We start from the raw sequence: 72,089 nt of genomic DNA on the forward strand, positions 1-72,089 counted from the left end.
ATTAATTTATTATTTGTAACAATTAATTTATTATTTGTAACAATTAATTTATTATTTGTAACAATTAATTTACTATTTGTAACAATTAATTTATTATTTGTAACAATTAATTTATTATTTGTAACAATTAATTTATTATTTGTAACAATTAATTTACTATTTGTAACAATTAATTTATTATTTGTAACAATTAATTTATTATTTGTAATAAACAATTTATTATTTGAAATAAATAATTTAAAATTTACTTAACATATCATTAGGCTCTAAATAGACTCTTGGAAATTGTAATTCAAATTTAAAATTATTATTCTTACCTAATTCAACGGTCAAAATTAGTTTATGTTTAAAGTCTGGATGAGGGTTTATATACCTCCAGAATGAAAGCTGTTTGCGTACCTTTGACTGTTGAACCTTCTCCTGTAAATTAAGCAGAATTTGCTTAGTAGCATTCCTCAGCAACAATTTGGGAACATTTTATGTAATTTTCTATGTGTTTGTGTGTGTGTCTGTCTGCTGTTCGCAGATCCCGGGCAAATTGTAATCACCGCGCACTATGTTTTATAAACCCGTTTTTGCGACCAAAACTCTAGATGGCATATAGAAAAATTATTTTTATAAAATTAGTTTCTTTGTAAAATTAGACATTTTTGAAATCTAAAATTATTTTTATACGCCACCTAGCGGACAAGTTAGCCTTGTGATACTTTTTTGAGCAAATCAAGCATCGAAATTAGTTATGAATTAGTTCCATATCTTATATAAAAAATGTAATTGCATTATGTCCTTTACTTTTGAAGTTATCGAACAAAAACCACTGAAAAATGCACCAAATCCGCCATTTTAGTTTGGGTTTTACTTGAGAACCCGCAGGCTAATTTCGATTTCGTTTTTTGAAATTGATAGAAAACAAGTGATATTACTATAATATTTTGAAAAAACTTTGCGATCTCTGACGCAGTAGCGGCAATTGCTTTTAATTTTCAGTAAAACAATTTCTGGTAAATAGCACAAATATAGCCAGAAATTGGGCTATTTATGGGCTAGAAACTAAAATAGTTGGCGAAAAATTAAAGCATAAAAATTAAGAACCATATTGTCCTAATTACGGATAAATGACCAACGGTTTTCACTTACATCATTGTTAAAGAGATATATGTGAACTTGCGACGATACCACTAAGATGTTAAACTAAAATAGAAAGTAAGTTCCCGTCGGAATGTTTATATCATTTATATTATAACCATTTAAACTTACAAAATTAAAATTTGCAATATAATAATGAATGATAAATGACGCCGTCCAGTTGATGTATAAAAATCTAACTAATATATAATACAGTTGATAAGATGAAGTAGAACATGTTAAAAATCCAAAAAGTTAAATTTTCCTTAGTTTTTTTATTAAAAATGTATATATATATTTATATATATATATATATATATATATATATATTTATATATATATATATATATATATATATATATATATATATATATATATATATATATATATATATATATATAAGACCAAAAGTATAGGGTTTAAATCGACTATCAAACGGTTATTTGAGATTATTAGACAATGTTTTTCAATGACACTACAAACTTTAAAACGGAACTGTTTTGAAATAAATATATAGTCTTTCTATCCTTAATACGTTTTGACTGTGAAAATAGTTGTCCTGACTATTACTTACCAGCTCTTTAACCCCAACTATTTCCATTTGTGAAACATTTTTATAGTCAATTTGTTATGGCTAAATTTATACCACTCTGTGAATTGATGAAAAACCTTCTGGAATCCTAACACACTGATTCAGTACTAGCCAGAATTGGTCTATTTATATATATAGAGAATGTTTACATTCCGTCAGTCACGACTCATCATGAACCATGCAGGGGAATAAACTAAAGGGGGGAGGAAATGTAAAAGGAGGTTTTCTTATTTAATGCGTCACGCGGAAATACGTATATTACGTCAATCGCGTCAAGAGAACGTAATATTTAGGGAGCCAATTGAATTTCAAGGGGAGGGGCCAGCTTCTTATCCTAGAGCCGCAACGGGAGTGAAGATAAAAATCGACGGAATATAAACATTCTCTCGATATATAAATAGATCAATTCTTGGCAGTTAAAATATTTTTCAGTCCAAAGAACAAAGTAAATTCTTGAGTACTGAAAACGAGTTGAACAAAAATATAGAAATAGAATTGACCATGTGTCTCGAAATATAATAGCTCGTATATCAATAAAATCTAAGTACTATAGATGGATATTGAGATCGACTCAATGAGTCGTGTTCTTAAATCACGGACAAATCAACTTTCTAAATATAAGATTATATTTTCAGATTTAATCAGATTATCATAAGCTTGCTTATCCTTTACAATTAGTTTCATTTCTTGGGTACAAATATGAATGATATATATTACGATGCTTTAAGGATTCACATTTCTATTAAAATATATCTATACCTCTATTCATAGCAAAACTCTATAGAGGTAAAATAAAATGCATTCCACATTTAACAGTCAAGATGAAAGTGAGTGTTGTAAATTTAAGGAAGAAGAAAATATGCATTATTTTTTTCACATTTTATTTCAAACAATAGTACAATTTAAATTTAAAAAGCACAATTTAAAATAAATTATAAAATTAAGAAGCTACAATATGAACATTCAAAAGTTATAAAATCCGCTTGACTGCAGTTGCCTCTGTGGTCTGAGTAACAAATAATAAAAATGTGTCGCAGCGTGATTTGTGAAAGATATTAACATGCTTAAGAACATTTCGAGTGAAGGATGTAAGACATTTCAAAGTTGAACTTTCGACGTCAATGACATCAAACTGACACAAGAATTGATCTATTTATAATATATAGAGATATTGTTTATATTCCGTCAATCGCGACGCATCATGAAGCAGGGGAATCAACTAAAGGGGGGAGGAAATGTAAAAGGAAGCGTTCTTATTTAACGCGTCTCTCAGGCGAATGTCAATCACGTCAAGACGACGTCATATTTAGTGAGCCAATTAAATTTGAATGGGAGGGGCCAGCTTCTTATCCTAGAGCCGCAACGGGAGCGAAGTTAAAAATCGACGAAATATAAACATTCTCTCTATATCTAAATAGATCAATTCTTGCTGACATTTTCAAAATATTTGATGGTGATATCTCTTCTAGGTGCAAACACAGCGCTTGCTTTGGAATCCCCTGCAGTAGCCGCCACTCCTGCCTAGGTTGCGACAACGTTGTTCACATAACCCTTTCAGCGGGCAACCGTAGCCAGTATCAATCGCTGGAAATTAAAAAGATCCGGTTTAAATCAAATGTTCACGAGCAAAACCAGAAGCGAACAAACTCTACAAGCACAATCGAAATCTTTTTGTGTGTTAGGTCCTGATTAAAATAATAATCAGCTAGGCTAATACCTACGGCACCTAGTACGGAGATCGCTAATAATTGTAATTTTTAATTATAAGATAATAATTATCAGCAGCCCCTTAGGCCCAAGTCATCGAGTGACTTTTAAAGGTCAAGATGACCATTTACTTAAGATCGCCCATTTGGGCACCCTTTTTTTGGGTGATCAATTTGTTTAGACTACATTTAGAAAAGACGTGGTTTTTTGATGGAGCAGACGACGTGCCAGACGGAAATGACGTTAGCGAAGTCTTTAAATGAAATGATGACAGAATAAACTTATTTCACCAAATTAAATCAAATCAGCCCGGTTTCTCATTGGTTCCGACGTGATTGAAGCACACGACGGTGACGTTTTCGCTTCCCCCTTTTGTCGCGCGTGAAATTAAAACATAATGCCCGAGGTTCGATTCAATATAGGCATTCTCCCTAAGCCGACAGAAATACACTTTTGCACCTCATTGAACGATGATTTGGTAGAAAGTATTTCTGATAAACGATTTACCCCTTTATCGTAATATTTAGCACTCAATCTTACACTGCCATTACTTTGGTTAAATAATTTTTATCTGAACGTGGTTTATTAATAAATTTTTCTTGCTCAATTATAACCATAAGTCAATTTAAGAATTGTAACGCTTACCGATGCATAAGAATACCAAAACGACGAGAAGCACGATCATAGATAGCTTCATATTAAATTTCATATTATATCTGGAATAACCAAAAATAGTAATTTTGAAAACAATAAAAACCTTTGAAATAAATGTAAAAATAATATGATATTTGAAATAAAAGTAAAAATAATATGATATTTGAAATAAAAGTAAAAATAATATTATATTTGAAATAAATGTAAAAATAATATGATTTTTGAAATAAATGTAAAAATAATATGATATTTGAAATAAATGTAAAAATAATATGATATTTGAAATAAATGTAAAAATAATATGATATTTGAAATAAATGTAAAAATAATATGATATTTGAAATAAATGTAAAAATAATATGATATTTGAAATAAATGTAAAAATAATATGATGTTTGAAATAAATAAATAATTTGATATTTGAAATAAATAAATAATTTGATATTTGAAATAAATAAATAATTTGATATTTGAAATAAATAAATAATTTGATATTTGAAATAAATAAATAATTTGGTATTTAAAATAAATAAATAATTTGATATTTGAAATAAATAAATAATTTGATATTTGAAATAAATAAATAATTTGATATTTGAAATAAATAAATAATTTGATATTTGAATAAAACAAATAATTTTATATTTAATATAAATTCGTAATTTGATAATGAAATAAACAAATAATTCGAGTCGAAACGTGCGTAGCGCGCAAATTAAATATTTCAAACTGTCTAATAGTTGATTTTCTTTTAAAACTTAGTTGTATGTACAAGGCTTAGCCAGTTTTCAATAGTTAAATTTGATGGGTAAAATAAATAAGTAATTTGATTTTTAAAATAAATAAGAAATTTGATTTTTAAATAAATTAGTAATTTGATTTTTAAAATAAATAAGTAATTTGATTTTTAAAATAAATAAGCGATTTGATAATTAAAATTAATCAGAAAATTGATAGTTAAAATTAATCAGAAAATTGATAGTTAAAATTAATCAGAAAATTGATAGTTAAAATTAATCAGAAAATTGGTAGTTAAAATTAATCAGAAAATTGATAGTTAAAATTAATCAGAAAATTGATAGTTAAAATTAATCAGAAAATTGATAGTTAAAATTAATCAGAAAATTGATAGTTAAAATTAATCAGAAAATTGATATTTGAAATTAATCAGAAAATTGATATTTGAAATAAATATTAGGGATGCAACGGGTAACCGGAACCGGAACCGGAACCGAGAAGAACCGAGTAAATTCTAATAACCGGAACCGAAACCGGAATCGATAATATAAAAATTTGATAACCGGAACCGATATTTGTAAAAAACTAATAACCGAAAACGGAACCGGAACCGAGTTTTTCATTGTTTTAAACGGTTTTTAAACGGTTCTATAACTTTATTTACCAACATTTAGCGCATGTGGAAATTTTGTAATTAAACTTCCTAATTTACTATTAGTTTTCCAAAAAACTCATCTTTATCCTATCTCAGATAACTCTATGTGGGTCTCTACGTAACTGTCAACTGACACACCCTGACGTATTCTCAATTGAAAACGGGCTCGTCCTCCAAATGTTTGCTTTAAAAACTGGCAAAATCCGCGATAGTTTTAGTTTTATTTTCTTCAGTCGGAAAACTCGACACAATTTCATACATGTAGCAAGGCCACAAAAAAATATTTGTTGTCTACTGCTTCTAGTGTGCCTTCCGAGCAATTATTTAGTGGGGCAATGGGCAAGCATAATTTTTGATCTCCTTCGCAACCGACTTAGAGGAGGAACAGCAGAAAAGCCAGTGGCGTAAATAACTCCCCGGCAGACTCCGCAATGCGGGGGGGGGGGCTTCCATCAAACAGTAACACATGCATTCGGTGAAGCTACACTAATTTGAAAATTCCAAATTCATTTTAATATTGTGGATTTGTGTATCTTCAATTCATAAACGACTCAAAAGAATAAAATACACTTCGTATGATAACTGTTGTTACTGTTAATGCCTTAATGACATTCGCGACCGATTACTCACTCTACATCCGGGGTTAGCTCCTCGACCCTCGTTTCGTTTCTCTTTGCCCCCATCCAACTTCTTAAACGTTCCTACGCCCCTGAAATGAGGAGCGGAACGGAAGGCAATGTCTCCCCAAAACTTGAAAGTACATCATTCCCTCCCCCCTCCATCTTTGAAACGATGAAACCGTGGGAATTTTCAAACAGAAGATTTCATTTTTACCCTACTTTATTGAATAAACAAATAACGCGCTTACATGAGTTCCCTACGAGAGAATAGTAGCAATAAGTTTTTTAATTATTTTACATTAAATCATCTAAATCGTGATTCTGGTCGGACTTCGGAGTCCGAACTCCAGACTTCCAAGTTCTACCAGAACCTTTGTTTTTAATGCTCCAGACGCTGATTGCCGTGATTTATCTTAATCGTTTCACTTAGGGCTTAAAGCCATTTTTAAGCGTGTTATATATTTAACATGCAAGTACGTGTTAAATATAATTGTAGAAGGCGATACATGTAAGCCCTAACTCTAGATGGCGATAATCACGACTCGGCCTTAATGATTATAAGCATATGTAACATAATTACTCATAAGTATGCCACTAGCTCTATTTCTTCACTAACGGTTTGATTCACAGATATTGCGTCATCCGTACCCTACGTAATATTTGACGTCATATTTGATGTAATATTTGACGTCATCGAATCTCAAATGCTGATATTGCCGTCGCTCAATTAGCTCTACTTCTGATGAACCGACGAACATTATTTTAGTAAACAAACCGGTTTGAACAACCAAGGCTTAGGAGTTTAAATGAACTACAAGATACTGTCAAGTACTGTTAATGCAATTAATAAAGTTTTCGGAGACTCAGGTTTTAAAATAAATTTGCATTGTCAAATAAAAGAAGTAGGTTTATAGAAAAAATAGTTGAAATTTAGGTTGAGCTTTTCTGGGGTATCTACAAGGTTGGAATCTTTGCAGATTCTTTTGAGCCTAGGCCTTACTCTTCTAGGCTTGGTATGGTCTTTAAAAACGCTGGTGGAATATCCCACTTCGACGAAAGTGATCTCTGAACCGAGCCGTATTGATCATTTTCCCCAACCTTTTCTTTTTCTTAACTACTCATTACTTAACTTCATCCGCACAAACCGAGCCAGTTTATAAATATCAATAAAGCTACATTGGGCTGACTAAAATTCCGACGCAAAAAATTCCTTCTCAATTTAGAGGTTTTCCATTGGCTTAAATAAATATGTTAGTAGCCAATAGTGTGACTCCCAAAATTACTAGGATTAATAAAAAGGTTAAAATCTAACGTAGTCCACCTTTTCACTGGTTCGTGGTGAAACAAACCGTTATTGAAGATTTTTGAATGGAATAAAGGTACAGTGGCATACTTATGAGTAATTATGTTACATATATTATAAGGGACCCCAAAAACAGTTTCGCGGGAGGACCCCGAACCGCTCCGAACCCATAGCTACGTCACTGAGAAAGCTACTATTTTTAAAATATAATTTATCAAAAACAAATTTTATATTATAAATAAATAAATGTGGTGGATTTTATTTCTCTTTAACTTCATTTGAATTGCTTGTGTATTTAACTTTAATTAATACTAAACACACTGGAACCGTATAGGAACCGTTTAGGAACCGGAACCGATCGGTTCTAAATTTTGAGAACCGGAACCGATAAATTAAAATTTTAAGAACCGTAACCGTAACCGGAACCGAGATAGTCCAAAAAAGTGGAACCGTTGCATCACTAATAAATATAATTTTATATTGGAATTGAAGAGACCACCTATGGACTGTGAGAAGGATGATAAAATACGCGAAAAAGTAGATTAGTCCATAATTAAAAGGGATAATATATCTAAATCCTAAACAAATTTGAAGAAATTAAAAAACTTACTAATAACTCGTACCGATAGGTCTTCGAGCGAATCTCGGATCAAATAGATCTTCGAGTAATAAACTACATAAAAACTAAATAAAATAGCCAGAAATTCCAACGGTAGACCGGTTTCGTTCTATTTGGAACTCATCAGTACCGTGCGGGAAATCTGGCTGGCGACTGTTATATCGAAAAGAAAAACTAAGCCTAAACATTAAAAATTTCAAAACGCGTTGCATAGCAACGGAAAGCCGAAAAGGGGCGAGTGTGGTGGAGAATAGTATATACGATAAGTTAAGTTAGAAGAGACCACCTATGGACTGTGAGAAGGATGATGATGATCCATAGGTGGTCTCTTCTAACTTAACTTATCGTATATACTATTCGCCACCACACTCCCCCCTTTTCGGCTTTCCATTGCTATGCAACGCGTTTTGAAATAAAAAAATTGAAACCCGAAATAATTAAGTAATTTGATATTTGAAATAAATAATTTAATACTTGAAATAAGTAATTTTATATTCGAAATAATTAATAATTTCATATTTGAAATAAATAATTTCATATTTGAAATAAATAATATCATATTTGAAATAAATAATTTCATATTTGAAATAAATAATATCATATTTGAAATAAATAATATCATATTTGAAATAAATAATTTCATATTGGAAATAAATAATATCATATTTGAAATAAAAAATTTCATATTTGAAATAAATAATTTCATATTTGAAATAAATAATTTCATATTTGAAATAAATAATTTCATATTTGAAATAAATAATTTCATATTTGAAATAAATAATTTCATATTTGAAATAAATAATTTCATATTTGAAATAAATAATTTCATATATGAAAAAAATAATTTGATATTTGAAATAAAAAATTTGATGTTTAAAATGTAAAATTTGTAATGTTAAATGTACACTTTGATATTTGAAATAAACAATTAAAAAATGATTTGAAATAACAAATTAATTTATTTTTTGAAATAAACAATTAATTTTATTTTAAATAAACAATTAATTTAATATTTGAAATAATCAATTAATTTATTATTTGAAATAAATATTTAATTTCATATTTATAAATTAATTTATTATTTGAAATAAATATTTAATTTCATATTTATTAATTATTTAATTGTTGTTTGCAATACATTCATATTTTAAATTAGAAATAAATAGGTTATTTAATGTTTAAAATAAGTAATTTGACATTTAAATAAGTAAATTGATATTTTATATAAGTAAATTGATATTTAAAATAAGTAAATTGACATTTAAATAAGTAAATTTATATTTTAAATAAGTAATTTGATATTTCAAATAAACTTCTTTAAAAGAAAATTATGAATGCGTTGAAACCGCCTTTCTAAATATACTGTTGAAAATGATGTTAATTAAAATATAAAATTATCGTAGTCTTACCTAGCTCAATGGTCAAAATTGGTTGTTAGTCTTTCCTTGATATGTTTATGTTTAAAATGTCGTTGAGGGTTTATATACCACTAGAAAGAAACCAGTTAGCCTCCTTTTGACTGTTACACCTTCTTTCGTAAATTAATCAGAATTTGCCTTGTAGCATTTCTCAGCAACAAATTGGGGAAATGTTATGCAATAAATAATTGAGAATATTTTCCTTTATTGTGTTGATAAAACTAAAGTAATAAGCATCCTTCATATAATTATTATTCGGTTGTGGTTCGGAATTAAATGGCTCATCGAGTGGAGAAAAGAATCGATCGGGGTTCGATCTCAGCTTGAGGCACTCAGTGAAAATTCCGAGTTACTCCTTCAGCGTTGTTCCATGGATTAAACACTAAAGGATGTTCCACGAGCTAAGATTTCAATGCCGAGTTCGCGTTGGCTCGGTCGTTACGTGTTTCCTCCCCCCCACGCTTAACTCCCCTAGGGGCACCGGATATGGTTTTTTAGTGCCATCTCACATTTTTTTAAATAATTTCGCAGGTTTTTGGAACTTCGGGATTTTTGTCTGCTCTTTTAGTTGAAAATTATAACCACATGGATCAAAACACGCTTCTTTTATCAATCTTCAATTTCGTTTAAAATTACAAATAGTAAATAGTGAAAAGGTTGCATCTGCAAAGCTTCAAATCCTAAAATAAAGATCTGCGGTAAGTATATAAACGAAGTATCATTGCACTCCCGTTTGTTTGCCCCTGGATAGAAATTAATTTCCGGTTTGCGGGCTCGCGCCGCTAGGTGGCAAGGTTACAGAGTATTTTTGCATTTTTTCGCTCGTGGAACATCCTTTAGTGTTTAATCCATGGTTGTTCTCTTCACATGGGATAAAGAAGGTTTTCCGGAGTTCTTCGGTTTTCCATTCAATAAAAACTTGTTGGGGTTAACGGGAATAGTGTTTGTAGGGCGCTGTAGACTCGTGTGCCATGAAGCGCTTTCCACCACCCTTCTATGTGATTTAACCCGGCCAACTGTATTATTGATATTAAAAGTCGCCAGATGGCTCTGGACTAAGGTGTTGCCTTTTGTATTAACTGACGCGAAAAGGTACACTCTTAAAAAAAGGGTGTTTTAATGGTATATTAAGGGTGTAATATCTGTAAAAAAACACTCTTTAATGTTAATTTAAACGCCCTAAAGGGATTTTTACTGTTCCAAATTTAAAACCTGAAAAGGTGTATAAAGGGTGTTATATTACCCCGTAAATTGAGTGATTTAACACCTGGTAAGGGTGTAGCTCCCTTAAGGCAGTAGTTTAGTAATCTAAAAGGAGTATTTTAACACTTTAAAGGGAGTATTGTAGCACCCTTAAGGGAGCATTGTAGCCATTTAAGTAAACTGACCGTTATATATCGGTAGGGCTGAAAGTCATGCTGTCACGAAACATTCTCCTTTTTTCCTACCCCCCAATTCAGAAAACCTTCCGAGGTCGGAAAGCCATTGGAATTTACTTTACCGTCTATTACCAGAATAATACAACTTTCTAGGTATCATGTTGACCGTTTTTGTGTTACTCTCGCTCTTCATTCCATAAACAACAGGTTATGGGCCCACCACGCTTCCATTGCGCAAGTATTCGGTTATAAAGTATTTAACAATAGTAGTGGTAGTTTCCAGTAAGCTTTCATCAAATTTAGGTTAATCTTAGGAAACTACGTCAAACCTACGGTGACTCCCACTAACACCGCCGAAGAAGCAGAATGGATGAAGGAAGACCAGAAGAAGGCGAAAGCGTATTTAATTCATGGCCATCGGGTCATTGGGACTAGAGGCCTGCGCCGATCTGATATGGGTCGGCTGCGTCGTTTGACCCAAAATAAACCGGCGGCGGCGGCTTATGCCGGCGTTTAGGCCAACGGCGGCGGCGTCTTCGGCGTGGCCAAAATGACCAGCGGCGTACGCCGGCGTTTGTATACATTTTAAAGCTTTTTCTTGTAGTGACAGTTAAACAAGTCAGCCCAGGCCGTAATATTAGTTCCACATCTGTGTATTCGGGTGGGTAAACCAATAGACCCTTAGTAGACACCGGTAGGCAAACTAATACAAAAGCTGTTGAGGCTACGTGATTTCTTATCATTTGATATATAAATTGCCATCCTAAGTTAAAGAGTGGATGCCGCCCACCATCAGGAGACTCGGGTGGGCAAACCAATACAAAAGCTGTTGAGGCCATGTGATTTTTTATCGTTAGATATATAAACGTGGGTGGGCAAACCAATACAAAAGCTGTTGAGGCCATGTGATTTCCTATCGTTAGATATATAAAATACCGTCCTAAGTTGAAGGATTAAAACATGGGCGCCACCCACCCTCAGGATACGCGGGTGGGCAAAGCAATACAAAAGCTGTTGAGGCCATGTGATTTTCAATTTGTAAAACGTTTGTTTTAATGTTGTAATGTGCGAAGTACATTAAATAGTCCATGGTCCTTCCGAGGTAGGCCACTGACCTGACGTCAAACGACAACCAAAATTATTCGCAGTTATGCCGGGTCGAAATTCGGTTGAAGGCTCCATATTGGCTTCTTATTTTTTTGGGCGTGCTCCACGATAACGCTCTGCAGTGGCGTAGACAAGGAGGGTTCAATGTCAACCCCCTGGGCCTACCTTGACCATACTAAATTGACACCCCCTTCTCGACACCCCTCTTAATATTAACATTCTTGGACCCCCTTTGACCAATTTCTGGCTACGCCACTGACGCTCTGAGCCTTCCAATCAGAAATAAATCCGAGTTACGAATAATATCATTTTTGCTGCTGAAGGTTATCATCGCTCGGTGTTATTTTGATATGTTATTTTCCATTTAAATATAATTTAAGGTATTATGATGTGATTTTATAAACGTATTGGACGTCTAAAATGCAGTGTATCAAATGCTTCATTTATTGAATTTAAAGTAAAAAATTATTATCAGTCTCGGATTGGCCATAGAGGTAACCTACTCGATGGCGTGGATCCCATGGACCGTGCATGAAGTGGGCCTCCGTAAACATGGTAGCCTTATAGTTGTTAAAGCTGGGACCCATAGTCTCCTAGCAACCCAAAAATATTAGACCCAGTCCGCCACTGATTATTATAATGCAATTTTAGAAAACATATCGATAAAACAAGCAACATTTAAATTTAAAGATAATTAAATGTAGATAAGCCTGGGTTATATTAGTGACTCTCTCTATAGCCAAGATAGCAATGCTATTACTCTGCGTCGACCATTGGGTTGGGAATATTAATCTAGAGATCCAATCAAATCTGCTCCCCGCGAAACAAGTTTTTGAAAAATACGAATGTGCCGTCTGCTCTAAAATGACGAGCAAACGTTATCATATGACCCGTGGCGCCATCCATTATTTTGAAGAAAAAAAATCTTTTTGCTTGAAAACGCGTCTTATTTGAACGAACCATTGAGAGATAGACGGCGCCACCGGTAGAATGATAACGTTTTCTCGTCATTTGGGACGCCGATGGGAGCAGACGACAGTATTCTTATTTTTAAAAACTTGTTTCGCGAAATACTGAAATCCGACGTTTTGATTGGACCTCTAGATTAATATTCCCAACTCAATGGCGTCGACCGAAATCCGAAAACCAAAATTTGACGTTCGACGTCGTGTTCAAATGTTGTTATTTTCGCACAAATGAAAACCAAGCTTAATAAACCAAAAAAAAAGTGTATAAAGAAAAAAAATAGAAACGGTGGCGCGCCGTTCTTTGTATCGGCGGTGGCGGCGGCGGCACGCGCTGATTTTCGAACAATCGGCGGCTGCGTGATCGGCGCCTTTAAAATTATCGACGGCGGCGGCGTTTAGCGGCGGCGCAAGCCTCTAATTGGGACCCAAACAACAAGCCCTTAAATGTACGACATACTTTTCCTTAGCACCCTCTGTATGTTTGGCAATGGTAGAGCCGTTTACTTTTCCCCCAACTCTCGTGTCATTGGTAAATTTGCCCATAATGTACGCGGATTGTCTCGACAGTATAAATAAAGCACAGTAGAGATGGTAATTTAGTGAATTAGTTCTAATGTATAAAAAGATAACGGCCTGTTGTGTTCATTAATTAAACTTGTTTTGGTTAAGCATATAGCTTAATGAAGATAAAAGATATATACATAATACAAGAGGTAAAACTGGAGCTGGCGCTCGTGGTTGGGCCGAGAACAAGAATGCCCCAAAATCCGGGTGTTACTCCGTAGCCATAGAGGAATAGCCCTGGAGTGGTATTGATAGTTCTGATTGGGCTAAGCACTGACATTCCTCTTCAGAAATCGCGTAAAGGGGGGGTGTAGAAACGGGGGGGGGGGTATGTCGAGGTAGACTTTTATCTATTCATACATTCTAACAAAGGCAGCGCGATCATCTACTGGTTAGGGTTTGAATTCTTTAAAAAGTCTACCTCGACTTTCCCCCCTTTTTTTTTCTCCCCGCCTCGAACTGGCACTACGCTGTCGGATTTAGCGCCTTCTTTCCTTTCCCCTCCTCTACTATTCCTCCATGCCGTAGCTAAGCAAAGTCTCTTACGCAGCTCAGGTAGCGCCATCTAGAGTCGTATCAATAGGCGGAGCGCGGGAAATTCGAATGTGGTTTAGTTCATATTTGAATGTAGTTTTTATGTAACACGCCCCCTTTAAATAAATATACCTGGGATTACAAATATAACCTTTCGAATTGTCGTAACGCTTGTATTGTTTTAAGATAATTACGAGCGTGTCCTTCGAAAGGGATGTGACAAGATATTCATCGCTTCCATTTTGAACAGACGTTGGTCTCGTGTTCCGCTCGTTTCGTTTCCAGAAAATCAAATTTAACGGCCAAGCAAATAGACGAAGGTACGCCCGAGAACCCGAAGGATCTTCATTTGAGCCACCCATTGAATTGGGAATAATACTGCTAGAATTACAATTACGATTTCGGTTGCCATGGTTACGCGGGACCTGTTCTGACAAAACTGTACGAAATGTATCTTTATAATTAGGCGGTAGCGCCATCTATATTTTGTAAAGTTACATGCCTAAAAATAAATAATTATTAGCTAACTCACCGTAACTTGAGTTAAAAATGATCATGTTGACAGAATAAAATTATTTTTAAACAACTTTAAAGGTTTGTTTGTTACGAGAAATCATACATTTCAATTTCGCATCAGATTCGCGAAAAAATTCAATTGCAATTTAGTTTTCACCACTAGAGACAGATGCCGCCACGGCAGAACGATAAAGTTGAATAAGTCTCCTTATTGAACGAAATTGGTCCCGCGCCAGCCATATTTATGTATAGTTGTACCTCTATTTATACCCAACTTAATGGAACCACCTTCCACTCATCTTGATATTTATCTTTACACCTTCCCAATATACTCAAATTGCCTTCCCGAGAACCCGCTTAAGCGACCTCACTTTACTTGAAACGAAAATTAACGAAATCTTCATTGATTCGCAACTTGAGACCTATTCGCTCGGGACAAAATTTTGATTGCACTTTTGCACACTGAGTTGCTCGATGTGAAGGAAAGTAAATTTTCCAACATTTTAGTTTGGTTTCAGATTTGCATGCATCGTCAAATCGTTTCCTAACACGCGCTATGGCTTTTTACTCCTAGATTTTGGTGAATTTAGTGGCAAAATATATTCATACTGGCTAACATTTATGCCAAACTTTGTTGGTGAGTGTAGTTTTCAACTTCAGGCTCGCGAGACACAGTGTCTTTTAGAAAAAACGTTTCTGTTTTTATTAAACCATATGTTATACATATAAATAGATATATCCTCAATTCCCAAGTCAAAAGACGGGGATGGAAATTTGCTTTTATTCGACTCGATTTTCTCATCATTTTCATAACGAAAACGCCCTCCGATTCTGAGCGCTATTTCAATAACTTCGGTTCAATTACTTCTGGTTTTGCGTAATCAAAAGGATGTGTACGAAAATTATAAAATTTTAATATTTGAAGCTAAGCCTTGGTCGCAAAAAAAGCCCATTCTTAAATATTTTGTCAACAAAACACTTTGTTTGAATATATGTTCCCCCCATTCACAGGTTTGCGACTCGAGTTGACCAACAACGTTTTGCAAAGGTCTTAAGTGTTACGAGAAAGGCTCTACGCCAAATCTCGACCAAGTTTCTAGTGACGGGTCAACTTTAGTGGAGCGCCAAAGTTGGTATAAAATGTCGTCTCGTACAAATAGAGGGTACCTGACTTAATGATTCTAGGCCTTCGTAAACTACATTAAAGGGCGGCATGGTTTTTAATATTTAAATTCTCCGAAGTCTCCTTTCCGGATGGGGCTGTTCGATGCCCTTTGTGGAATGATAAATTTTGGCTTCTAAGTTAAGGCACTTCGACGTTTTATTAGAGCAGTGTTCCGTCGAAGGAAGGTATCTACCATACATCACGTGGATTGAAAGCAGAACTGGGAAACGATGCCGAACCAACTTAAGTGAAGAGAAATCCATAACGGGAGTAGAAAGGAAATTGAAAAAATTAAAATTCTTCATATTCTGAAGAAAAGTTAAAGAAAGTTCTTATTTGAAATTTAGTAGTTAGTAATTTTATTGCAAATTATAAGGAAAAAATAATATTGCTTGAAAACTCAACGACAAGGTGTAGCGTTAGCGATGTAAGCTCATATGTCTTTACCACGCTCAGTGAAGAACTAAATGTTACATTTTAAGCAGTTTATTTTCAGTACACGCATGCGGAAATTTTATCCAAAGATTCAATGTATGCTGATCGTACTCGCGTTCAAACTAGGCAGTATATTTTCGTGACAGGCTAGGGCGTCCGACATGTCCGAAACTTGATACAAGACCAGAGAGACGCCGAAAGTGACGGTCAGAACTTCCACCCAGGATCGCACTCCCAACGTGGACACTCCGGCTGAGTCCATCCTGATTTTGGCCCCCCAGAAGCACTCCCTGTAGTGGTGAAGAACTTTCGTGGTGGACTTGGTCAAGCATCCGCGGCCCATAATCTCTCCCAACAGGTAACAGACGTCCGTTTGAACCAGACTGGCGTCTTCGGAGGCGCCCGTGATCGCGAACAGCATGATGATCGAATAGGCCATCAAGGTCAAAAACATGACCCCGAAAACGGAGAATTCTTTCTGCATGGCGAAGGAGAAGACGGGCAGCATGACACCCGTTCCGAAGATGAAGAAGAAGGCAAAAATAATCTCCGAAAAGTGCGTGGACATCATCTTGAAGTCCTTGACGCTCCGAAACAGAGGGTATCTCAGGTACGTCCTGATCTGATGAGGAGTCAACTGATCCAAACACTCCATTCGATTTATGCGATGTACGATCGTTCTCAAGTCCTTCAACTCGTCCACGCGGTTGGTGTATTCCCTCAAGAACCAGAGCACGTTGATAAAGGTCGTGCAAAAGGACCCGTATGTGGCGTAGAAGGTCCCTCTGTTGGCGATTCTCAAAAACGCGTCGTACTCCGCCAGCGATTTCGTTTTGGCGCCGTGGCTTTTGCCGAAGCTTTCCATGTCTTTCTCGCTGACTAACACGTTGATGACCAGAATCATGCCGAAATTCATCGACAATGCCGAGAAACAGATGAGGATACTCTTACGGAAAATCCACCGGAAGCCGCTAGTGCCCCGAATAATCCGATACTTCCTCTTCCAAGACATCAGAATGGAGACGATGAACACGGCGCAAGTATACGACACCAGAAAAGAAGTCCAGAGTAAACTTTCGAAGCGGGTGCCGCAAATTAACAACGGAATGTAAGCGGCCGTTTGCAAACTAAAATACGCGGAACTATTTACTATGGCGAAGAAGTCGAAAATTTTGAAATATTTTCCGACAGGTTTTTGCAAATCTCGATCCGGAAAACTGATAACGTTTTGTCGCATCGTTGAGTTTCGTTACACTATCGATTAACTACTTTAGTAATACACGAAATTGCGTCTCAAAATCTTCGAGGCGCTATACTTTCGTCGTCGCTATAATAAGAGCAAGAAGGAGGAGATCGGACAGAAAGGCCAAACGATCGTAAATAAACGGAAACCGGCCGTCGAGGGTTCTTATATAAAAGCGTTTTATGACTTTACCGCCCTGATAACAGCCCTAATTGTTCCTAATTTGCAAATTATCGACCATGGTCGAGGCCCCTTGCAATTAAACGGCTTTGGAAGTAGAAGAAATAAAATCGTTATTCGAAAAAAACATGCACCAAAGATATAATTAATAACCATATAAAACCTTGAGATCGTATTTTTTGTGTACTAGGGCCGTGGATGTTTGTTTCAAAACACTGTTTATACTAAATATCATTAGGATATATCTAGAAACCTGGTTAATTAATTAAGAATCTTGGTGATTACCCAAACAGTATAAGTCAACAGTATTTGTTTATTTACTAAATTATTATTCATATTTTGATTAATATTTGTCAAGGAACAAAAGCAAAAGTAAAGAGATCAATTGGGCAGTTAGGCTAGTGTTAATAAAGAATGGATATTTAAGTTACCTATTAAAATTTAACCATTTTAGAATTAATTTAAATTTATAATAATATTGGATTATTTCTTGACTTCATATAATTATAAATTAACGGGAAAACTGCGTCTCTAAAAGGGCTTTAATGGAAATTAGCCAACAAGGGCCATATTACGTCACTTCATTGCTTTTATCATAAGTAACGTAACAAACTACAAACGTCCTACACTAAGAAATTACCGTTAAAAAAATTCAACGCTTTATTATAGTAAATAATACGGTAACAATGAGATTTATATTATTAATAATAAAAATAATAATAATCAGCTAGGCTAATACCTTAGGCCTAAGTCATCGAGCGACTTTTAAAGAGTGTGAAACTAACAGTAGTTTAAAAGTTTATTTAACGGTGACATGACAGTTCATTAATTATGGTTAAAACATGTTTAATATTACAATTGTGGTACACTTAATTTTACGTTCACCAGTAAAATATAATGTAGTCAAACCGTAAATTTTAAATTTCTGAAACCAACATTTTTCAATCAACCAGTAAAATGAAAAGTATATAAACATTTAATTTTTTATTTCTATAGCACAATATTTCCAATCAAACCGTAGATTTCACATCAATAATGCATTCAATTACCAAAAAAACCGAAGATGTCACATTTAAAACGCATTCAATTTCCAATCAAACCATAGATTTCACATTCATAATGCATTCAATTTCCAATCAAACCGTAGAATTCACATTTACAATGCATTCAATTTTCAATCAAACCGTAGAATTCACATTTATAATGCATTTAATTTCCAATCAAACCAAAGATTTCACATTCATAATGCATTCAATTACCAATAAAACCGTAGATGTCACATTTAAAACGCATTCAATTTCCAATCAAACCATAGATTTCACATTCATAATGCATTCAATTTCCAATAAAACCGTAGATTTCACATTTAAAACGCATTCAATTTCCAATCAGAGTTAGTCGGTTAGAAATTAAAAAAAAATACCTCCGGGGAGGATTTTACAGTAACTGGGACAAGGGAAAATGAAGTAACTAAAAACTGTTCATGCCTGGTGTTTTGTTTTTGCGCCAAAGTATGTAAAATAAAGTGCTGAACGTGATGACATTTTGTTTTGGCGGAAATGTATATTTAAAAATTAAAAACTAATTAGGGCTTAGCACTACAAAATCGGCATCATAGCCTCATTATTATTTTACATCGTTGGGCCATCTGAAATCGTTCCTAGTGATCACGCACAGTGTTTCAAAGAGCCCAAATTTTGGCAAATATTAAAAAATGGTCTTTTATAAATAATATAAACATTTTTATAATAAGGAAATAATGAAGAGAGTGACGCAGCAAAAAAAAAGTTTTTAGCTGTGACCCCTAGCGGCCAAGTTACTTTCCCTGAAGAAGCACAGGGATTTCGTTGGTGTCATTCGATAGATTGAACGAATTTAGAACGTGGGAAAAAATGCACAGTCATATGTTATATCAAACAATAGTGACAACTAGTTTAAGGGTTGGAAAAAGCCATTTTGGATCATGTTAACACGAGATTTAGTTCGAGAGACGCATGTAGATAACTATAATTTTTTCAACGTTTATTAGTAAACGTTATAATGAGTCCAATTAATATTTTTTTTAAGTTTCCCTTCACAACCTTTGGAGAAAATTGGGTTTTAAAATTTAAAAACTAATAACTAAATTCCTAGCGAAAATTTGGCTAAAAATAATTGTAGCAGAATAGCCCTACCATTGCGCAAATTAGTGTTACCCCTTGATAAAACTAAGTTAGACATATAATTATATTAGAACCAATATTAACTTAATATAATTGCACTAGTTATCGCTAGAGTACATAAAAAAAATAATTATCAGATAAATACCGAGGGACTGATAACTCCCCGTAATTGATGTACAAACTTGTAGCTTTAGACTGTACATGGCCGGCTGAAAAAAACTACATGTAGGCCATGAAATCGTGAGCGCAGACTGCTGGAACTTTGGTTTTGCGGTTGCGGCTAGAGGGCGATTTTTGGTACTTGAAGGGAGCTTTGCAGGGAACTATCCCGTAAGAATGAAGGGGTGAATAAAATTTTTGCCCGCGAAGTAGTATCATGTTTATCAACAAAAAATAATATTGTTTCTAATGGACAGGCCGATTGAAATATTGTTCCTAATTTAGGGATAGGGTGTTTAATTAAGGGTGGTCATGAAGGTTTTCATTGGGTTGAAATAACTCTTTGGTTGTTGATAAAGTTTTTTAAATATAAAGTATGATTGAAAATAATGCTCATTTTCTAGCAAATTCCTCTTGGGATATAATACTAGGCTTACTAAGTTAATGTACAAGATGATTGGAAATTTCTTTTAAATTTAATGATCAAAATATATTTAATACATCGGGAAGATTGTGCGTACTTCAATGTCCGTGGAATCTTGTTTCAGTTATGATAGTACGATTTGTTTTCAAGAGGTAAAACAATAAAAAATCACTTAAATTAGAAAGAAAGTTGAGTATTTATTACGTAATTTAGGGTATTGTTACTCTTCGTTCTATACGGACCTTATTTTTCATGACGTACCTCTTCTGCCCTCGGTCTGTCCAACGATAATCGATCCTACTATGACCAATAAGCTCTTGCAACAAAAGCCTATATAACCTTCGCTATCTAGTCAGGCCAGGTTTATCACGGTTCTTGCATACAAAACTGCTGCGCCCTCTTTCCGGAGGTCCAAATTTTTGGTTCGCTATGATTTTCTAAAATTTTCACGTGAAATTTTCATTTTCATTATGGTAAACAGGTCGTCTGGTCAAGAAATAGTTTCCAGTTTTAAATTAGTTCCTATCGTTTTAGGTAATTAAATCGATAAATTTACGGTACGTTTAATTATTTTGTCAAGAGGCTCAAGACCATTTTGAATCTAATTTGGTTCTTAAGCTTTGATACTAAATTATTTTCTTTAGGTAAGCTATTTGTAGTTATTTTAGTTCATTAATTTCAGGGTGTTATATAAAAAAATTCAATTTTTCTTAAGGTAATGGAGATGGCTTCCAAGGTTAGCACTGGAACACAAAATTGCTTTATTAACAACTGCACTAACAAACAAAGGAAACAAGCGTTTTTCTTTTTCTGAAAATCCCAAGTTTGCTGGACTAGGAAATAATCCTAGTCACTATGGTTTGTTATAGACATGGGTTTGTAAAATGTGTTCACTGTACCACCTCGAAAAATAGGCCTCAGCGTTTGATTTGTACATGATTTGACGAACACCTGCTCGTGTTCTTAAGACCAGCGTTGCTTAAGCCAATTGAAAAGGCAAGAATTTTTTTTAAAGAAAAGTTATGAAATAGACCTTTATGCAAAGCAAAGATTATATTTAGCTACACGTTATATAGTCATTCTACCAAGTAATGCATAGAGATATGCATTTTAGAAAACCATGAAATAACATTACACAAGGTTACCACAGTAACTGAGTTTTCTGGAAATGTTAGGGAAGTTGAATATGGGTCTAAAACTCATTGAAAAGTCACGGAATTTTAATAATTAGTCTAAAAATCAGGGAATTTAATTTCGGTTGCAAATAGGAAACATTTACTAAAATATTGTTTAAAAATTAAAAAAAAATTGTTACTGAAACGAATCAGGGAAAATCTCCACACAGGGTCCGGGAAAACCAGGAAAATTCTTGGAATTTAATTCGGAAAAACTGTGGTAAGTCTGTTAAACTGAAAGTTTAGGTTTTATTAGCTTAAAGGTTTTGTTAATTTCTTCAAAGCGATCTGAACAATTGCTTTTAATAATAAAATGTGTAGTTATAGTTTCACAAATAATTAATTTGAAATGATTGTAATGTATTTTAGATGTCAACAATGGATTTTGAATTCTATCAATAGTCGTCTGTATGGACTTAGCTCATAATTGTTGTAAAAAAACATAGGGTTTGTTCTCAACATTTCGATATTCCCTCAGAAAAACCGACTTACAAGAAAAGCCATTCTTACAATTGTTTAATCTGATTTTGAATTATTTCCTATACTACACCAAAGAAATTTGAGATTTATAAAACATGAACTCCTGAAATTTCCACTCCAAGAAGAGGACGAGTTTCGGAGATTTCCACTACAATGAAGGCATGTGGGCAGTAAATGTATATACCGGTGCTCCAAGCAAATCAAAAAGCCTACTACACCCGTGGTCTTATCAGAATGCTCTACGCCAGCGTCCACAAGCCCGGACAGGTGACCAAATAGCCATGGGTAGGAGATCCCTACTGCTGACGGTCGCACGAAAGCCACTCATCCTGACCAAAGGCGCAGAAATAGAGGTCGGAGAGGGTTAACTTTTATTCAATAGATAAAGCTCTCAAAATTATTCGTAAAACGTTTTGATCAAGTAATTTATATATCTGTATTATCCGATTAATTTTTTGATAAATTTGTAAAATTAATCGAAAAAACGACGTTTTTTTCGATAAAAAGCTAAAATTTTACGAATAATACATGTTTTTTAATAATTTTCCGAAATATTATCCGGTAAATTTCTTTGTTTACATTTTTCCCCCGAAAAAAATCAATTTAATCATGGATAATGATTAACCGTCCCCGACCTCTACGCAGAAATCGGCCAACCGATGAGAACTTGATGAGGAAATATTTTGATTCCAATTCCAAATGACTAGCCAAGGCTTAAAATAAAAATTACATTGCGTTGATACTGATTTAGTAGCGTTTATAATAACATTGTACTTTAAAACTCTCTTGGGTGGAATTTTTTATTTAAAAAATAAAATATTCAAATGTTAGAAAGCTAATCTTGCAATACAGAAGGTAATTTAATTTGTAATTGTAATTTTGTAAAAACTCTAAAAGAAACTGAAGCAGCCGATACGAGCGCCATATAGTGCGGAACGCAAAAATAGATGGTTTATTTTCGCTTTAATCGACAATATTTTATAGAGTGCTTTCAATTCGAAACTCACGACGTCACCAATGTAATTTGCCTATCGATAAAAAACGCTAACTGTCATGGCGGCGACTATTAACTGTCACGTTACAAGTTCTCAAAATCGTATCAGACGAAAGCCCTCTTTTCGCTTTTTCCGGGAATGAGAATTACTCCGTCCCATAAACCATTCGCTTGTTCCGGAGTTTTAGGGCTATTCTGTGGTTGTCTCCTTTATCTCTTAGAAACTTACAATGCGCTAAGACCGTCGCGCACTGAAAACACATTTCTTCAAGTTGACGCTTTAATTTTTAATCTGAACGTTGGCTTACGTTTTTGGGTACGCACACTACGCGTTCTTTACTACCGGAAACCGGAACAGCGTAGTATGCGCGCGCATTCGTTTGTTTGGATTTCGGTGACGTGAATTGGGTTTCCTACTGCTCAAAAGTTTCGTTTTAGTAATAATAATTAATAAAAACAATAAACTGATTAATGTGATATTAATTAAATTGATAAAAATTCCTAAATTAATTTGGTTTTAAAATCATTAAATTACCCTACCAATATTGTGCCATTATTTGCTGGTTGATTAGATATAACAAAGTGAATATATTTCCACGTGCTTCCTCGTGTGGTGCAATATTTGCGATTGGAAAAGTCATTCATTTCCCGCCGTTATCTTAATTGGATAGAATGAGATGGAATGTCGTGACATTAGAGCCCGAAGCCGAAAGCAGCGGCAAAATGTTCAACGAATAATAATAATAACAATAATAATAATCAGCTAGGCTAATACCCAAGTCACCACCCTAGGCCTAAGTCATCAAGCGACTTCTAAAGCCAATAATTCAGGTGGCCGGGTTACAATGCGTAGGAGGGTGGTGACAAGTTAAAATTGGTACGAAATCGACGTTCGTCGGAACAGCAGGTTGACACTTCCAGCGCGATTTATCATTACTTCAATGTGTCGGTACCAGCAACAGTTTCTGAGACCAAAAACCATTCAGTGTGCAATGGGCTGAATTCCAGCTCAGAATCCGGTTGATGTCAATTTCCAAAACTTAGAGGAGTGCGTTGTTCTACGGATCGCCTCTTATCTTGAGGGGCTTAAACGAGGGGCTGATTACTCCGCGTAATCGGTGTACAGAGCCGTACCTTTGACTGTATTAATGGGATTACGCGTAATCTTTGAAGTCGCTGCCTTTGGCAGTGGTAATCTAAACGTTATCCGGTGTACAGACTTTCTAAGAGTGGTTAGCCCCTCAGGCTTAAATTCTGTGTGGTTCTTCCTGGGGCGGAGACCAGCTGGTAACTTAATTATTTATATATCTGTTGTAGATTTAATTGAACAAAATAAAAGAAAGAAATTAATTGTTGGGGATCGTGATCGGTTAAAGTAATTTACTGATTAGGACACTTGATGGATTTAAGTATATTCAAAGTACTTTTAACTTTCGGAATCAAAGACATTGAACCTTCCTTTTCAAATTGATTAATGGTTTTATTTCTCCTAAGTGCAAACACAACGCAAGTTTAGGAATCCCGTACAGTAGCCGCCGCTCTTGCCGAGGTTGCGACAACGAGTTATGCATATGTTGCAACCGAAGCCAACATCAATCGGTGAAAGTTTAAAACGACACGCTTTATACCAAATTATTACGAGCAAATCCCGATTATGACGCGATGTTTAACGCTTGCTTTAACTGAAAAGGAATTGATTCTGCAGCACAATGTTTGTAAACTAAAATTAAACATGTGACGACAAACGCCTATTAAACAATTTGTTTCGCACACATTTTATTCTGATAATTAAAGTGGGCCACCATCATCAATTCAGTGATTTCAGTCTCGCGTAACACGACGTCACCCACGCTCTTTTGTATAGAGAAAAAATCGCCCAAAATTGCGGCCATAGCCGAAGCTTCGAAGTTAGACTAATTATTGTACCAGATGGTCAATACCAGAAGCGAGTAAGGACTGCTACTAAACTAAATACTTTTTCCGCGTTTGTTTCTATTTTATTGCAGTAATAACTAGGGTTAGATTTATCCAAATTGGTTGTATTTAAAAATACCATGAGTATATTCATACAGGCATGGGAAAAATCGCTTGAGATTTTTAGAGTGCCTTCTTCCCCAAAGAGTGATATTAGTTAGCACTTTCACCTCGCAGCAAGAGGAGCCGGGTTCTATCCCAGCTTGTGGCACCGGGTGAAAACTCGGAACAACTTCGTCAGTTTTAGGGAATCAATTGGGTTTTTTTATAAGCTTGCTCTTTGAACATGACGGGGATTGAGAACCATGCTAAATATCGTGACATTTTAAGTCCCCTTAAGTAACAATAAAGGTATTCTTCGTGCTTTTGTCACTATATAGTGAATCTTTTGCGAGCATATTTGAATCAATTTTATGCTTTTACAATCTATCTCTTATCATTTAGTCATTCCAATTATTCAATTTCAAAAGTGTAACACTTACAAACAGATAAAATTACCAAAATGTCAAGAATCTTAAATCTGAAATACGATATAATAATAATTAGGAATTTGTTTTTACGAAGGAATACTTCTGCCCGAGTTTCCATACCAGAGTGACAGATAAAATTTAAATTACCTCGGGCAGGAGTCGAACCTATAAAGTATGTATATAATATTTATTTAAAATAATATCATATAAAAAAAATTAAAAATTCATAAATTTAACAATAATAAGAAAAAGTAATGTTTAAATGAAGATAAAATGTATAAAAGAAAATTAAAATGTTTGTAAAATATTTCAAATTAAGGAAAATTTTGTTTTGATATATGAAAGATTTTTAATTTAGAAAATTTTAAAATTTAAAAATTAATATTAAATAACATTTTATAAAAATATCACTCTTTGATAATGGACAATTAAATATCCTCACAAGGTCTTACCTTTAGCGATAGTCAAAATTCGTTGAACGTCAATCGTGGGCCGTGAATGGTTCTCAAAATGTGGTATAGCAGGTTTTCCCAGACTTTTATACACGTGTACCGACTGGAATAAATCCTGTTGACATCCTTTTTCCTATTGTCCCTTCTTTCGCAAATAACGGAGAAATTGTCGCCTGTCGTTCGTATGTCACTGTTCGTGAAAAGTAAAAATACGAATTTTCCTTCTAATAATTTATATTTCATTAAAAAAGAATTATAAATTTTGTTAACGTTATTATTTTTATTATTTTCACGATAGTTGTTTAAAGGGCTTTAGAATGGTTTTATTTCAAGAGTCCCGTGTTTTTAGGAAGCGAAAATGTATGACTGAGGACCTTTAAAATATATTTATCTCAGTTAATTTTGAATAAAACGTAATCTATGATGACTGTGCGGTTTGAAAAGCATTTGGTTGGGGTGCCAGAGTGGTTAACACTTTTGCCTCGCAACAAGAGGAGCTGGCTTCGATCCCAGCTTGTGGTACTAGGTGAAAACTTTAAAGAACACTCCCATGCAATGTTATCCAACATTAGAAGTTGCTAGATTACTTGGGCCTAAGGTGGTGCCTAGGGTAATAGCCTAGCTGATAATTATTTATTTTTTATTCAAGTAATACTCCGGCGATGTTAAGAATTGCCCTTTAATGCAGGTTTGAGGTCGGACAATTGCCATAATACCCAAAATCAAACTTGGGTTAAAAGCCAAAATCCGTGGTCCGAGTTTTTAAATGAGTCCTTAAATATTAAATGGAAATTATGTCAATAAAATCAATGATCGGAGCTTTTTGATTTGAAAAATATTTGGAACATTCAGTATTATTATAAAATTGAAAAATCCAAATATCAAAATTCCGAAATGTCTATTTTCATCGAGGGGTAAGACAGTCCCAGATAATCTGTACACCGAGCTCGTGAATTTAGCACTGTTAAAGGTACATATTTTCAAGAGTTCGAGAGTTCCATTTAGCACTGTCAAAGGTACGGCAGTGTACACCGAGTTCGCAGAGTGTCTTACCCCTTGATTTTCATAGGATTTATAAGGAAAATCTGAAAAAAGCTTAATAATGGAAAAAATCCTCAATCCCCAATTTCGCCTCCCAAAGGAATTAATTTCAAAAGAAAATCTCGGATTTTTAAACGGTTCCCAAACTTTCAATTAGTATAATAGGTAACTGACAATTTATAAAAATATTCCCCCCCATATATACCACGGGCGCCCTTATGGGTAACTTTGAAAAAGGCGATCTTGACCTTCCAATTATAGCGACCTTTATTAAATGATGATTTTGAGCTTGAAAATGCTGATCTAAAGCTTCAATTTAAAATAGTGATCTTCATCTTCAATATGTTTATCACGAAATATACATAAAAATTTTAGAATAAACCAATTGTTTTTTACAAATTACATATTTAATAATCTTTTTTTCTCTTTTTCAATACAGAATTTAATCACAACTTTCGTAAAACACGTTTTTCTTTTATGAGTTTTTGAAAATAAGAATCGGGCGGTCATTGACGAAGAGATAAAGGAACAGTTCTCCGTCAGGAAGGGGCAGGACTTCTCCGTAATCTCTGCCGACGATGCACTGCCATCCGCTTCCGTAAACGCGATTCATTTCGCTTTTTATGCAATCTCCAATCGCCTTGTCCATCTGGTGGCAAACGCTGGCTCTAATGGCCAGGCTGATCGCTTCGTTCTTCATTCGATTCGGCATGAACATATCCACGCTCTTGATACGATATGCAACGGAAGCCAAGTCTATTGAAAAAATGCTTTTTTTAAATGTTGAAGTCTTACCATTTGTGGGACAATATAATTCATCGGAAATTTGGGATACATTGAGTCAAATTTAGAGGTAGCGCAATGAGCTTCAAAATTCCCTAGATCTTAGCATTGATTTTTAAATTTTATGAATATTTTGCGAATTAGTTATAGGTTTGGCTACTCTATCTAAAAATCAACTAATCCATGTTCCCTAATATGGCGTTAAATTAGTTGGATTCCAACTGCTTTGTGTAGTATTACTGTGCGGACACTTTCTCATATTTAAAGCAATACCATACGTAAACAAGAAGTTTCAAACCATATAAATTAGCGATTTATTAAACTACTTGTAGTATTCAGTTTAGATAAAGTAGCAATAACGGTAACTAGCTGCCAAATTATTTATAAATATTAAAAATTACTTTTTGTTTTAATGCTACGATATAGGGCTCTACCTCTAAAGCTTGCTACACTTATCCCAATTTAATTGGAAGAAATCTAAGAAATAAATAAAAAGGGACCTCCCTAAGGTAAAGGCGAGGGGTCGGACATTTGGCCAAATCCCGTACAAAATTAGGAAAAAATCCACAAATCCAAAATCCAAGAATTTTCCTACCATAGACTTTGTATGACAAATCCACAATAAAAAATCCTGGATTTTTAAAAAATCCAAAATCCCGTACACAAAACAGGCAAATGTCCGACCCCTCGGGCGTACCAAAGAGAAAATATTAATAGTGGCGTACCTAGGGGCTGTTCACAAATTACGTAACGCAGAAAAACCCACTTTTTGGACTCCCCCCTCCCCCTCGTAACAAAGAGTAACAAATGGAAAGACCCCTCTTCTTAAATTACGTAACAAATATCGAACCCCCCCCTTAAATTATTATAGTACGTAACAACTAATATGCTGGTAATAAAGTACAATAAGATCAGGTACTAAATTTTATTGTTTGTAATTATCATTTGAAATTACAACTGTATTTTTACGCAACACTTTATACCCATGGGTATGAAATTCTTTTAAACGTGAGTAAACCAATGAAAATACAAATGTTTTTAATAATTGTGACTGTTTCTGAAAATGGAGAAAATTTTATTTTACGATATTAAAAATAAGATGTGTTACGTAACATTTCAGTAAACCCTCCCTTCCCCCAAGTAACATTTCGTAATGCTTGCCAAAACCCCCCTCCCCCCTACCACGTTACGTAATTTGTGAACAGCCCCCTAGAGGGAAGCTAGTAACCCCTCTAGTACCGAAATTACATTAAATTATTTTAACAGTTATTTGGCCCTTGTTTACAAGAGGCATCTGTGGCTTATTCAATAAATTTCTTGGAGCGTTACCGAAGCATAACCATACATTTAAATATAAGGGTGCGTTTTTGGTGTCTAACAAACTAAGGTTGATTGGAAGTCCGTATTTCGTTTATGCAATGTAATTGTTTAAATAATTAAATATTTATTAGTTCTTATGCCACTGCTGAGGGTGGCATTACTACTATGAGAACATCTCACTCAAACGTTCCAATCGGCCGGTGGTGAAAAGGGCCCACAATTATGTTTTTTATTATTATTTTATAAAAATCGCAATCTTTTGGAAATTCTTTTTTCTGATGGAGGCTCAAAATAAGATATAGCAAGAACCCATAGACGTACTAAGAAAACGTAATCATAGCTTTAGCCCGTCGTGGAGCCTCCTAATCTATATTTTCAAAATAAGCCCCGCCTTTTTATATTTTCCGCCTGTAACCGAAAAAATAAACTAACTTAAAACCAACTCTAATTTCGCTTAATAGAGGACACTTAAAGCCAACTTAGAGCCAACTTGAAACTTAATAACGACAACTTGAAACCAACTTAAAAATAATATGTAATTTTCTGTATATGTAAGGGTTCGCGCCTTCTTCTTAGAAGTAACAATAGTGGAAGAAGACTCAATAGCTCCGCCTCTTTAAAAAAATCGATTAGGAGGCGATCCAGCCAAATTTCCTTTCCTCTGTTCTTGGTACGTCTATGGGTTCTTGATATAGTGTAAGTATGCTCTGGAGAATACCTAGACAAGCGCGTATCGATGAATTCATTTCGAGTGACGTTTAAACTCTACATCACCCTTTCTGATCGAAAACCCAATGACTTTTTCCAACTCCTCCCTTTTATTACACCATAATTTACACAAGTGACAAAGTGAAGATTATATTGTCTATATACTAAACTAGAGCATAGCGCTGCCGATAAGGCGGCGTTGGAGTCGCCTATATTTTCTTTGGTGCAGAATTGTAATCCCGAAGTCGAAAAAGATTTTCCACGTAACTTTACTTTTTTCTTACAAAAACATTTTGGATTTATTTTTAAAATTTTCAAAAGGGGGATACGTTTTTACCCCTTCGCACGGTCGCCGCCACTGGTTGATTTTCGCCAAACGCGGTGACCCAAATCAAATCGGCTCTATGCTCTAGACTAATCTTTTTAAGCATAATATCTTTAAGTCTGTTATTTCGAACCTATTCTCAGTTGATAAATTTCGAACAGAAAACCATGATGCGATAACACGTATTAGAGAGTTTAAGTAACCCATTTGTATACGTAAACGCGAACGTCTACGCCAGATCCGAAAAATGTACCTGACATTGGGAACGTCGGGAACACAGGAATCCGGCATTTGAAAAAGCAGACGACGAGTAAAACTAACAACAAAGGCCATTTTTCTTAACTAGTTCGGTGCATATGGCATGGTGGCCTTCCCACCATTTTTATCAATGTTAGAAAGATCTTGGTAAAGTGGCCTCATTAGTATCTTATTTGAAACATAGATGAAGCCGTATTTCCTTTCACTAGACGTAAAAAAATTGACACAATATTTGCTAAACGAAATTTTAAACCACAAATTGGGCCACAAGTCGGGATGACAATGGGTTGCTGAAGTTCTCTATTACCAAAATTCAGGAATTCATACATGAACTTGGAATGTTTATCCCACCATATCCCCTACGGTAAGATGTCGTTCTATCAGTTCGATGGCGCCAATGCAATTTGTGATGCTTTTTGGATATTTAGAAGTTTCAATACTTTCGACTTCACTGACATATTAGGCCTAGTCAACTCTCAGACCATATTTTGAAGCAGACGATTTCGTGTATTTGGTAGTCGAGTTTTAAGCTAATGAAACGCGCCAGAAAATTACGAATGTAGGGTATTAGCGTAGAGACTTTAATGGTATTTTCAAAAGTAAATAGGGGGAGAAAGTCTGGCACTTGGGTCCAACCGCACGACGTCTTTTTCGAGGGGTAAAATTTTTGGACTTCCGAAATGACACAAAGGTATCGGTTGTACTCCGCCACGATGAAAAATAGTTCTCTATAAAATACGTGAATATTAAACTTTTGCTTTCGAAAATTTGGTTAATTTAGTTCCTAAATAAAGTAGATATATGATAGAAACATAAAATGCGACATTTTAAAAATAATAACACGACTTTTGAAAAGAAATAAACCGTAGCTAGAATAACGCTCACTTAAATCGTGGAGAGTGTGGCGCCATCTAAGAGCAGAGCTCGGGACTAATTGGTAAATCTACGATGCTAAGGCCTAACAAATTGCAAGTTTAACTGAAATAATAGCTATAGCTACGAGATTTTTGGTTTATTTTACAATTTATATAGTAATTATTAATTAAAATCAACCGTTATCGAAGGAAATAATGGTCAGCATTTGACAGAGAGACTATTTGAAATCGCGAGGCGGTGACATGGTTCCCAGTGCATAAAATTCAAAATTTTCATCTTGAGCGCGGACCGGAATACCAAAAATGCACTACTTCGCGCGTATTGTGCTATCCTTATTGGTTATAAATATCACGTGATCACTAGCGCTTTAAAAAGGGTATCAAGCATGGTGGAAGGTAAAATCTCAGTCTGTAGGCAGTGATAGACTTTCTCCCCCTATTTACTTTTGGTATTTTATTATGCGTATTAGAGGGCTATGCTGAATACAATTGAAACTAAAAAAGTTAATATTTCCATTTTATTATAATTTTCCACTGTTTATGTTTCCTCCATGATAGTTGCGACGTCCAGATTTAGTTATTTTTCATTAATTTGACTTTAGCAGGCGATAGATTATCGGCGAGATCTTGGAGGAAAGTGGCACCTAGGAGCAACAAACACAAGGAGAACGCAGCTAGCCTTTAAACACGCTAACGAAGGGTTGTGTACGAATTTCATTGGACGAGCGTCACGAGCCTTTACGCTGAACGTTTTACGGGGGGGGGGGAGCCAATTTCCGAATTTTCCCCATCCGACGGCAGCAGGCGCTAAAGCGTCTAGCCAATGAAAAATGTACACAAGAAAATCCACGACTTTTGACGAGTTGCGTTCTCCTTGTGTGGGGTGTTGTGTTTGTTGCTACCAGGTGGCACCGTGGCGAAACCTAGACTCGGATTTAACAGGAAATAAAATTATTTTTAACGTGCCAAAAATACGCGCACGATAAAAAATGATCTAAAAATAAGCGGAATGATTTTAGGCAGTGACCAAATGAAGCATTACAGTAGCGAACGTCCGAGACAGTTGGTAAAACACTTCTGATAAAGCCCGTTTGAGCTAGTGGAACTTTTTATTAGTAGCGTACTTACATTCAATACAATTATTTGGATTAAAATAAACAAAATAGAACTTACAACGACGATGATTCTTGTCAGTGGTCTCTAAGTGAGACATTTACTCGCAAGCTGGCTAATGGATGAAGTAAAATAAGTTTTTTTAGAAAGCTCTGGCTCTGTAAGACTGAAATTCTTAGCAGCTAAAATTCCGAGCACTTGTCAGTAGACTAAACCCGGGAAAATAGAGTAGATAAACAGCAAGAACAGAATCTTAACATAGATCTGCCACCTACTTTTTCTCGATATTGCCACCAGGTAGCCTACTTTATCTTCGTTGCATTGAAAACAGCTTCGTGGTTTTTGGGGCGAGTGTACTAAACCTTTCTCTCTTTATGTATACCCTGCAGGGAATCAAGAGTATGCAACTTTATTGGCAAATATTCTGGTCTCTTTGAACTAGGGTTGGTGGTTTTCGTAGTTCAGAACTCAAAGTGGATACAAAAAATCGCCGAAATTTCGATTTCGCAAACTCGACCAATTTTTTTAAACTCAGGAAACAGAGAATGGAGTAACTAGTTCGGAACAACGTGTCTAAGGCCTTGGGTTGACACCAACTTGTCACAAAAACAAAACAAAAAGTCGAAGAGGTAAAAAAGACCAACAGCGTTTGGGGAAACTAAAACATATTTATTTAATAAATGGAACTTATACGCGGTATTTCGGTCGATAGGCCTTCAGGGCGAAGTTATAAGTTAAGACTACCTTTTTTTGTTAGACACAAATCGGTGTCGAACCAAGGGGAAAAACCGAAGAGGGAAGGCAAATACTAAAAAGGGGAAGGCAAAAAGAACCATTAAATGCTTGCAAATAAAACTCCAAACCAGCGACCAAAAAACCACGCCGCCGGAATGACCGCACTCGAATAACCTAACAGGAAAAACGAACTACCTAAAAACAATCTTATCATTTAAACCGGAGGGAAACTAAGTAGCCAAATTAAAAATTAGACGATTTACTTGATGGGAATATTAGTTGCACGCAAGACGCGGATGGAGACGTCATTGGTGGTATGCGTGTTGTTAAAGTGATCCTTGATGTAGTTCTTAGCTGCAGACTTTGTACTATCGTTGAGATGTACTTTGAATCTATCAGCGAGCTACCTCTGACTCTCACCAATGTAAAGAATATCGCAGACCTTGCAGCTGAGAGCGTAGATTAGATTGGCAGTCGTGCAGCTGAAAGAACCCTAAATGGTGAAATCACACCTAGGACCACGGACGGTTTGGTCAGACGACACAAACGCGCAAATGGTGCACCGGGGACGATTGCATTCTTTAGTACCCTCAGCAGGAGTTTCAGTAAAAATATTGTTCGTGTCGGGGTTCAGTTGTAGAAGGCGGTATTGTGTCCGAATGACAGTCTTGATCCGACACATTTTAGGATGGTACGTTAGATCTACAGATGGCCTCTCATTGGTAGACTTCTTTGGGTTGATGGCAAGGGCCTCATTCCGGGAGACAGTGGACACCCTGTTAAGGGCTGACTGGAAGACAGTATCAGAGAAACCCTTCGCCGAGAAAGAGTCCCGCATCTTGGCAGCCCTTTTATTAAAGTCGTCATCTGAAGAGAAAATTCTACGTAAACGGAGAAACTGGGAATAAGGAATGGCATTAGTGGTGTGTCGATGATGGGAAAAAGTTGACTAAAGATAAGATAGTGAATCAGTTGGCTCGCGATACAACGTGGTTGAAACGCCATCAACAAAACCCGAATTAGTTAAATCCAAGGAGTCAATTGTAGTTTCAGAGATATCAACAGTGAATTTCAGAGCAGGATGTATGGTACAATAGGCAGTAAGGAACGCGTCAAGGTCATGACGACTACAATTAGTTCTGCCCCTGCACCCTGCCCCTGCCCCGAACATACACTAATCAGAAGGAACTGTCAAACCCGGTACAGTCTTTAGATAGGCATGGGCCAATTGCATCAAAATCCACCATTTACCCGGAAATGAATGCCTCATCAGTGAAATAATACAATCTGAAAGTTTTCCTTACCTAATTTCTCATATCTGCCACCACAGCAACAGTTAGCGAACATAGCGCTACTGATGTTAAAACAAGGTGTAACTCCTTTAATAGATGATTTTTTTAATGTAGAATATACTCCCTTTAAGGAGATAATAATGTTTGTGAAAATTATAAATCAAGAATGTACTTGAGACGAGTATTAGCGTTGCTCGTGATCTAGGTACAAACACAAGGAGAGCCCAACCCGTCAAAAGTCGTGCATTTCCTTGTGTACAGTATTCATTGGTTAGACGCTTTAGCGCCTGCTGCCGTCGGATGGGGAAATTTCGTAAATTGTCTTTTCCCCGCCCGGAAAACGTTCAGCGTAAAGGCTCGTCCTTGTGTTTGTGGATCCTAGCTCGTGACGGGGAAAATAAACCAACCATAGTACCAGCTAATCTTCTCCACATACTATAAATAAATAAGCAGAACAAACTTGTATACACAAAACCTTTTTCTATTCGCATTATACAACTACCCCACAATTTATTCTTTCGATTTGTAGATTTTTCAAAATTGCAGTGGTATTTTTTAAAATACACGAATTTGTGTTTAGGATTTTGTGTAATTTGTGGGTTTTAAAATTACCAAGTCACTGCTAGATTTTTTCGTGGATTTTTGTTTTTTCTTTTTCGCTGAGACTTAAGGATTTTTCTAAATGTCCGACCCCTTCGTTAATTTAACCAAATTAAATCAGAGGCTGTTCACAAAATACGTTACGGGGGGTGCAGTGTTACTAAATTTTATACCTTATAGTCCTTTACTAAATGTTATACCTTTTAGTCCTTTACTAAATGTTATACCTTATAGCCCTTACTAAATGTTGTTCCTTATAGTCCTTTACTAAATGTTATTCCTTATCAGTAGCGGCGCTAAAGGTGGGCTGAAGTGGGCTTTAGCCCCCCTGCATTTCTGAGAGGGGCCACATATTTATATTAAAAGGGCCACATATTTCAATTTATGAATTTTCTTTATCTATAGAAATTTGTTTTATTGGCAAGAAACGTTTTTCTGAAAAAAAAAAACTTTCAAAATCAATTTGAGGAATGGAGCGGAAATTGAGAGAAAGTTGAATGGACAATAGAAAGAAAAGATAGGGAATTTAGGGAAATACCCCGGGCGTGCACGTGTCCCCTCTAGGTCGGATACAAGGTCCAGTAAACGCGACGAGAGCTGCACCAAGAAAGCTACACTCCATGGTTGTAAGAGCCACCAAATTCTTAGGGGCCACAAAATAATTAGCCCACCTGTTAAAAAACCTTAGCGCCGCTACTGTTCCTTATAGTCCTTTACTAAATGTTATAGTTTATAGTCCTTTACTAAATGTTATACCTTACAGTCCTTTACTAAATGTTATACCTTACAGTCCTTTACTAAATGTTATACCTTACAGTCCTTTACTAAATGTTATACCTTATAGTCCTTGTGCTATTAAAATTGTTACCTTAGAAACCAAATTTCACAATCGCGAGGCACGAGTTCAATTATTAATTATCAAAACGAGAAAGGCAGTTTCAAACATTGAATTGGGAATAGTACCGTTAGAATTACATAGGCGCGTTCGGGAGTCGTGGTCTCGCGAAACAAATTCGGAAATTTCAAGTCAGCGCACTCGGCCGTCAACTCTATCATTATACGGTGCCGCCATCTATCACTTTCAAAGTGGAATATCGGAAAAAGTCATTTTAATAGGATATAGTTCTGGCCGCTAACAGGGGATGACGCCACCGACAAATGATAAATATCTCAATTATAATAATTTCTTTCGCGGAAAGCAGATTGAAAGTGCTGTAATTTTAGCGCTAATATTCCCAATTCAATGGTTTCAAACTCCACTTCACTTCACTTTCGTTTCTCTTCTATAAAGTTAATGACACGCTGTTATGGCACTCACTTCTAGGGTTTAGCTGATGTTATCATTAACTTGAAAGATTTAATAATTAGTCAATCTTTCCAGCTTTTATTTAGAAAGTTCAAAATCTGGCGGTGCATACTTCTGATATTCAACAATCTGTTTATCAGTTAATCCCTAAAAAACAACCGATACATGTATTAAAAATATTGGTAAACTAACGCGTGCTTTTTGAAGCCTGCCTGAACACTACAGTCAGTGGGTCTCCTTAGATTCTTGGTCCATGATCTCCCTCCCTCTATTATGACCGGTCTGCCGCTGACGGCGGTCACTGGTGCACTCTGGTGGGGTTTATTAATTCTCAATTTCAGTTAAACAAATTAATTTTCTTTTATAAAATATAAATAAAATAGAATAGAATAGAATAGAATAAAAATTAATATTAATATTTAATTATGACTACGATAACTTGAATAATTTTTTTGTCGATATAGGTCGCCTAGATGGCGGCAGCAAGCAATAAGACGAGAAGAAAGTTCGTAGTTGATTCGTCCATGGTTTGACCATCGACAACACGCTGAATACCTTTTGTCTGCTTTTCCACGGAGAGAAATACCAATATTAGTTTTCGAAGGACGACAATGTGCTTTTTTTTTGTTAAAGATCAACTTAAATCAGCCTATTAAATTTCGAAATACAAATGATACTAAATCTTTACCGGTATTTGCTTTTCTAAAAAAGGTTTACTGATGGCCAGGGGACTGCTCCCACAGATCTCAGGGTCTAAGCCGCTTTGCTCTTCCCAACTTCTCAAACTTTCGTACGCTACTGTTAGGCACAGAGCCCTCTAGAGTCTAAAATATCTTCTACGTGAAATATGCACCTACCCAGATCCAAGTCGGAACTAGCCGAGTGTCAGTGTCGAAAAAAAGGTTCGGTCAGAAACGAAGAGTTTTTATTTAGTGCAAGTGTAATGTTGCACGTTGTGAGCATCGTTTAACAGCTGAAATTATAATATAGTACACTTTGATCGTATATAAACGATGTAGAATAATAATAAATTAAAAAAATCTTTGAAGTCATCTTTTTCTAACTAAACAAAATATAGTTAGAACTGCCAATTTACACATAAAAGTTTAATTTACGATTTTCGAAAAGTGTGTTACAGAATGACAACGAAAACAAGACAGTAAAAAATACACTACATCAAAAGTATATAGGGAAATGTAGTGTTAGATACTAAGTCAGTACAAAACAAAGACCTGAAAAAGTTAGTAGCCCCTCCTCTAGCGTACCACGTAATTGTATATGCGTTCAATCATATTCTAGGCTATTTAGAGCCTTATTTCCGGAAATTACACGGGCAAGATTTTAAATTCAAACTTCGGTCTAGCTTCTGTTTAAGCTGGTGGTAAACAATTTCAAAATGTTATATAAAATAAACTTTTGCCACTAGTGGCGTGACCGAGCTAGAGGTCCTCTAAGTAGACGGCGTCTAAGAATTTCATTAGTTTTCATGAATAGGAATTATTACCATAGTAGTCTTGACATCCAACCGCTGACCACTTGGCATACACTCTGGTTGATATGATTACGGTAATCGCCGTAATCGTTTGGTAAGGGCCGAAATGTTTTTTAAATAGCTTTGTAATCCTAGTACTAGTTGAACTTGCTCGGTAACCGTTAGTTCTGTGAATATTCCGTTATCTACAAGTAATCGATGGGTTATCGCTGTTTTTCCGTAATCTCTGTAATTGCCCTAATCGCCGTAATAGCTGTAATCAATCTGGAATCGCTATAATCGGTACATAATTCCTGTAATCCTTTCTTAATTGGTCCTTGATCTCCGTAATCGCTTCGTAATCGGAGTAATCCCCGTAATCTACATGTAGGTAAACTTTTTCGTAATCATTGTAGTCACTGTAATCCCTCACTTACTTACTGATTACGTAATCGGTGTACAGAAAAATGATAATTTTATTAGCCCCTCGATAACGAAGCGTATTTTCGAAACCTCTAGCGGTGAAAGATTCGTTGTACATCCTCATTGGATGATCCACCATCAATACTTAACGATATACTTCGGTTAAACAGTCTATTGCATTTAGTTAATCTCTGAAAGCCAGTCTCAGACTCGAACAAAGGAACATGGTGTAGCTCAACAAGATCCCGATGTAAGTGACGCAAAAACTTCTTGTGAGAACGTAACATCCAGCCACGGTAATTCCGCGATTCGATTTCAGATTGGCAGTCAACGAATCGTACTCGAAGATCAAACTCAAATTAACCGAACGCGCTTTAACGCGACTGTCTTGAAGCGCTTGAACAGCCCTGTTGCTTGTGTAGTTAATTGAGGACACGATAAAAGTGAGACCCAAGATCCAGACGGAAGGTAGAATTTGTCGGACCGATTGCGAAATGCTTCCGACCAGTCCGAAATCGGAATAGATCTCCATCAAAGTCATGATTCCTTTCACCGCCGCAGCCAGGGCGTCGCAGTACCAAAGAAATATCAGGACACCGAATGTTCCGTTTACGCTTTCTACCAACGCCATAATATTGCGAAAACTCAAGTGCAAGTCTCTCAAAACGTTCGAGTGTAACACGGAGATATTATCAATTCTAGTTATGAAAGTGTCCAAGTTTATCTTAATATCGTTTACTAGTAGGACCAGAAAAATCATGGGTACCATGGACGAAATCGTAAACATGGCGTGGACTATTGCCTCCGTGTAGGCGACCAGTTGATTCAATTGGTAAGAAAGCGTTAGGTTTTGATTATACAATAAATCGTTGATGTATATAATTGTCGTATTAGCTGATGAGGTGGAATATCGCGCGCGAAAAATGTCCAACGCGATCACTAATCCGTAGATAGCCGCTATTGAGAAAGCAAATTTCTTTCTGGCTTCGGATAAAATTTCTTCGAATTTGCAATTGTCTCGTCCTCTCATTTCGCCTTTGAGGTACATGACGCATAAGAGTCGCCATTTTTTACGTTTGGCGAAAAGGTCGATTAAAATGAAAACGACGATCAACAGACGACCGTTTTTCAACACTTGATCGTACGTCGAACTTTTCGAATTGCTTTGATTGCTTTGAAGAGTTTTAACGACGGCGTTACTCGAATAGTATATTATGTAGACCCAAATGAACGAGTAGCAACACGTAGACACGACTCTTATCACGTTCATTACGTCTTTTTGCGATCGCATAATGAATTTGGTTCTGTTGTAAAGGAACCACATCTTTATACTGCAATGAAATGTTTCGAAATAAAGACTGACGTATGGTGGAAGAAAAAGCTTTTATCTAGAAATAAATAGTTAATTTAAGAATGTATTTATTTGTACTTAAGGAGAATAGTTATGTTGAGAGCGTGTTATTTCTGAAGTCAATATTAGGTCATCTATTGAGGGTGGAGTCTAGACTGTTCAGTCTGTGAATGTAATGAAAGGAAAGGTTTGTATTATCTACTAAAGGTTGAAATTGATTTTATGGAGGAAAGTATTTACCTCGATTGAACCACACCCTTTCGTACTGTTTATATCAACAATTCGCTGGAAGAATATTGGATATTGGATCTGATAGAATTCATTTTTGATATGCTGATCGCTAATAAACATTAAATAACTGTGGAAGCAATTTGAAATTTCGGGTCATAACCAAACTGAGCCAACTTTCTTTTGTTTTGCAGCTAGATTGGCCTCGCTGCGGTGGGGGGGGGGTCATGTTACGACAGATAAGCTGCTCTTCCTTTTCCATGGGCATAATCAAAAGAAACTAATACGCCCTAAACGTAATAATATTAATATTAATTTAATTTAATTAATTTACCAATAAAATAATTTGAATATTAATATTAATTTAATTTAATTTATTTACCATTAATATATATTTAATGTTATGGTTAATTCGATTAAATTACAATTAATTTTGATTTGATTTAATTTTATTAATTTAGCATTAATATATATTTAATGTTAATCTTAATTTAAAAAATTTACTATTAATATATATTTAATGTTAATCTTAACTTAAAAAAATTACTATTAATATATATTTAATGTTAATCTAAATTTGATTAAATTACCATTAATATTAATTTAATTAATTTACCATTAATATATATGTTAAAGAAAAGAGACTTAAAACGGTTTTAAAATTCACAATTTATTTATTCACGTCTATATATATGTTGATTTTATCTCAAATCAACATAAATGTTTCAGTTAAAAACCTTCGAAAAGCCCACCTGTTTTCTGTAAAAAAATTATGCCAAGTTAACCCATTAGACAGAATTCAGAATTTGTATAACGAGAAATTTTCAAATTTCGATATATTCAATAAAACTTGCAATAGAGTCAAAATCTTAGATTCTATGCTTAAGTACATTTCCAAAACTTAAATACTTGGATAGATTGAACTTATTTATTTATTGAAACTTATTTTAATGAAGCGGCTTAAGCTTTAATCATTTATAGTTCTGCAACAGCCAACTGCGAAATGTATAATTTTAAGTTATTGACGAAGAAATAATTGTACTGAGCAAGATTTAATTTAATATCTTTAAACAAATTTTAAATATAAAACCACCTGTATCATTGTAAAAAGTGTGTTGCACATGTTGTGAGCAGGTCATAAAATAAAGCATTTCATTTCATTTCAATATATATTTAATATTAATTTAATTAATTGACGATTAATATTAATATAATTAATTGACGATTAATATTAATTTAATTAATTGATGATTAATATTAATTTAATTAATTGACGGTTACTATTAATTTAATTAATTGACGGTTAATATTAATTTAATTAATTGACGGTTAATATTAATTTAATTAATTGACGGTTAATATTAATGTAATTAATTGAAGATTAATACTAATTTATTTAATTTAAGATTAATATTAATTAATTACTTAATAGACGATTAATATTAATTAATTACTTAATAGACGATTAATATTAATTAATTACTTAATAGGCGATTAATATTAATTAATTAATAGGCGATTAATATTAATTAATTAATAGACGATTAATATTACTTAATAACTTAATAGACGATTAATATTAATTAATTACTTAATAAATGATTAATATTAATTAATTACTTAATAGACGATTAATATTAATTTAATTAATTGATGATCAATATTAATTTAATTAATTGAAGATTAATATTAATTTAATTAATTGAAGATTAATATTAATTAATTAATTATTCATATTATTAATTAATGAACTTAGATATCATCTGTATCACGGAGACCAATTTTACGGACTATCATTTTAATAAGGACTATGTTCCAGATAGTTTTGCCGGTCACAGGGCTGACAGATACGGAGATACTGGGGATACAAGGCGTGGAGGTGGCAGTCTTATTCTTATAAATAAAGATTTTAAATGTATCCGTCGAACAGACCTTGAACTTACAGCTGAAACAGTCTGGATTGAATTAGAACTAGTTAAAGGGAAAAAGATACTGTTAGAAATCACTTCTTTGCGCAAACTAGACCCATAAATTATATTCTCGAATACTATGACCAAATCCTTCCAATACTGGTGGCATATCCCCAAAACATTCTAATCCTAGGTGACTTTCACTCACAGTGGGGTGAAACCAACGACCGATGCCCTCTTAGATTTAGTATCACACCTTAATTTAACTCAACTCGATAAACTGGAAAATAAATCTACTAAAACTAGACCGTAAAAGCTACGAACTATCCATTGTTAACGATCTTAATTCTAACCCCAATAAGTTATACATATGTAATTGAAAGAATTGAGGGAGATAATTTTAAGGTAGTTATTGAAGAAAACCGTGAATTTGTCTCGCACACAGACGATTTAGCCCACAAGTTTCAAAAATACTTTTCAAGCCAGCTGTAATAATAACTCAACCAATATGCCTCGAAATTTGAATGAGAGCTATTCTTTTCTAAATCTACTAAAAAGATATCTTAGGAATTATAAAAAAACTTGAAGCTAAAGAAGTCATCAGGCTCTGATCATGTACCGGTCATCATTGTTAAAGGTTGCCAAGTAATATTTGCTCCTCTGCTTACTCATCTCTTTCACCTATCTCTAAAAAGAGGGACGTTTCCAACAATGTCGAAGACGTCGTTGATCATCCCTATATACAAAAAAGGGTATAAGTTAAAAATAGAAAACTACCGTCCAATATCAGTACTAAGTGTCTTTTCGAAAATCTTCGAAACAGTGGTGCAGAATAATCTATCTAACTGGGCTACGTTCAGTGAAGCTTAACGGTCTTATACCGTTTTACGTTTGCGTTGATTCTGTTGAGACTTTTTATCCTGGGCTGTTGAACGCTTTTTTACGATTATTGTAGTTTTTATAAAATATCGTCTGTGGTGTCGTCCGCAGCTAGCCTTCCCGCGTGCTGTGACGTCACGATTCCGTTTAACAACGAAGAAACCGGCTGGAAGAGCAGGTTCAAATGTTTCAGCGACATTACGTCACACCGGAAATGAAAAAAAGCGTACATTAGAAAACCGGTTCCGAAATCCTGCAACGATTAATTTGTTGCAAGCTACTGAACGTTGCCCTGGTTTAAACCATTAATAATCGATTACCAACATCATGGTTTCTACACAACGCGTTCCTCAAATACCAACCTATTGTCTTTTAAAATGACGTTATACCGGTTATTAACATCATGGACAAGTAAGGCGTTTGATCGAATGGACCATCAAGGACAAGTAAGGCGTTTGATCGAATGGACCATCAAGGACAAGTAAGGCGTTTGATCGAATGGACCATCAAGGACAAGTAAGGCGTTTGATCGAATGGACCATCAAAGTTGTTTTCATAAACTCGAGCAATATGGAGTAGGCAGTGCAATATTGAGTTGGATATCTTCAAGGGCGTATTTAAGGGGGGGTGGGAGTTCAACCCCCCCCCCCGAAATGCTGATGACGGGGGGGGGGTGCCTAATAAAAATCAGTGAAACTTCCGTCAGCACCCCCCCTTGGAATTTTCGCTCAAAACCCCCCGGCCCTGAAATAAAATCCTGGATACGCCCTTGGATGTCTTCTTACCTCGGTAATAGTGGAAATCTTATGAAGATCAACGGCACTATAACGAATGTTTCATATATCTCCAGCCGAGGGGTTCCTCAGGGCTCCTGGCTCGGACCACTATTCTTCATAATCTTCACACACGACTTAGAACAACAAGCGAACATGACCTCCAAAATCAAAGCATACGCCGATGACCATAAAAATTATAATGTAATAAAATCTACGAGCGATTGCCGAATTCTTAACGACAGTGTCCGCCAAATCAATATCTGGGGTATTCAGAATCGTTTGCCTCTGAATAGTACCAAAACGGAAGTTATCTCTTTTACACGAAAACATAACAGCATAGTTTACCCATACGAAATTGACGAAACCATTTTAACCCGTAAGACCTTTGTTAAAGACCTAGGGCTCTATTTCTACCAAAAACTGTATTTCTCGTTACATATAGAAAATTTGAAACTGGATTGTACCCGAAGATTATATGATATTCTTAAAATTGCAGGAAACCTAAACTCTTCAAAAACTTACATATCACATTTGAGAATTAAAATTGAATATTGCTGTCAGTGTTGGTCCGGTGATAGTCGTTACCTCCATAGGATTATATAATTAGCGAATAAGTACTACTTACTCGCTAATTATATAATCCTTTACAATGTAGTCCATAGGTGGCTCCTTTTAACTTAACATTGCGTTACCTACATAGTATTGTGGAAAGTATATACAGAACAAATTTGCAAAATTATATTCCCAGAATTTTCATCCGGTTGAAAATTACAGGTACAGAGCTATTCTAGAAAAATGCAATCTTCCTAAACTAGCTAATCGACTTCGTTACCACGAAGTTTTGTTTTTATATAATCTTTTAAATGGCGGGGTAGATTGTATTAACCTTTTAAACAGCATAAATTTCAGAGCGTTGGTTATTTCAATTGTCAGAGCTCCAATCTAAAAGTCCACTATCCAAAATCTTAATAGCGAGTAATGAAATATGTAACGACATAGATATATTTGAAAATTCAAAAGCCAAATTTAAAAATACGCTGCAAAAAAACTTCTTAATTTTGCTTTCCTTGGCTAAAAACTCGACATTGGCCAAATCAAATAGATGTTACTGACATTTTGAGAAGACTCAAAGTAACCATTCTTTCGAATTTAGAATTCGTAAAAACTAATTAAAGAGACCCGTTTCAATTCAATTTGAAACTAATAACTAGGATAAAAAATTAATTAATTAAGTAATTAATTAATTAATAATTTTAATTTTAATATTAATATTAATAGTTTACCATTAATATAATTTAAATATTAATTTTATAAATTTACCATTAAGATAATTTTAATACTTATTACCATTAAGATAATTTTAATACTAATTTACCATTAATATAATTTAAATATTAATTTTATAAATTTACCATTAAGATAATTTTAATACTAATTTACCATTAAGATAATTTTAATACAAATTAACATAAAGATAATTTTAATACTCATTTACTATCAATATAATTTTAATGCTAATTTAATTAATTTACCATTAAGATAATTTTAATACTTATTTAATTAATTTACCATTAAGATAATTTTTATATTAATTTAATTAATGTACCATTAAGATAATTTTAATTTCATTTTAATTAATTTGCCATTTAGATAATTTTAATTTCATTTTAATTAATTTGCCATTAAGATAATTTTAATTTCATTTTAATTAATTTACCATTAAGATAATTTTGATATTAATTTAATTAATTTACTATTAATATAATTTTAATACTAATTTATTTATGTTTAGGGAAGATGACTGACTATGTAGAGACAATCCGAGGGCATCATGATCAAAATTACGCAGGCATGAGATGGGCGAAGGAAAAATGCAACTGATGTTTGCTTCAATCGCCTTATACGATTTCAGTTTCAGATATCAAATTTGAGGGATTGTTTGCAACCCTAAGAATTGTCTCAAGATATTCGACCTAAGTATAAACAACACATTCTTGGTCTCAATTTAGAAAAGCACTTCCTTCCAGAACGAATTGAAAGCCTAAAATTATCAATTTTATGTTCTGATTCAACAATTATTGATTATATTCTCGTTACTTAAGAAAGTGTTTCAATTTTCAGTCAGAAATTTCCGTCAAAATGGCAGAAATATCACGGGCAACGGACCTGAAGCTCCAACGACTAGTAATATATCGTATTGAATCGTCAATCCTTTGCCTCATATTGATTTATATTGTTATTGTAGGAATGAACTATCATTAATAGTTCAATAATAAATTGATAGTTAAATTACTAATTTAATACGTATTCGGGATTATCGTCGAAATAAAATTGCCAACACATAAACCGAAATTTCTCAGAACTCAGGCTAAACACAATACCAGTGTTTGCAAACGAATCTAGGCGTTATCCAAAAGTAAATAATATATCTTTTATGCGAGAAGTATTCAGTGGCGTGGAGGAGCCAGAGGGGTATGGGCCGTATGGCCCACCTTCTTATTTAAAGAAGCCCTTAAGACCAAGGGTTCAGAGAAACTTAAAACTTGCGAAAACCTTCTGGGGCAACTTCGAAAATTATCAGATCAAATAGTTGTAAGTTATTATGTTTTATATCATATTAAATATCAGATTATCTGTATTTACATCCAGATATAAGATTTTTTGATATCCATGGGTCAAAATGCAAATAGTTTAAACGCGAACGTAATCTGAATTCATTGCAATTGACAGACAGACAATCAGGGGAAAATTATGTCATTGCTGGCCCTTGTAAATTTTTCGTACCGGGCCCCTGAATAGCATGCTTCTGATCTCTTTTTCGACGCCCCCCTGCACGGCCCTGATTGGATGAGATACAATTTCAGATCAGATTGATGGTAGGGGAGCTATAAAAGATTAACCTGAGATGACTTCAGCCACTTACAGTAACCATCTTGGACGTAATCAGCCTGACGATACAAAATATGCTAATGTGACATAGCATAAGAATATTAACTTAATAGTAAACCATATATTCTCTATAAAATGTTTTCAGAAAATCATTATATAACGCATTTTAACTCCAGACAGAAATTTTAAAAAATAGCTGGAGCCTGCGAATAACATTAGCAGTTTAGAAAACAAAAGTTAACCAAAACAATTAACAATAAGCATCTTTATTTGCAACAATCTAAGATAATAACAATAACTCTAACAATGAGTAAGTCTTAACTTAAACGTGCCCCCCCCCCCCCATTAGGATATTCAACCATGAAGTCCACTTATCGTTTTACCATTGTCATTTTCCCGAAGTAGAAATATATTCATTGTTGGTCTAAAATAACAAGTTGGCAAGCTTGCCAAAATATACCTCTCCTCGGAAGAGTTTTTAATTTTCAGTGAAGCGTAACTGTATCCATGGTTCTGCGGTAGAACGCTCACCTGTCGTTCAAGAGGGCTCGGGTTCGAATCCCGGCCGATTTAAAAATTATACTTCACCCAATGACAAATAGAGGGCGCTTTTGGAAAAACCTTTTCCCTGATTCTAAGAAACTGCGTACGCAGTGATTACCCTTTGCCTCGAAAATGCGAACGCATTCGCCGGCCTGACAGACAGACAGACAGACCGACAGACATACACGGTCTCCGAGGGGACTTTGTACCCTAGGAGGGGTTATACAACCAACGTGTCTGTGGGTGGGTGTGAGGTATATTTTGGCTTGCCAGCTTGTTAAATTTTGTTTCCCGATAGCGAATATAGGAAATTATGTAGAGAGTATGGTAATGTGAATACTTCTCGCAAGTTATCTTAACTGGTATTAATTTTTAATTTAAGTACTGATTATGGTAAGATGAATATTTTATTTATTTGAGGTAGCGAATTTTGCCAAAGTCAGGGACTTCAAAGATTACGCGTAATCCCATTAGTACAGTCAAAGGTACGGCTCTGTACACCGATTACGGGGAGTGATCAGCCCCTCGCTCCCAGGTGTCAAGAATGGTAAGATAAATATTTCTAAAAGGTGTAATTTTCGCTCTGGTAACGAGTATGGTAAGCTAAATACTACTCGTAAGGCATCATGACTTGCTTTAATTTTGCTTTAAGTTATCAGCTAGGCTAATACCCAAGGCACCACCTTAGGCCTAAGTCATCAAGCGACATTTGAAGCCATTAATTCAGGTGGCCGGGTTACAATGCGTAAGAGGGTGGTGGCAAGCCCTGCATGCCACGCGATCGAGCCAACAGCTCCCTACACTAACTATTACCGTTAACCTCAACAAGTTTTTATGGAAGGGGAAACCGAAGAGCTCGGGGGAAAACCCCTTAAACCAGTGGGGAGAGAACTTGCAAACTCAACGCAGAAGGAGTTGTTCCGAGTTTTCACCCAGTGCCACAAGCTGGGATCGAACCCGGCTCCTCTTGCTGCGAGGCGAAAGTGCTAACCACTCCGCCACCCGAGTACGAAGGGTCCGACATTCTTAATAATCCCGTAGACTATAGATAAATTATTCTCGTGAGGTATCCGGTCTTTCTTAATTTTTCTTTCAGATAGCGAATATGGTAAGATAAATACTTCTCGTAAGGTATCTTCACCTGATATAATTTTGGTTTTTAGGCAGCGAGTATGGGAAACAGATTTCGTCTCGTAAGGCATTTCGACTTGACTTACTTAAGTTTACTTTCAGGTATAGGAAGTTGAATCCTCACTTCTCTCTAAGAGCAATATTATACATTTCAGGTATTATCGAATACTCAGTCCCTTTCCCCTCGGCCCAAAGAATCTAGGGTTTCTGAAGAGAGCGAGCGAGGCAGGTGAAAAACAAAACTCCCGTCCTGCATACCTGCTCCTTTTTTTCTTCCGAGCGCATAAGCGCCTCACAGAATGCGCCGCCAACAGCAAAGTTCCGTTTTCCCACAAAGTCGACACACCCAAAATGACCCTCAACGCAACGCGGCGCTAAATTCGCTTCTTTACTTCATACGTAGTCAAGGCCTAGCTCGGTTCTCCTCGAATGCTGCGCTGATCTTTAGATGACCCTTCGCAGGGGGTCAATTTTCGAGGCCCATCGCTGCGGCAGCTACTCTCTCTCGGCATTCTTCTCCTTCTTCAATGAAAGGAGATTCTCTCTGTCGATTGCAACGCCCCCTATCGCCTCGTTCGCTTCTCTCGATTCCCTTTTACGTTCGCCGACTCTTTCGCCGAAAACAAAATTTCGAGTTTCGTTCCGTCGTTCTGGCTCAGGTCGGCGGAAACTACTTTTATAGGCGCTCGTATTGGTTGCTGTAGGATTAATTCTCGACAGGTGTGCCCAACTTTAATTTCAATTTAGATCTTGATCTTGAGAATGGTGATTTCTACCTTATATATAGCGATTGCATATATTATTTATCTTGAATAGGTTCAAAAATCTTATAATAAAAATGATTACAATAATGATGGTAATATGTACCTTGAGATAGATAAAATAAAATCTTATTATAAAAATAACTTAAATAATTAGGACAAACTTGACCTTGAGAATGGTGATCTAGACCTTCAAAATGACTTTTTCAACCCGGAAAATGGTGAACCAAAATCTAATTTGGAAATTAAATCGTATTATTAAAATAACTAAAATAATTTGGCCGATTTTGACTGGCAGTCTTTCGAATTGGAAACTTGAGCATCCCTAGTTTTGGATATTAAATAAATTGAAGATTAAGATTATTAAAAAGGTTTGTCAATGAATACTTAAAATAGTATTTCTCAATTCGGAAATTTTGCAATTAATCATATTTGGTGGTTTATGACTTTAAATTTTCAGTTAATTGGCAATATCTGGAATTATTAAATTTTCGTTATTCGTTGATTTTGGTGAAAAGTAGGGTAAAATAATTACGATCGAGTGCCGAAAAATCCATCTTCATCTCTTCCCATGCTCCCGAGAATCTCACCAGGCGGCACTATTTCTACTTATTGAACTTCTTTCCCTCGTCTTATATATACCCTCCCATACAGTCGTCCATAACATTCAGTTAAAATTGAAATCACTTTTGATTGTAAGCTTTTTCACTTGACCCAGATCAACATAGCAGCTAACCTATAAGGTTCTTATAGAGGTCCTTACCACTTTCTAAAAATCAGCACACTGATTGGTTATGCTAATTCTGAAATCAGTTACGTAATCAATTTAGTACAGTGTGTCAGAATTTATAGCCCGGTATACCTAGTAACAGAGACCATTCCACCGGAGGTCTATCATCATAGTGCCCTATGGCGAGTCCACAAGCCTGGACAGATGACAAATCCAGTATGGGTAGTAGTATCCTACTACTGATGGTCGCACCTTTGACGCAAGCCACTCAACCCAGCAGAAGGTGCAGCAAAGGGACGACCAATCTCCACTTCGCACACAGCAGTGGGATTAAAAGTGGATGCTATAGCAACTCCAGCCGACACCGTACCTACGTAGGTAAAGAGTTATACCCTTTGGAGAGAGCTCCTAAAGGGGAACGACGGGCACACAGCGGTCCACGTAACTCGGCACAGCTGGCACCGGAGATCCCGGTGTGCTCCAAAAGGCCGGGAAACAGGACCACTGCGCCTCATACGGAGGCCCGCCGCCCCACAGCAGGCTACCCAATCCGCCGAGGCGGCCAGTTTGCACGGATCCTCTGCGTTGGCCTGAGCCGAAGCTCAGTTTCCAGCCCAAACGGGACCGAAGTCGGAAGTGGAGATAGGACCATTTGATGAGAGCTAACATCTATCAGTGCACCACCGCCCTTATGGGTTACAAAAGCCGCACCCCGACTCCCCGGTAAAGCCACCAGTTATTGCACACTCTAACCCATTTAAGGCCAATCACTTTATTACAGTTAAAGCTACAGGCTTGTACAGGGAGGACTGTTCCTAGACATTGCCAGATTTTCGTTTAGCAGCAGTCGCATGTGTTCTATTGTGCTCTATTTAATCTTAAACTGTTAAATTTGATGATGTAGAATTATCGTTTAATAAATTTGAGCTGTTTTTCTTCGGAATGATTTTCACAGACCTCTGTGAATGTACAGCCTTTCCGTCCCATAAACGGCCTTGTTAAAAAATATTTTCTCAATAGATGTACTAGTAGCACATAGTGTTTGGTTTTATAGGGGTCACTTATTTCTGGGAAATGGCGTGAAAAAACGTTTAGCTCAAAATGTGGGAGGCCATCACCACACGGACATTTAGTAAATACTCACTGCTTGCCTTTATTTATTTATTTTATTTATTAATAAATGAAACCAGCAGTTTATCAAGATATTATTTGTTAGTGTTTAACTGCGGTTCCGTGTCATGAACATGGTAGCGTTCGCAGTGAATTCGTTTTTCCGTTGAAGCTATAATTTTAATAAAAAACCAACCTTTACCTAGCGTGCAAAGGTGAAAATAAATTAATACTTTACGGCACCAAAGCTTGGTGGTATATTCCCGTTGGATAGAATCCTATTGGGTCGAATTTTCAATTGATCGAATTCTAATTTTGCAATCCCATTGGGTCGAATCCCATTTATTCGAAAAAGTTGAAAGAATATTTTTACCTATCCAAATCGAAGTATATAATACAAAGGTCAATAAAGAAAGCAATATAAAATTGAAATCTGTATATTTCGTTAGGTTACGTTAGGTTAGGTTAGGTTAGGTTAGTTTAGGTTATTTTACGTTAGGTTAGGTTAGGTTTCATGCTTTAACTTGTGAGCAAACAAAATGTCGGTCGAATGGAACAGTTGGTTGAACGGGATTCGGTTGAATGAGAATCGACCCAATGGGACCAAAGCAAGCTTGGTAGGTTTTTCAAAATATTATGGCATTTTATTTGTAAAGTTTTGCTTAATGGAAAAGTTTCATATCTCAATATTGTTAAATTAATTAAATTTTGTCGTTTTAAAGGTCAAATTAAAATTGAAAATTTGTAGAACTTGATTTTTTTATGGGAAGGAGCTTACCCGGCCACTTGAATCAATGGCAATAAAAGTCTCTAGACGATTTGGGCCTAGGGTGGTGCCAAGGGTGCCTATCTAGCTGACTCTTTGAGTCGTTCTGCCTAAGTATAAATTAATATATTCTTCGTAAAAATATCTAATTTTTCACAAAGATATAATACTTGGAAAAATGGTCCAAGTAGTTTATTTGTTTAAAAAAGTTTAAGCTTTAATTCCAGCTTCTGTAGTTTTAATTATTGATATTTATAAAACATAGTTTTCGAATAATTATTTGCGTGTTTAAAAATGCATTATAAATATTCCTATATCTTTCGAAAGTTTTCACGGTTTTTAGAATAGGATTAGAAAAACATAGGAATATTTTACAGAAACATAAATAATTAAATCTGAAGACTAGATTTGACATTCTTTTTAATAATAAACTGTGTCCAAAATTGACACCTTAAGGGAAAATAAAAGTAAATAATCTCTAAATTCCTGGCATCCCCCACAACTTTTAAAAATTATGGCGGTATTATTAACCGCTAGGCCCTAAAACATAGCCCAGACAAGACGTTGAGGAGTTGCAAGCCGAAAAGTGAAAACAGTAATAAAAAGTAGACGAAGCATGCGGGGATCGCATGGTCGTCACATTCCGGGAACCAGTGAAGCGTTAACTGAACTTGAACTGTCTCTGCCTGGGTCTGACTGCCTGGATGGGCTCTTCTTTCTTGGAAAAAGTCGGAATGTTTTTAGCACTGGTGCGTGCTATGCTGGCTCGCTCCGTATCGAGGCTTTTCGCCGCGGGCAGAGTTGCCAGTCTTGTCCCGAAAGCCCTCGAAATGGCGGGTTTCATCCGATTACAGCCTATAATTAGTTATCATAAGTTTGTCAGCTAGTGCGAATAATTGACCAATTTCAAAGTTATGAGTTCTAATAGGCTTATCTACGTATTTTCAAAGCGAAAAATTAATTTTGAAGGAATAAAGTTTCCCTTTTGATGAAATAATGGCGCAATTTATCTTATTTCAAATTAGTCGGATAAATTATGAAACTCATTTACGAAGACTCTATTTATCCCTTTTCAAAAAATTTAAGCTTAATGTTTTATTTCAAATTCATCAGTCAAATCACGAAACTTTTTTTTTATGCCGAAGCAAATTTTTCTTTTTTCACGGGTCCTTATTTCAAATTAGTCGGTTAGAAGAAATGTTTTTAATTTTGAAAAAATTACGGCAGAATGTATTTTCTTTAAAATTAGTCGGTTAAATAATGAAACTCCATTTAAGGAAAAGTATTTTTTCCCCTTTTATGAAACTAGAGCAAAATTTTTTATTCCAAAATAATCGGTTAATTATTAAAATTTATATATTTTTTAATAATTAGTAGGTTAAATAATATAAACTAATTTTATCAGAAGCATATTTCCGTTTTCCTTATTTCTATTTAACCAAATCAATTAATAAATTTTTAATTACGTGACGAAAATGTTCCGTTTTAAGGAAAAACCAATACAAGAGTAATTTTTTATTATTTTAAATTAGTCAGTTAATTTATGGAACTTAATTTCTGCAGAAATATATCTTTCTTGTCATCAAGGGAATTTGACTGTTTATATTTTCTTTTGGGCTTTTTTAACGACATTCAAATAGTGTTCTGGCAATCGCTGTCTGAGATCGTCCGAGGGGAGACCTTTACGATCCTCCGTCAAAAGGGTTTTTTGCTAGCCCTCCCCCGGGGTGTCCTTGCCCTTTTGAAAATGCCCGATTCCTGAAATTTTCCGTCCAGAAGCTGGAGGCGATCGTCGTTTCCAGTTCCGAGAACTGTACGGATTCTATGTGACTGCGGGTGTATTCTTTGTACATAAAATAACAGGGGCAGACCCACTCTACACCAACGTTGCCAGTGACAAAACCTTATAAGCGCCAAAAGTTAAATATTTTATTATTTTTTCTTTTTGGTTTATTCAGTTTTACTTAAAAACTTACGTTGTACGTGTGCCCATTTCTGGGTAATATTGAAGACTGCATTTATTGTTTGTCCTTTACATACAAATAAAATATTTTTTATTTAAATCTAGTTTTTTAATTGTATTAAAACATTTTACTTTATTATTGCATTTATAGATTTTATTGCATTGATTGATTTCATTCAATTGTTTTTTTACTGAATTCATTGATTTTTACTCAATTATTGATTTTATTGCATTGATGGATTTCATTTAATTGTTGATTTTGTTGCATTGATTGATTTTATTCAATTATTGATTTTATTGCATTGATTGATTTCATTTAGTTGTTGATTTTGTTGCATTGATTGATTTTATTGAATTAATTGATTTGATTGATTTTATTGCGTTTATTAATTTCATTGAATTTATCAATTTTTTATTACAATTAATGTTTTTATTATTGCATTGATTGAATTTTTTAAATTATTGATATTATTGCATTATTTGATTTCTTTGAAGTTTTGATTTTATATATTATAATAATATATTACCTTTTTCAGTCTAATTATTGGGTATTTTACTTCTATCGATTATGCAAATTAAAATTAAATGTTATCTTCAGAAATTGAATGATTATTTAGATTTCTCTTTGTAATGGAATTGTTTCAGAATCTACTGGTCATTTTAAATCCTCCATTAAAATATATTATGCATCTCAAATGTGGAAACCCTGATAATATTGCATAAAAGAAACCAAATGGCTTCATCAAATTTGCACGGCGAAGCACGAATTCAACAATAACCTAAGAAGGTTTGGATTGGTGGTAGATGTATAATTTGTACTTAGCATTTCGAAATACGGCACTTACTTGGTTTTGTCATTAGACAGTGCGCCTAGCAACCACATCCGAGGTCCTCCCTCTTTTAGAACCTTAACTTAAATGCTCCGTGCAGAACACACTGATAGTTTGCCAACAGAGACTGAGATTTTTTAACGTTGCTTTTTGGTGTTCAGAGCTGTAAAAGGTTTATTTGAATTGCAATCCTGGTTTTACGGTTCCGTTTAGAAAGTCGTAAACTTTATTTTTATGGTTTTGTGTCTATTCGTAGATATTTACTTTTCATTCAGGAACCTTTTATGAAACGAATTTCATCTCTTTCTTGTCATATATTGCTTTTTGGGACTCGAAACTATCTAGATATATTATAAAACTCCCTATAAATTAATTATCGTTCATTTTAATTATTGCGCCGGTAATTCAAAGTTATGTAAAAGATTTCATAAGAAACTTCAAATTGTTTTAACAAGTGGAAACTTTTTTTTAATTTATAAATTAAAAAATTATTTTTAGATTTTGAAGGTTAAGAAAAATCCATATAAAATGGTTATTACAAATCCAGGGTTAAGTTGAAAATAGCAGAAATAATTGAATTCCGAAAATGTATCATCTAATTCTATCAACTAAGAATGGAAATGTGAGCTTAGTCGTTCTCCCCAAGCAGAAATAAATACCACTTAGGATTTATGTTAAAATCCCAATGAAAAATGTCCCAAAGCCCTTTCAGAAATCGAGAAATCCGCAAAGCGGCTATAAATCAGAAATTTTTAAAAAATACTAATGGCTTTGAGATTCAACTAAAAGTATACAAATAATTTAAAAAAATAGTCAAAACAAAAAACAATGTTTCAATAAAGCATTGAATTCAGAACATTGAATTTCCAAATTCAGGAAAAGATCAATAATGCATTGGATTATTGATTTTTTTTTTTCATTTATAGGGACATTTCCAAAATCATTTGTATTTCGAAGCCCACGTGCGACGTCCCGAAGAGGGCTCGGCGTGTAGTTTCAACGACTAAAATTAACCCTCGCTACACTTTGTTATCCAGCAGAATACACGAAGAAGAAACCAATAGCCGATACTGCAATGGTAAAAAAGCCCATATGAACGCAGTCTATGCTTACTACATCGTCGTCATGTTTCCTGTTATAGCAAAACCAAATACTGGTATGTTATCTTGAAAAATACAACTGGTTAACCAAAGTTCGTGTGAACCAAGGCGGTCCAATGCTTAATTCTGATATTTCGTTATTAAGTTTTTTGTTTTGGGGCCTAACGTACATCGTAAAAGTTGAGAGTTTTGCCATTTTTGCTCGGTCTATAATCGCCCTGCTATTCTTAAATAGTCAAAGTTTAAATAGATTGTATGGAGTGTTGCGATTGTTATAATCAGAGTTGCGTCATCAAGAGTCCTTGTATGACTTCCCTTTGAATTTGGTTCTCAAAAACATTCGAATGAGACAACCTTTATTAGCGTAAATCGATATTAACCTTGCGTGTGAACTACCATTGAATCTCCAGACGATCCTTTCGTAATCGTAAAACAATTTAAAAAAATAATATTTATTGATGTAAAGACGAACACACGAAGACGAAATCCGTGTAAAGACAGAAATATATAAGAACAACCTACTGGTATTCTTTTTCCACGCCGTGTACTATGCAACACTATCCTAACGTCAATCTAAAAGGGTTTTGACCCTATGACATCATACAACGTCACCCCTGCTTTTTTATTGTTAAATAATTGTATATGAACATGGCAGCCATGGCATTTAAGCTTCCAAGTGCCATTTGAGAATACTTGCTTTAGACGTATGACAGCTACTTGCTAGATCATTTGAGTAGCCATGGTCTATACACCTCTAGCTAGATTTAAACACTGTTTGAGTCGTTCGTGTGATCGAAGCTTGCGTGTGTATATTTCAGAAATGCTCCCTGCGGGCTTGTTTACATCATACTAACCTAGATTGCGTCTAGAAGTCACGACCATTATCACACCGTTAAAACAACCTTGCTAAGAGCGCCTTCCACCGGAAGCGTCGTTACCTTGTTCGAAGAGCGATTCTCAGGATGGGGAGAGCCACGCCCTACTTGAGCCTGATTGGTTCCCTCTCGACAGCAAGAATGCGGATTTCTGCCAGACACGAAATTAAAACTTGGTACATCTTTTTCATTCAGATTTTTGCCGCGTAGAAGAAAATCGCCTCGAGCTAAACTACTCTTGAATACTTACTCCGAATACAAGATGGGCGCTCTCTTCTCGTTTTGGAGCCAATTGCTTTCATTGGCTCCGCTACTGCGCTGTTTTTGCGATCAGCGGCGTCACTTACAAGTTTGTTAGTGGTAGGCTTCAGCCTATTGTATAATTTCAAACGAAACTCAGAACATAGGGGTATGTTATTTTCCATAATTGGATGTTTAGGAATATTTTTATTATTTCATCAATTTGCTTTAAATTCAAGAAAAATATTTTATGAAATATTCTTGTCATAATAAGAATTAACGATTTTTTATAAATTATTATTGAAATTATTTTATCATTATAATACTTTTATGAGAGCCTACCTGAGACGGCCGTCGGTAAGCGGGCCCGGGGGCCCATAAAACAATAATTCCGAAAGCCATTATTACCGAATATAACTATTGCTTATATAGGAGACACACCCTAGAGAGCTATGCTATTTTCAATATCAGAAATTCCCACCCACTATTTTGTGGGTATCACTCGTTAAATGATGTGAGCGCCACCGTGCGTCGGGGAAAAAAAAGCTAGTTTTCTCATTGTTTCGGAGGTAGACTACAGTATGGAGTTATCCCACAGTGAAATTGAGCTGGAATATTGTTCTACAGCTGGTGACAGTGTAATTCGTTATTTATTTTTATACCGTTCTCAAGTAATTTCTTGACACAAATAAAGATTCCAAGGTCATTTGAATGTCACTTGAGAATGATGATCAATGTCCTTTCAAGGCCACATGAGAGCCATGTTTAAGGTCATTCGAATGACATTCCAGAGGGATGTTCATGGTTCGCGTTTCGAATGCCACTTGACAGTGATGTTCAAGGTCATTCGAATGCCACTTGACACTGATGTTCAAGGTATTTCGAACGCATTTTAAGAGCGATGTTCAAGGTCATCTTAACAGCTATTTTCAAGGTTAACCGAATGCCTCTTTAAAGTTATGTTTAAGGTCACTAGAAAAGGTTATCCAAGTGTAGCTTAAAAAACGATTTTTTAAGTAATCCAAATGTAGCTTGAAAAAAGATTTTCCAAGTCATTCGAACTGACGCTTGGGAATGAGTTAATTCGTGTTAGGAGTAAATAAGTATTTAATGATTTACTAGCCATAATTCTAATCCACGGATAAAAGAAAACAAGAATTGGGCACTGTTTTATAGTATCGACTGCAGCGCACCGCCGCGCTAAAGTCGAGATGTCAAATATTTGAATTAATTATTTTTTATAGAAAACAGCTCTAAGACACAGGTTAACTTTAAACTCTAAAAGGGAATTAATAAGAATTAATGTCTTTATGTCTTACAAAAATACTAAATACGTGAAAACATTATTGATGTAAAAATTAAATATTTTATATAGACCAAATGTCTAGCATAAATTGTTGCTTTTCGCCTTTATGTCATGTTTCCACCTTTAGTTCAACGTAGACCTGTAAATGACACCACTACAACGAGGGGGCGCTAGGAAAAATATTTTTGTCTCAAATGCTCGGAACTACTTTTATTTCGTGATTAGTGGTTTAATTATCTCGGTTTTATATTGCCAGCTGAAAAACTTCGAGAGTTTTGAGTAATGAACGTTTAAATTATTTTCTCACTAGGAGCGCGAGACCGAGCACTCGTGACAGCGCCCACCTCTTCGTAAAGAAAGATAAAGAGAAAAAGTACCTGTGAAAAATGGTGGAAGAAAATAAGTAATGCTATGTAGAGCCGTCTCGAGATATCATCTCCGTCGTTTTTTCCCACAGCACATTGGTATGCTAAAAAACCCTTCATGAATACGTGCATATATTCCGCGGTTTCCTTAGAATAAATATCTTTTCTCCGTCTAGTTTTCTTATCTCTCCAAATTAGCATAAATGGTTCAATTTGAATAAATGGAGAAGTAAACCTACAGGTGGGATATTTATAACGCCATTAGAAGTGCCACTACAATGACACGTGTAGCTAGAACGCTGCGAGAAGACGGTAAAAAATTTTACTCTCAGATAATTGCGTGTTAAACAAAGAAATACTAACTTTGTAAAATTCTGAGATTTAGTTGAACTTATAGATGAGTACGTAGCGAAAAGATCAATACATTTATTAGTTAATTTGAAATAAATACTACACTTTGATCTTAGCCAAATGACAAAGAAGTTTATATAAAATTTCAAAACAATTATTTTTAGAAAGTCATCTAGTTTATTGATACAAGACATACTACACTTTGATCTTAGCCAAACGAAGAAAACGTTTATTATTAAATTTCAAAACCATTATTTTTGGGAAGTCCTCTGGTTTATTGATGCAAGAGATACTACACTTTGATCTTAGCCAATTGACGAAGAAGTTTATTATTAAATTTCAAAACACTTATTTTTAAGAAGCCATTTAGATTATTAATGCAAACGATACTACACTTTGATCTTAGACAAACGTTGTTTTTTTAATTTAAAAAAAGTTTTAAATAATTATTTTATTTAAACATTTCAAAAATTATTTTACAAAATTACAAACTAAGAAAGAAAAATATCAGTTGCATTTTGAGGGTAGGGCTACAGAGTCAAGTGATTTAGGGAGCGAGAAGGTGTTTATGTCACGTGACGGAAGAGGAGGTGCTACCGGAAATTTCACCCGAGCTTTTCAAAAATATTCTGTGAACCCTTTAACTGATGTATTGCTAAAATATCATCCTTTCAGGAAAAATCTAGTGATATTTATCAAAAAACACATACTAGACCAATAAGTTACCAAACTATCGCTTCAAAGATTGATTAAGTTACCAAACTATCGCTTCAAAGATTGATTAAGTTACCAAACTATCGCTTCAAAGATTGATTAAGTTACCAAACTATCGCTTCAAAGATTGATTAAGTTACCAAACTATCGCTTCAAAGATTGATTAAGTTACCAAACTATCGCTTCAAAGATTGATTAAGTTACCAAATTATCGCTTCAAAGATTGATTAAGTTACCAAACTATCGCTTCAAAGATTAATTAAGTTACCAAACTATCACTTCAAAGATTGATTAAGTTACCAAACTATCGCTTCAAAGATTGATTAAGATTTTAAGTTACCAAACTATCGCTTCAAAAATTCATTAAGATTTTAAGTTACCAAGCTATCGCTTCAAAGATTGATTAAGATTTTAAGTCACCAAACTATCGCTTCAAAGATTGATTAAGATTTTAGACAACATGTAGACGGATCCAATACTTATTGTTAAAAAGACTTTCTCCTTGAGTTCGGATTTTTCAGATAAGATCAGATAAATTTCACACTTAATCAGTTTTCAAAAAGTGGTTGCTTCAGACTTCTCAGGTTTGCAGTAATTTATTTTGGAAGAAGATACTGTTTTGGCAATATATTAAGCCATCACTTTTTAATAATTTTTTTAATAATAATCAGCTAGGCTAATACCCAAGGCACCACCATAGGCCTAAGTCATCAAGCGACTTTTAAAACCATTAATTCAGGTGGCCTGGTTACAATGCGTAGGAGGGTGGTGGCAGGCCCTTCATGCCACGCGAGCCAACAGCTCCCTACACTAACTATTACCGCTAACCTCGACCAGTTTTTATGGAAGGGGAAACTAAAGAACTCGGGGGAAAAACCCCTTAAACAAGTAGGGAGAGAACTTGCAAACTCAACACAGAAGGAGTTGTTCCGAGTTTTCACCCAGTGCCACAAGCTGAGATCGAACCCGGCTCCTCTTGCTGCGAGGCGAAAGTGCTAACGACTCCGCGACCCCACTTATGTGTTGTAAAATAAAAAATTACTGTAAAATGATCATCATTACTTTTTATAATATAATCATTGCTAAATTATTTAAATATAATAATCATAATTTTTTATAATATAATCATTGCTAAATTATTTAAATATAATAATCATAATTTTTTATAATATAATCATTGCTAAATTATTTAAATATAATAATCATAATTTTTTATAATATAATCATTGCTAAATTATTTAAATATAATAATCATAATTTTTTATAATATACTCTTGTCTTAATTATTGTAATATAATAATCATAATTTTTTATAATATACTCTTGGCTTAATTATTGTAATATAATAATCATAATTTTTTATAATATACTCTTGGCTTAATTATTGTAATATAATAATCATTATTGATATAATATACTCTTGGCTTAATTATTGTAATATAATAATCATTATTGATATAATATAATCATGGCTTAATTATTGTAATATAATAATCATTATTGTTATAATATAATCATGGCTTAATATTAAAATCATGAAATTATAACAAAATAATAACGGGTAATTTATTATAATAACATTAGTATATTATTGTAATATCATTGGTAAATTATTATAATAACATTAGTATATTATTGTAATATCATTGGTAAATTATTATAATAACATTAGTATATTATTGTAATATCATTGGTAAATTATTATAATAACATTAGTATATTATTGTAATATCATTGGTAAATTATTATAATAACATTAGTATATTATTGTAATATCATTGGTAAATTAGTATATCATTTGTAAATTGTGATATCATTTGTAAATTATAATATCATTTGTAAATTATTATATCATTTTTAATTATAATATCATTGGTAAATTATAATATCATTAATGTATTATAATACCATAATAAATTATAATATCATTAGTAAATTTTAATATCATTAGTAAATTATAATATCATTGGTTAATTATAATATCATTATTTAATTATAATATCATTGGTAAATTATAATGTCATTGGTAAATTATAATATAATTTGCAAATTATAATATCATTGGTAAATTATAATGTCATTGGTAAATTATAATATCATTTGTAAATTGTAATATTTAATTGGTAAATTGTAACATTTAATTGGTAAATTGTAATATTTAATTGGTAAATTATAATATCATTTGTAAATAAAAATATCATTAGTAAATTATAATATCATTAGTAGTAAATTATAATATCATTTCTAAATTATAATATCATTTGTAAATTATAATATCATTGGTAAATTATAATATTTCATTGGTTAATTATAATATCATTTGTAAATTATGATATCATTCGTAAATGATAATATCATTGGTAAAATATAATATCATTTGTAAATAATAATATAATTAGTAAATTATAATATCATTAGTAATTTATAATATCATTAGTAAATGATAATATCACTAGTAACTTATGCTATCAATAGTAATTTATAACGATTAACCCATTATTTAATGTGTATCGACTAGCTGATACTGTAACAGGTGTTGTTTCTTTGCACAATAAACAGATTTTTCATTTCATTTCATTATAATATCATTAGTAAATTATAATATCATTAGAAACTCATTTCTTGTTAATGGTTAATCATCATAAATACTAGAGACTTAACCATGGTTTTTAGTCATTTTTCACAAATACAAGAAGACGTATTAGTGGTTAATGATCAACACTCATAAACACTAGGAAATGCAATCATGGTTAATGATCAACTTTTATAAATACTAGAGACTCAACGGCCCAGTTACCTGAATACTACATAATCTTTGGTGAACTTTCATAAATACAATCGACTCTATGTTCAACTTTAACGAATACTAGATACTCTATGGTCAATTTTTTAACTATTAGGTACACAATGGTCAACTCTCATAAATAGTACAGACTTTCATAAATACTAGGTACACTATGGTGAACTATCATAAAAACTTCCGACTTTCATAAATACTAGGTACTCTATGGTCAACTATCATAAAAACTTCAGACTCTATGGTCAACTTTCATAAATACTAGAGACTATGGTGAACTTTCATTAATACTAGACTCTATTGTCAACTTTCATAAATACTAGAGACTATAGTGAACTTTCATAAATACTAGACTCTATGGTCAACTTTCATAAATACTAGATACTATAGTGAACTTTCATAAATACTAGACTCTATGGTCAACTTTCATAAATACTAGAGACTCTATGGTCAACTTTCATAAATACTAGAGACTCTATGGTCAACTTTATTAAAAACTGTTGCGCACGTGACTGTGTAGCATATCACAGCGGAGATTAATTCAGCTCGGCTGGGCGGCTTCGTTTCTTCTGGTGGAGGTTGGCGCCTATCAACCCATTTTATCAATGAACCAGAGCTAAACGTGCCAGAACGAGGAAGTGCCGAAAAGAGGAGATACGGGTACCTTCAATTATGAAGGCGCGCTATCAAAGACAAACTCTTGATTGACAAAAAGCCCCAGCTGATAGCTCACAGAATTTGGCGTGAGACAAATTATAGCATTAAAAAGGTTACGTCAGTTCGGGGAGATAAATATATTCAACTAAATCTTATCGCAAGCTAGTATTACTATTATGGTTTTCGACAATTCACGTTTACGACTTGACATAAGCGAGATTTAGCGTACGTCAATGGAACGCGATCGTCTGGGCTCTTATTACATGAAAGCGAGTGTTGGGCGATATACGACTAGTCGTTATGCCTTTGACTATACTTTAACGTTTACACTTTAGAACAAATTTTATCATGCATATTGCATTCTCATCTATTGCTAAAAAGGGTTAATATCAAAATCAAAAACTGCATTTACCCGTTTTTTCCAAGACTATACTAATTGCATCTCAAGATTGCTTGGAATAATAGCTACAGTTAAACCTAACACGTGGTCAGCTGTAGCTTGGCATTTTAAAAGTTTTGCTAGTCGTTGTTATCCTTCTTAACTTCATCAATTTGCCACGTGCTTTCTCGTAAGACTGATGTAACTTAACCTCCTTCTTAATCTCACCCATGGGCAGAATCTCTCAGCCGCTTCATCCGAATATCTGGCAGGTATCTCTGTGTGAAAGTAAAAGGTGCAGTCAAATTGCTCTTCGGCTCTTGCACTCCTAATTCAGGAGGTGATTGGGTGGTTCGAAGAATTCTATTGATAGAGAGCGGTTTCTATGTGCTTTCAACAAAACTATTACAATACGCTGCAAAATTTAAGTGCTCTTAAAAAACCAATCTCTTTTGTAGGTAAATCACCGTGACTTCTATGGAAATATTTTATATTATAATGGACTACGATTGCTTGCAGTGGTTTAATTAACAGCTGTAATTCTATAATTTCGTTTTCCAGTCTCGATATTTATTTCTTGTATTTAGGAAAACAATTTAATACGTATAGGGATTATAAGATTTTCTGCAAACAGGATCGCCTTAAAAGCAATTAAAGGGTCCCTAGTTTCACGCCCTTATTTCGGGAAATGGGGCTGCAAAAATTACAGGATAAAAATGATCTTATCTGATACCCCGAGTTACGGGAGAGGAAGAGCTCTTTGAAATTCGGTTCGAAATTTGCATATGTTTCTCTGGCCCTTTAAGGTTTTAATACTACCCAAGATGATACACCAGCTTAAAGCCGGCTGCACACAAAGCGACGCAAGCAAAGCGACGCAAACACTAGAAAAAATCCTAAAGGCGCCTTAACACATAAAGCTCGCAAGCCTGGTTTCAAAAACCAAGTTCGCGCACAAGCAATCGAAGCGTGGGTGAAATTAGGAACTTTTCTAATTTCGCGTCGCGTCGCTAGCTTCGCGTCTCATGTGTGTAGCTGCCTTAATCAAGCAAGTGAAGCGTGTGCGAAACTAGGATTTTTTCTAACTTCGCCGCCTTTAATTTCGTACACTCTTCGCTTGCTGGTGCGCGAACTTGGTTTTTGACACAACGCGTGCGTGCGCGGTCGAAATTTAATAACGAGCTTATGTGTGCAGCTAGCATTTGTCATTGGCTTAAAGAAACCGGTCACTTGTCCGTCATACGTTTAAGAAGGCCGCCCCTCCCCGGAAAAAGACTGTAGTTTCCCAATGCATTGAATACTTGCATGGAAAGATATAGAAAAATGTTAGTAGAACTGACAAAAAAGTACCGAGAGTGGACAACTGAGAACAGTCCCAGCACGCGCACGAAAAAATCATCTCCTTCCATACTTCATGCCAACCGAGGTTGCGTATCTCGTAAGTGGGATTACTTAATGGTTTCAATAAAATAACATAATCTGAAGAAAAGTGTCTCCAATTGAATTTATGGAGGCAAATTTAAGGCTATCAGTAAAATATTTCGCCGAGCCAGCGAATCTCGCGGGAAACGATGTATCTCTCTCCAAGATAAAGTGTTTTTTATACATTGTAACATTATGAGAGACGAAGCGCGTCCGTAGCTTAGCGAATGGCACAATGCCCTTTCAAGATACGATAGCTATGGAAATTTCCTAAATTTCAATGCGAATTATTCGTCGACGCTTTGACTACTGGATACACGTTTCGAGATATAAAACAACTTCAACTTTAAAGCGCCTATTTAAATCGAGCAACGTTTCCACAAATTATCGGTTGTATACAAATTATCAAATGCGAAATTTCCAATTTTACATCATAAATCATTTAATGTTTGCTTAAGTGTTATAGTGTCGAAATTTCAGATCAATCAAATCGATTGGAAAGGATCGTTGAAATAAAATATCAGGAAAGAGCTTGCGAGAACCTCGTGGGAGTAAAGGGGACCAAATATGGTTTTGAAAATGTTAATTTTGATTTTTATTGGTATCGATGGCCATCTGGGAAAATGGCCGATAAATATTACATAATTAACGTTTGGTTTGGTTCCAGCCTTACGCTGTTGAATTCGTGTACTTGTACTTCTTTGTTATACATCTCTTAAGCGTAACTAACGTAGTTTTTCCCGATTTTTTCCGTTGATTTCTTCGGATTGTTCCAACTTGAAGATTGAGACCTTCTGATTTTAGTTTAATAATGATTTAATAATTTAATAATGATTTAATAATTTTAATAATGATTTAATCATTTTAATAATGATTTAATAATTTAATAATGATTTAATCATTTTAATAATGATGATTTAATCATTTTTATAATAATTTAATAATTTTAATAATAATTTAATCATTTTAATAATTATTTCATAATTTTACTAGTTATTTAATAATTTAAATAATGATTTAATAACTTTAATAATGTTTTAATAATTTTAATAATGATTTAATAATTTAATAATGATTTAATAATTTGAAATGAAATGAAAAATCTGTTTATTGTGCAAAGAAACAACACCTGTTACAGTATCAGCTAGTCGATACACATTAAATAATTGGTTAATCGGTATAAATTATATAACATTAGGTAATGATATAAGAATAGGGAAATGTCAGTGAAATGTTATTACAGTGAATGGCCTATATGGTAATGTTTTCAGATCAGATATTTTACAGTTAAATATATCAACAACATTTGAATAATTGTTTGCGGTTTTTAAGATTCTGTTAATTGGGTTAAGACTACTATTAGAGGTTTTGAATTGTTGGAAATGTCTTATATAATAGTTAGGGACAATAAAGTTGATCTTGCAAAGTAAATCCTCACTGGGGATCAGATTTTTAAACAATTTATATAAGAAAATAAGCTCGTATTTTTCGCGAGTTACAGATAATTGATCAATTTGCAAGTCTTTTAGTAATTTATTGTAGTTGTAAATGTGGCATTTTGAAAAATTAGTGTGTAAGTATTCTATAAATTTCTTTTGAACTGTTTCGACAATTTATCTTAAATAGACGCTACAGCCTCCCCACGCCAACGAACCGTACATTAATTTAGAGCGAATTAAGCTTTTGTATAAGAGAATGAAATGAAATTTCGAATTGATTTTTTTAGTAGGTTTTAAAGAAACTCCTAACAGTTTTCTGCAGCCATTAACAACGTGGTGGACGTGTTCTCGAAAGTATAACCCTTTATCTAGATAAACTCCGAGGTCTTTAATGGAATCTTTGCGGGGGACAGTATCTCCGTTAATTTTGAAATCAAACCTAATCAATTCAGTTTTCCTAGTGAAAGAAATGACAACCGATTTAGTTGTATTATAATGGGTAAATTGTTATTGGAGCACCAAAGTGAAATTTTGTTTAAATCTTCTTGGGCTTTCAGACAGTCAATGACAATGTTAATGGGCCTGCATAGTTTGTTGTCGTCTGCAAACTGATAAAGACTAGAAAGATTAATAATAAATTGGAGGTCATAGATGTAGACGTTGAATAATAGGGGTCCCAGGGAACTGCCCTGAGGTACCCCGCAGTTTGCACCGTAACTGACATCGGTGACAACACCGTTACACTTCAGCACATTCGCACGGTTAATTAGGTAGATGCTTAATCAGCGCAGTAAATCGCCATGAATGCCAAGACTCTCTAGTTTTTTCCAGAGTAGCGGGTGTGATAGACGATCGAAAGCTTTCGCTAGATCAAGAAAAAGTACGTCTATTTTAATAATGATTTGATAATTTTAATAATGATTTTAATAATGATTTAATCATTTTAATAATGATTTAATCATTTTAATAGTGATTTAATAATTTTAATAATTATCAAATCATTTGAATAATGATTTAATCATTAAATCAATCAAGAGTAAAATTTCTTGATCATTAGATTTGTTTACGCGTTTGAGAACGGCGACGTACTCGCCTATTGCCGAAAAATGTCACGCACACCTTTTCAAAAGTCTTAAAAAGTGTTCATCCAAAACGTTGTTTGGCGTTTCAATCTAGATTGAATCTTTTCAGTATCGATATAATCATTCAAATCTAAATTTCATCATTTAAACAAATAGTGATTTTATCATTAATCACGATTTAATGATTTGAATCAGAATTTAATCACTTTATTCATTTAATCTGTTAAATCACGATTTCATTAATTACTTTTAATTTAATATGGTCTAACCTCTTATGTGTGTGAGTGTTCTAATGATCATCCTTTTAATATTTAAAAAAATTGTTGATTAGTTACGTCGGTAAAAATTCATATATCAAGGTCAGATTTGCTTCTTTAGACGTAGGATGCTATCTCTAAAAGCATTATAATTAATTAACAACTGACTTAAATATTAAAAAAATAAATTATTTACGACAAATTCTCATGACTTTAATTGCTTGTAAAAGGAGCAAAATACAATAAATTGTATTTTGCTCCTTTTACAAGCAATTAAAGTCACGAGAATTTGTCGTAAATAATTTGTTTTTAATATATTATATATACCATGACCAAGAAAAATCCCATTGTTAACTTAAATATTGCTTAAGCATTAGAGAAAACTTAATTCTGCAAATAGAACAATAGAAAACCTCCTTTTGGAATTTGAACTAAATTTGACAATGACTAGTGCTTACGAAAATAGTTATCAAATTTGATTCCAAAATTTACTATAACATCGTAAAATTACAATCCAATATAATGTCACACAATATAGGACATTGAAATTTATTCCAATTTTATTCAAATCGTTTGATCTAATTAGATTTGGATTCAAACTGAACTTTGGATCAAGTCATTATCCTAAAGGACATTTAAAACATTTATAACAACTTAATATTAATTTATTTCAAATCGCGAATATTGCTAATTTTACAAGTTAAAGGGAATATATTTCTAGCGGATATTTGTGACACAGTTGAATAGAAAATTCGAAGAATGTGTAAAACTCAGCAAAACGAGCGGCGAATTTCTGGAACCTCGACCAAAGAATCCTTTTTCTACCTATACAGCCGAGTTGCCTTACAAGATATTTCGAGGAAAAATACTTTCCAGCTCTTGCGCGCGCATGACGCGGTTCTTCGTACGTGCTAGCGTAAGTAAAATAACACAGAAGTGTGACGCTGAACGATTTCGATTATTGATAGTTTGTCGCGGACGGATGGCGTAAATTTTAAATATATATTTAGAAAAATTACTGAAAATATCGTGAATAACCTTTCTTCAGAAATGAGTGCTTATAATAGTCAATTTTTAATTTTCGTAAATGCTCATAAAACGTGTAATGGAAACTTGTAGGAGGTGCGGGCTGTACGCGCAAAGGTACGTCTACAAGTTCCCCCGTTCACGTTATCCGCTAGTTTAACCTCTCTACTATTTCATACATTTTCTGGCGAAGTAAATGTTTTTACTTTTAATTTTCAATAAGCCTTGACTGATCTGGCAAAATGGCTGAGGAGGGTGATTTCTCAGGGTAGCATTATTAGCCAGTTCCAAAGACTATATATTAACAGCTCGCGGAGAGTTGTCAGTCCCTTGTGGATGTAATAATTTACATGTTTATTAGCGAAACAGACTAAAATTAATCTAAGTTAGCGTAAGGAGATTACGCTTGGTCATACTAATATTTTAAACGTTGCTTAGAGTAATAGAAGAAATATGGAAGTGCTACGTTATGACTTAGATGGTCATGGGCGAAACCGACTACCATTACATGAAATTGAAGTGCGGAAATTAGGAAGTAAAATATCAGTCAGAAGTGTCGTAAAGATTTACACGATTATTAGCGAAACAGATTATCATTAAACCAAATTAGCTTTAGGATAGAAGTAAGGGTCATACTTACGTTGTTACGTAGCTTTTGGTAGTGAAAGAAATCGTTTCTCATTTGGAAATCACGTGCGACTAGTTTTCTTGACCTTGATCTCTTGAGGTGGTGCGCATTTTTCAGAATAAAACACTTTTGAGCCGCTGCAGAAATTTCAAGGACGGCCTCGTTACCGAACGTTGCAAACGCGGATTCTCTGCTTCCAAGACTAGTTCGTATTTTGGCGTTGTCCACAGTCTGGCGCTTAACGTGAGCCGATGCTTTAATTTCTTCACGTGTGAACTACTCGCTGTCGACAATCCGATAATTTAAATGCAAAGACTTAATGAATAGTTTCAAGTATTGGAAAACATTCGATGAAAGGTCAATGGCGGCGGAAATGAGGGTACAAGGGTACAATGATTACAGTGGGGATAAAATGTATGTGATTGTACCCTATTAAAATTGCAAAAATTTCATAAAATCGCATTTTAGTTTATAATTTTCCTAGATATATTCGAATTATAGATATTTTGGGTAAAGTAGGAAACCCGAAAACAACGATAAGTAAAAAATAAACAAAGCGATTTAGTTTGGGTAAAGGAGGAAACGCGAAAAAAGGCGAGTAAGTATAAATAGACAAAGTAATTCAGTCGATTTCAGTTATTGTGCGGTAAAGCAGGGTACACGAGGACCATAGTAGACTCACTGCTTTGACACCATAAATAATTTGATTTTTACTCTAAATGGAGTAGTATCCATTTATGCCGTAGAAATGAAACTTGTACCTTTGTAAGCTCAAGTAACATTTCAGTGAAATGAAAGATATTTACTGCGTACATAACTTATTTTTGCAATGGATATAAACTTACTCATGAAAACAATAATAATCAGCTAGGCTTATACCCAAGGCACCACCTTATGCCCAAGTCATCTAGCGACTTTTATTGCCTTAAACAGGTGTCTGGGTTAGAATGCGTAGGAGGTTGGTGGCCAGCCATTCAGGCCAAGCGAGCCCACAGCTCCCTACACTTACTATTACCGTTAACCTCTACAAGTTTTTATGGAAAAAGGAAACCGAATAACTCGAGGGAAAACATCTTTCAACTATATTTCAAACTGTAACTAATTTAAGAGGGTAGTAGTTCCACTAGCACGTGTTATTATGTTGAAATTCGCACCGTTAAGCGCTAGTGTAAATGAAGCATTAAGCTTGGATTCCACTAGCCCATATAATAGTTTAATTTTCTTTATGCATGCAAGAACCATAAAAAAGTAATTCGTACCGTACGTTAATAATATATTTTTCACGTATCTAATAACATTTGAACGTTCCGAAGTTGAGTAACATGCCTTGACGCGTGCTATTGGAAACTAAGCACTGAGCTTTGTTTCCTTTAGCACGCCTAATAATGTTTGTTTCTTTTCGCACGTAAAATGTATTTTTTTGCGCGCTTTAAATCATATAATCCCGAAGTTAAAATTCGTTGAGAACAAGAGTCTAAACTAACCATTAAGCCCCATTTTCATGCTCGCTAGTAACCGGTAAAAATAATTTAAGGCTGCTTCCGCTGCAATAATTTTCTTTTTCACTTTCGTTTGGAAACTCCCCAGATTTTAAATTATCCATTTCTATAGTGTTAAGTAATATTTTCACGCTGGCCAGTAGCGCAATAAGATTCTTAGGTTGTTTACCCGTTTCTAGCGATCTTGGAAATGGGTCTTTAGATAAATATTCAGTGACGTAAGAGCTACTTAAAACAAGAAGGCTACGTTTTGCTTTATAGAATGGCCTTTTGTCATTTATAATATTATACATTAAGACAATGGTAGGTATGATAAATTGAAATGAAATGTATAAAAATGCTTTTGTTTTTAGTTAATTTGAGAGCTTTTGTACTTAGTAACATCTCCCTTGGTGAGATCGTACCTAGTGTCGTAAAGCTTAATGAGTTCTTTCCTAGTGACATCTCCCTTGGTGAGATCGTACCTAGTGTCGTACCCCTTAATGAGTTCTTTCCTAGTGACATTTATCTTAGTGAAATCATACTTACTGATGCACCCTTTAGTGACATCGTTTTAAGTGACATACAACTTACGTCGTTAGTGAGATGGAACCTACTGATAGATCCTTTTGTGAAATAGTACCAAGTGACGTACCCCTTAGTGAGCTCTTTAATAGTTACATCATACTTACTGAGGCACCCTTTAGTGGGGGCGTAATTTGTAACATATCGTTTAGTGAGATCGTACTTACTGAGGCACCCATTAGTGGGGGCGTAATTTGTGACAAATCCTTTAGTGAGATCGTACTTACTGAGGCACCCATTAGTGGGGGCGTAATTTGTGACAAATCCTTTAGTGAGATCGTACTTACTGAGGCACCCTTTAGTGGGGGCGTAATTTGTGACAAATCCTTTAGTGAGATCGTACTTACTGAGGCACCCTTTAGTGGGGGCGTAATTTGTGACAAATCCTTTAGTGAGATCGTACTTACTGAGGCACCCTTTAGTGGGGGCGTAATTTGTGACATATCATTTAGTGAAATCGTACTTACTGAGGCACCCTTTAGTGGGGGCGTAATTTGTGACAAATCCTTTAGTGAGATCGTACTTACTGAGGCACCCTTTAGTGGGGGCGTAATTTGTGACAAATCCTTTAGTGAGATCGTACTTACTGAGGCACCCATTAGTGGGGGCGTAATTTGTGACAAATCCTTTAGTGAGATCGTACTTACTGAGGCACCCATTAGTGGGGGCGTAATTTGTGACAAATCCTTTAGTGAGATCGTACTTACTGAGGCACCCATTAGTGGGGGCGTAATTTGTGACAAATCCTTTAGTGAGATCGTACTTACTGAGGCACCCTTTAGTGGGGGCGCAATTTGTGACATATCCTTTAGTGAGATCGTACTTACTGAGGCACCCTTTAGTGGGGGCGTAATTTGTGACATATCATTTAGTGAAATCGTACTTACTGAGGCACCCTTTAGTGGGGGCGTAATTTGTGACAAATCCTTTAGTGAGATCGTACTTACTGAGGCACCCTTAAGTGGGGGCGTAATTTGTAACATATCCTTTAGTGAGATCGTACTTACTGAGGCACCCTTTAGTGGGGGCGTAATTTGTGACATATAATTTAGTGAAATCGTACTTACTGAGGCACCCTTTAGTGGGGTCGTAATTTGTGACAAATCCTTTAGTGAGATAGTACCTAGTGACGAACCCCTTAGTGAGTTTTTTCTTAGTGAAATTTCTGTATGTAAAATCGTACTTAGTGAAACACCTTTTAGTGGGGTCGTTATTAGTGACATTACCCTTAGTGAAATCGTTACAAGTGTCAGTTGTGCCCATTTCTTTGGTCGTTATCTAACCAATCATGAGGCAGATGATAATTTTGAAATACAAAATAAAAGTCGACAATTAAGTGGGAAGGAAACTTCAAATCTTTTGTAGTATTTTAATAAAAGGGGGCATTTGCCCCGTTGTTTATCCCTTCCCAGTGGGCAGGCGCCCATGGCAGGTTGTGAGATGCATTGACGGCGAA

The 72,089-nt window shown here is 34.6% G+C and overlaps 1 protein-coding gene and 1 long non-coding RNA gene across 2 annotated transcripts; both read right to left on the bottom strand.

Annotated features, from left to right (window-relative positions):
- Nucleotides 1-3,175: 3,175 nt before the first annotated feature.
- Nucleotides 3,176-25,878, bottom strand: LOC149957615 (uncharacterized). Its single transcript, XR_016478250.1, has 3 exons — nucleotides 25,816-25,878; nucleotides 4,070-4,140; nucleotides 3,176-3,301 (listed from the first exon to the last, which is right to left on the bottom strand). It is a non-coding gene; the product is annotated as an uncharacterized LOC149957615 (long non-coding RNA).
- Nucleotides 25,879-27,270: 1,392 nt separating this feature from the next.
- On the bottom strand, nucleotides 27,271-32,364 carry LOC149957616 (dynein light chain-like). The gene is made up of 2 exons (XM_090164856.1): nucleotides 32,299-32,364; nucleotides 27,271-27,612 (listed from the first exon to the last, which is right to left on the bottom strand). The coding sequence occupies exons 1-2, from the start codon at nucleotides 32,336-32,338 to the stop codon at nucleotides 27,332-27,334; spliced, it is 321 nt and encodes a 106-aa protein (XP_090020982.1). The 5' UTR covers nucleotides 32,339-32,364; the 3' UTR covers nucleotides 27,271-27,331.
- Between the last annotated feature and the right edge of the window lie 39,725 nt (nucleotides 32,365-72,089).

This window comes from Leiobunum rupestre, chromosome 2 (assembly GCF_980474605.1).
Source record: "Leiobunum rupestre chromosome 2, qqLeiRupe1.1.hap1, whole genome shotgun sequence".
Lineage (NCBI taxonomy): Eukaryota > Metazoa > Arthropoda > Arachnida > Opiliones > Sclerosomatidae > Leiobunum > Leiobunum rupestre.

Coding starts and splice junctions, on each gene's coding strand:
- LOC149957616 (XM_090164856.1), bottom strand. CDS start 32,338: ATGTCTCACTTAGAGACCACTGACAAGAATCATCGTCGTT. Junction 27,613..32,298: donor TGACAAGAATCATCGTCGTT/GTAAGTTCTATT, acceptor TTTTTTCAATAG/ACTTGGCTTCCGTTGCATAT.